Source organism: Equus przewalskii, unplaced genomic scaffold (genome assembly GCF_037783145.1).
Source record: "Equus przewalskii isolate Varuska unplaced genomic scaffold, EquPr2 contig_R1959, whole genome shotgun sequence".
Taxonomy (NCBI): Eukaryota; Metazoa; Chordata; class Mammalia; order Perissodactyla; family Equidae; genus Equus; species Equus przewalskii.
In genome coordinates this window covers 1-60,998 of record NW_027228559.1, presented here as the reverse complement: position 1 = coordinate 60,998, position 60,998 = coordinate 1, and the positions used below count along the sequence as shown (strand labels likewise).

The 60,998-nt window shown below is 40.0% G+C and overlaps 1 protein-coding gene and 1 long non-coding RNA gene across 3 annotated transcripts; one reads left to right on the top strand and one right to left on the bottom strand.

Moving 5' to 3' along the window:
* Positions 1 to 18,503: 18,503 nt before the first annotated feature.
* LOC103545882 (spermatogenesis-associated protein 31A6-like) lies at positions 18,504 to 24,542 on the bottom strand. The gene is made up of 4 exons (XM_070606965.1): positions 24,217 to 24,542; positions 23,424 to 23,484; positions 22,848 to 22,908; positions 18,504 to 22,591 (listed from the first exon to the last, which is right to left on the bottom strand). The coding sequence occupies exons 1-4, from the start codon at positions 24,400 to 24,402 to the stop codon at positions 18,574 to 18,576; spliced, it is 4,326 nt and encodes a 1,441-aa protein (XP_070463066.1). The 5' UTR covers positions 24,403 to 24,542; the 3' UTR covers positions 18,504 to 18,573.
* Positions 24,543 to 25,193: 651 nt separating this feature from the next.
* LOC139081400 (uncharacterized) lies at positions 25,194 to 51,586 on the top strand. 2 transcript variants are annotated; one of them, XR_011536494.1, is made up of 4 exons: positions 25,194 to 25,293; positions 36,215 to 36,324; positions 40,860 to 40,970; positions 51,386 to 51,586. It is a non-coding gene; the product is annotated as an uncharacterized lncRNA (long non-coding RNA). The 2 variants fall into 2 exon arrangements; XR_011536495.1 differs by lacking the exon at positions 40,860 to 40,970.
* The last annotated feature ends 9,412 nt before the right edge of the window (positions 51,587 to 60,998 follow it).

Below are 60,998 nucleotides of genomic sequence, written 5' to 3'. Positions count from 1 at the left end.
TGATACAATGGCATATGTAATGGAAACTATGTTATGATGAGTCTATAATATGACTTTTTATTGTCCTAACACTACTTAAAAACATAGTACAACAAAGTGTAATGGTTTTGGCACTTTTACTTTTCTAGCTTCTCATTGCAGTTTCTTGATTGGCTCCAACTACCCTTCTGACCCCTTTAAACTGTGGATAATCTACTTAGCTTCTCTCTCCCCTCTCTGTCCTTCTTGATTACACATCTACTGCAATCTATATACCTCACCTGCTGAGTTACTGGCTATTTTATCTCCCTATTTTACTTTTCATAGCAATTACTCTTATCTGAAATATCTCGTTTGTGCATTTAACTTATTTTCTGTCTCCCACACTAGAAAGTAAGCTTCATTAGAGCGGGGTCCTTGTCTGTCTTGTTCACTGCTGTATCTCCAGCACATAATAGGTGCTCAAAAACTATTGTTTGTGCGAGTGAATGGAGGAATGAATGAGTCAAGAAAGATTCGCTCTGAGGGATACAGACAGAAAACAGATCTTGATTTCAGGATACTCACTATCCAAGTGAGGAGACAAGGGGTCTACATTTGAAAGTGTGGACAGGGTGTGATGTGCAGAACAACTGATAGGTGACTACAGTGGATGATCAGGGGAGAGAGAGATTGCTGGGGGTGGGCCCAATCAGGACAGCTTCATAGAGTACATACATCTCGCCTTTCAAAGGAGACTTCTCCGACGAAGCTTCCTGAAATGAGTGATTATCTCTGCTTGAGAGACCAGGTAGGACTATACAGAAGAAATGTCCTCCAAGACCCTGTGCACCCAGCCTCTCTAAGTGCACTCCAGTTCCTCATAAGTCACTCTTTCCCAGGGACTTTTGCATTTGCTGCCTCATTGATCTGGAGTGGTCTTCCTCTAGAAAAGAGTTGACTCCTTATGTTCCAAATCTCACCCTGAATCACATTCTCTGAGAATATATATCATCTGAAAATTTCCGTCTGTGCTTTTAAAATCTTTGTAACTAGAATGGAAGCTCCATGGTGCACAGATCTTCTGTGTCTTGTGCTTCGAATTATTCCCAACACCTAGCACAGTACTGGTAACTGTGTTAAGTTTTTAATAAATTAATGAATAAATGACTTTGAAGAATGGACTTTGGGGAAAATGGTGCAGGCAAGCGGAGATTAATGGAAGCAAGATGAGGACATACGAGGAGATGAGGGAGCAGAAGTCAAAGCTTAGAGATAAGAAACAGCTTGTTTAGCCTAGAATACGAGAAGCAAGAATGGGAAGGGTGGAGGATAAAGTTGATTACCTGGGAAGGATTGTTCTTACATGAATCTCACTATCCTATGGTCTCTTTGGGGGCCTGGTCCTCACCCATGTCCAGATGTGTGTGGCCTGTTTATGGAGCCAGCTCCACATTGGGACTGGGAGTTTCTCCCTATGTGCAAGCCATAAAGTTAAACCTGGCAAACTTCATTTGAATCCTATTTCAGCTTTATTTCTGCCTAGTGACAAAGATGCAGAAGGGATGTTAACAAGGCTCCAATACCCCATACTCTGTGGTAATCAGTGGGTCCAGTTTATGTAATTAGGCATAAGTAGTTGTTAATTGGTTCCTTTTCTCTAGTATTTGTTTTACACTTATCCTAATGTCATTTCTTTCCTAATGACATTTTGGATTGTTAAAAATATTTGGTACTCTTAAATTGTATTGCAACTATGAAGATGGTGCAATGGCATCCCCTTTTGTCTGCAGTTGGCAGATCTCACTAATAGTGATTGCTCTGTCTGCAGGGCTGAACAGTCATGAACTGAACAGGAATGTTCGGAGGAGAGTTGTGATGCTGTGTAAAGGGCAGTGCAGTGCTTGAGGTTCCACTTCCACTCATTATTCAACATGGTCAGGTTCAATCGGGATGAGTGGATTTTTTGGGTGATTTCCATGGGCCCTTCTGACAGATCAGCCATGCCATTGTTTGACAGTAACTTTAGCACATGTCAGGGCATTATTGCTGTTCATTATGACATCCTGCAGCTATGTGCATGGGACTGCTTTGCAGTCTTCCTGCATCTTTTCTTGCAATGTAGTGTCTAATTCTTCATGACCAAGGACTATTTCTTTTGTTATTATTGTTTTGTGTTTTTTTAATGACTCCAAACACCTCCCTGAAGAGATATTCTTGAATGAGCACCAAGGAAGGTAAGTTTCATTATCCTCATTTTACAGATGGAGATATCGGAGCTCTGCAGAGATGAATTTGCTCATCCAGGGTTTCCAAGCTGGCTGTTAATAGCAGTATATTGTCTTCATAGGGCCATACACTATCCACTGGAAGGCACTGCATTTGTCAGTGGATCTAACTCTCTTCCAGTATGAATTCCTTTTTCATATCCTTTAGTTCTTTCTTAAATATATTACTTCTAATATGATGTCAACATTAGCATGTATTAAGGAGGAAACAAAGAAAAGCAAAAAAAATTGATAACAGAAAATTGTTTTGTTCTTCAGGTGGGTTGAAACACTAAGTTCTTACTGTAAGTTGTTTATATACATAAACTCTATGAATCGCCCAAACCAAGCCCTTCTCTATAGATCCAAAAATGACAAGTATAGTTCCAATGGAAAAATGCAGTGAGAATCCCAATAATGTGCATTAACAAAAGTTTCCTGAAATTTACTTTAAGGAATTTTGATCTAATTTTAGATAGACTTTACTTTTCAGACTATTTGAGCTATATGAGTGAGGCTCTTCATTTAAATAATAGTGATCTACTTTTTCTGATTATAGAGTGAATAATCCATGCATATTATAGACAATGTAGAAATTCTCGATAAACAGAAAGAACTTTGTATACATCTACGTGTTTTGTACACTCAATAAAGGTGGTTGTTTTATTGATCATTAAACATACTTTGAGATATTTTTAATGGCATCATGGCATTTCATTGTATTGGTGTATGGACTTGTAGGCTGTTTACACTTTTCTCACTATTATAAGCATAAATATATAAACAGTTCATGCTTTTTGTGACTTCAAGATTCTTCCTCAGTGATAAATCACCAAGTGGAAATTCTTAATGAAATATGTGCACATTTTAAAGATTTTGATATATTGTCAAATTGACTTCCTGGAAATTGCCACATTGCCTCTAAAAGGGTAAAGTGGACACTATCTCAAGCTATCTCTAACACTAGGTATTATGTTTTGTTTACTTTTACTTTTTAGTGTTTTTGTGAGGAAGACTGGCCCTGAGCTAACATCTGTTGCCAATCCTCTTCTTTTTGCTTGAGGAACATTGTTGCTGAGCTAACATCCATGCCAATCTTCCTCTACTTTATGTGGGATGCTGCCACAGTGTGCCTTAACCAGCAGTGCTATGTCCAGCCCTGGGGTCCGAACCTGAGAACCCCAGGCCACTGAAGTGGAGCGTGCAAACTTAACCACTACACCACCAGCCTGGCCCCAACTTTTGTATATATTTTTACATATTAATTCATTTTATGGAAAATAGTGTCCTTGTTTCATTTTACTTTACATTTTTTGGATTATTAATTTGGGTGAAATTTTTATGTTTTATGTGCTATCTGTATGTCTTCTTTCGATGATAAGTTTTGGTACAAAAATTACATTCATTTCTATCATTTTATGGCAACTTATCCCTAGCAATAAAAAGGGCCGTTGCTGCATACTTGCATCATAGCAGGTGTGCTTTTGATTTCATCCCAGCCTTGGAGAGTTGACAAAATAACAATCAGAAAGGCTTTGCAAAACCTGGTGTGATGTTTCAGCACTGTCTGTGGTGTAATCACAGAGCAAGGTCACAGGCCTCACGATACCAAATTTAGCAAATGAACAGGTATCTTTTTGCGTGTTGGTGAATAAGTATCAATAGTGGATCAATAATAGGGGAATCTGTCAGAGGACCATCAGACGCAATTACAAGGTATTTATTGTACAGCTTTAAGGAAATTTTCCGGCAAGCTAGAGTACATTCTATATGCCTATTTAAGAACATAATATAAGTGTATATGTAACTCATTTCCGTAGACAACTGAACAGTGGGAGCTATAAAACATCAAATGGAAGATAAAGTTAGTCTCTTAAGGGGGCCGGCCCCATGGCCAAGTGGTTAAACTCGTGCACTCTGCTTTGGGGGCCCAGGGTTCACCGGTTTGTATCCTGGGCACAGACCACAGCACCGCTCATCAAGCCATGCTGTGACAGCCTCCCACATAGAAGAACTAGAATGACCTCAACTAGGATATACAACTATGTACTGGGGCTTTGGGGGGGAAAAAAGAGGAAGATTGGCAACAAGATGTTAGCTCAGGACCAATCTTCCTCACCAAAAAAAGGGAGCCCAACTTAAAAAAGTAAAAGTTAGTCTCTTGCTCTTGCCATTAATATGAGTACTTTGCATTCTGCCACAATATATTTGCTTGCAAAGTTCGTGAAATAACCAATGAGAATTTAAATATATTCTAGAATCCCTTGGACTGTATTGCTTAACATACAGGCCAATGTTAATTTCATCCATATTAATTAAAGCAATCAATTTTTTATTACATGTTACAAAATTGTTACAAAATGTGAGAAAGTAATGTTAAAAATTACAAATCAGGAATCAAAATCACATGTATTCTAAATGGAATTGCAGATTAATTCTTAAATTACCTAAGGTTAAACCTGTAAAATGTGGTTTTGTCTAGTGAATGCAAATTTTACCAATTATTTCCAATAGCAAATAAAAATATTAAAATGCACTTAATATCAATTTTCAACTCTTAGAAATGGGAAAAAATTATGATCCAGGAAAAATTGAGACAGTATTAGCTTATGCTTTCTTTTAAATAAATACAAAATATTTTTCCCATTCATGTGATTATTAATTAGGCTACTTTTAAAGCTATATTTGACTTGATGAAAATGGATTTGGAGCACCTTATATGTTATGTAATAAAGCAGTGAAATATCAACGCTCATCTCAAGAGATAATTTCTGATGACTGTTTTTTAATCTGCTGTGGTCACAAAGGCCCTGTTAACACAGCTGGGCTGTGACAGAATTAGAGGAGCCTCTTGGACTCTTGCTCAGCTCCTGCTTCGCCCTGCAGGGGTCACAGCCTCTGCGCAGTACAGTCTCCCACTGAACAGTCCGCCATGGGATGTTATTCCGGAAGTTCTGGCCCTGGCAGAGATGTATCAGAGAGGGAAGCTCAACTCAGATTTCCCTTTGCCTGCCTTCTCCCCCATCCACCGCAGCCCGCCTACTCACCCTCCCCAAGGTGGGGCAGGTCCAGCCTGCTCACTGCTCAGCCACACGGTCCACGAAAGTGCTCATGACGAATTAAAACTGGTCACGTCTTTCAGATAAAAGCCTTGCCAATCAGCAGTGATTTTAAAGAATTTGAAATGGCCAAAATATAAAATATGGTCTTGCTAGGAAAGCTCAACTTGGTTGAGTATTTTCCCCTCCTGTTATCAAATTTTAGAGACAATTGAAGCGTAAAATATGTCCCTCTGCTAGTTATAATGCGAATACGTGAAAGTGCAAAGGAATTAAAGTCAGTAAATAAATTCTCTTGCTTTCTTGTATTAAACTTAAAAAGAAATTCGGTACAAAATTTACCCTGCCCTCTTATTTGAAGGGTAATGGCAGTCCCTGACTCCTGGATGGCAGTAGGTGCACTTTTGACAGGGGCAGCCTGGGCTGTGTCTCCCTAGAATGATTTGGGACATTTTAGCCTTGGAAGTTGGGTTAATTCAAAGCTATGTCTCTCAAGAGCCTCCTTTTTAAGGAGCCCAAAGTTAATAGGACAAATGAAATCATAACTGCTCTGGCTCCACACCCGTTAAAATGCAGAAACAACTCAATTGCCTGCACCTGGAAGAACTAAACCAGGGAGCATTTTGTTTCCCGAACCCGTTATGAAGTGTTGCTAAAGATGATTTCATGGGCGTCGACGGATCTTAGAGAAGGAGGGAGATGGAGAGAATCTTCCTGGTTTTAGTGTTGGCAGGATTCCTGTCTGTATTGTATGTCAGCCTCAACCTCAGACAAATCTCTCAGCAAGAGGTTCATTTTGACACTGTAAATTCACTCCATTAGGATACAACTCTCTTTCAGAGAGTGGCATTTAAGCTGTCACTGACTGTCTTCTTGCACAGTTTGAAATCAGACTATGGTGGCAGCTCTACCTTCTTTCCCATTCAAACCACTCAACCTCCCTTTCCCCCTTTTTGCTCCATCTTTCTGGCACATTAGTATTGAACTAGATACCAGCTCTAAGTAAAGGCAAGTTTAGTACTCGCAATCCCTGAGGGCAGGCATGTGCAACCTTGTGCCTTGGCGCTCTTCAAATGGCAGTTTTTGTTTTTCTTTTTTAAAGATTGGCACCTGAGCTAACAACTGTTGCCAGTCTTCTTTTTTATTTTTTTCTGCTTCTTCTCACCAAATCCCCCCAGTACATAGTTGTATATTTTAGTTGCGGGTCCTTCTAGTTATGGCATGTGGGACGCCCGCTGCCTCAGCATGGCCTGATGAGCGGTGCCATGTCCACGCCCAGGATCCAAACCAGAGAAACTCTGGGCTGCTGAAGCGGAGTGCAAACTTCACCACTCAGCCATTGGGTGGCCCCTGAATGGTGTTTTATGGTGAAGTTGCTTAAACCATTTCACTCCTAATCCTGAGTCAACTATGTGTTGTGTTCTAAATCCTGAGTCATGTGATGGAATATGACTGGATCCTTTGCTCAAACTTACAGGACTGCACAACCAGAGAGCACATTTGGCTGTATGGAAAAGACAAGGAGTTAAATTAAATAGCAGACTCACAGACTTGTATTTCTTTTGCTGAAGAGCTAGATTGGGTTGGAGACCCAAGGTCTGTCTGTGCTGGCTCAGACACTCCCCAACCATGTGAGGATTAGATAGAGTCGCCAGTTCCATCTGATAAATTGTCCTTCCATATAATAGTGGTAAATCCAGTTGATGAAATCTTTCTCTCAAACTTGCTGGGTTAAGCTTTTACACTGACAGGATTTTTAAAACTCTAAATATCCGTTGTTTAAAATAACACTATCTACAGATTGCCATTAGTTTATTTATGGGAAAATAAGAAGTTTATCAAATAAAAACCATCTTCAGTTTTGCTTTATTTTTTTGAATCTCTAGATGTAATTTTCTCTTAGTTTTATTCTTTTTCTTATTTTCATATTTCAAATTTAAGTAGTGTTACTGGGCCCATTTTTCAGAGATGAAAGCTTCTTTGATATTTACAATAATTATGTTTAATTTAGGTTTATTAACTATTAAAATACTGAGAAAATGGTTTTTCCTCTGTTGATAATAAAAATGAGAGCCTTTAACACTGACTATTTTTATTACTCCAATTCATTAGTTTTCTTGGATAATCAGATCAATATCCAACATTTAAGATGACTATGTTTCATAGTCATGATCTATCTGTCTTTCTAACATCGTCTTGAGGCTCTCCAGGCTGCACACCAAACTAGTTAACAGCATTAAAATCATTCTTTCTGATGCAAAGTTTTGGACATCAAGCATACAAACATGTGCAACCTTAAATTTTATTTTGATAGGGGCAAAAAAAGCTCATGTTATCAGGTAGATAGATTGCAGTTTTCCTGGCACAACACAGTGTGAAATAGATGCTATCCTATAATGTATACTAGAGCCATAAAAGCCCAAGTGGCACTTCAGTAAAATTAAGTAAATCTTGGCATAGAGAATAATTTAAAAGAGTAATACCTGTGAAAAACATTATTTAAATGTGTTTCTTACGATTTAAAAAATTCTTTTAATAATAGATTAACATGTATCTTCACTATTTGTGAAACAAGGACATGCCTTCAGTTTGTCCTTCAGCATTCACAGACAAATCCTATGGAATCATTATGTGCCCCTGATGGCAGAGGAGAGTGTCAGATGCTGACAGGGCAGATGCAGATTATAGAGGAAATTCACCTAATCCAAGGGCATGCAGACCTGGCCAACACAGCTCTTGGGGCTGCAGATTAGTAAATTCGTTCAGTCCTGATGGGATCCTTGAGCAGTCACGGTGTGTAGGAGATTGAGACTGGTCTACATGCAGCATCAATATGCGCAGGACATAGCACTTATTAAAGAAAGTAATAGAAATGCGAGGATGTGAAAAATTAGATTTATAATTTGAAGTAAATCTTTGAGGCAGTAAGCCTAGAGGCATTTTTGTGACCTTTCTTCTTATGTATGTTCATACAGAAAAAAATATTTCAAGCAGAAAAAAATTACATATAGAATTATTTGCCATGACATTATTCCATATATTGGTAACATTTTATCATATCCAATTAAAGAAAAAAATGAATTGTTATTCCTTATGTTATCTGAGTAAAAGCTAGAAGGAAAGGCAAGGGGGAAAATGGCAGGAGTGAGGCCAGGGGAGATGTGGGAGGAGGAGGGACCTTGAGAACTCGGGGTTTATGATAAGTAGCTCGAATGCCACTGGATGACTCCGAGCTGGGGGTGGCACAATCAGGCTCCACTTTAAGGGACTACTTTGGCAGCTCTGTGAATGGCCTGGGGAACAAGAGTGAACACAAGGTTGACTGGGAGGTTACACAGAGTGACTGGTGAGTGGAAGTTCTGAATGATGTCTTTCCCCTACTTTTGTTCCTGACATTCCAAACTGCGTAGTTTCAGAGGTGGGTGACTGAGCGGTTTCCTTGATTTCTCAACAGAATATGACTCACTTAAGGCCTGTCCCTGGAACACACTTCCCGAGGGCTGAGAGGGGTAGACTACAGTGCTCACTCAGCTTCACTCAGGGGTTATAGTTGAGTATTCGGCTTGTTTGTGTGGCTTTTTGACTAGTGTCTACTTTCTCCATCTTGAACTATACCTTTCATGAGAATGGAGAAATTATTTCTGTTTTAACTCACCGTTGTTATCTTTGGTTCTAGCACAGTGCCTGCTGAGTTGCATTTCCTCAGTGTGTTTTCATATGGGAGTGAGTGTGTGTGAGGGAGGGAGAGGAGGGGAAGAGACAGACCCTGGGGGTTGGGGGAATAGGCACACGTTGCAGAGAAACTGGACTATGTTTCCTGTGAGTAGAATGCATCTCAGCATTGTGAGCTGTGTTCTTTTCTACTTTGTCAAGTTACAGTTATCACTTCATAAATTTTCTTTATCTTGTCCAAAATGTTCTACGTGTTTTTTCCTTATAACAATGAAGAGTAAGACTTGTTTCTTGGGAAAAATTTAAATGTCTCACAACAATTCGAGTATTATATTTAGTACGTTTCTTTTCTATTATTTATTGAAAATGTACCAGCATTACTGCCTTATACAAAGGAGGCACCAAATAAAAACTTGTCCTTTGAAGCACTGGGACTATAACTCATAAGGGAGAGAAGCCACATTTTCGTCGTTCTGTTTCTTGAGCATCAGCCCAATGGCATTGTGGTGATGGGATAACAGTGACATGGGGACACATCACTGCTGACGCAGGGACTCACTTTCTCTCTAAGCCATATGACTTAATCCCCAGAAGGTGAGAATTTCTCTACAGGAGTTTATATATGTTTTACATGGGAATGTAGTCCTGAGAAGATACCAAATTCTTACTCCTATATTAAAAATACATATAGATGACTTTTTTTGAGTTTCCATGAATAAAGATCACATGTATCTTGTTACTAAGGAGCAAGAAACATGATTTTGAGCCACCAAAAATCACCAGATCTCCTTTAATAATGTTGACTAAAAATAGTGACTATATTTAGTGTTCATTGTTGTCTATATTTAGTGTGTATAACTTTGGTATTTGTCATCTTGCTTAATAAACCTCCGAATCGCTCTTAAAAGAGTGTCTCCCAAAGTTTTTAGAATTTCTCCACAAAGCAAAACATAACAAAACAAAGTATTGGAACTCAAATAGGTTTAGGGAATGTTATGACACATGTCTATGTTGCATATCATGAATAAAGCCTGTGTCGATTTCCAGCTTAAAAAAAATGAATAGAACACTAACTTTTTGCTTTGCTTAACCCACAGTTTTCCAAAGTTCTTTGACCACAGAATCTTCAGACAAAATGATATTCTTTATTGCCCATTTTGATATTGCTCTACAAAATCATGGCACAGCCTCACTGAAGTACTGTGACCTATTAACAGGAAGAAGGTCAGAAAATGTAAGTTTCACAGCAGTGTAAAGAGAATGAACAAAAATATTAAAATGTTTACTTTTTGGATTATAGACAGTTTTCAGATTATGTTAGTTTTAAATAAGCAAGTTTACCTGCTTTTATGTAATAATTCTACTTTTAAGCCATTTCTGATAAGACATTTATTTTCATGAGAAAATGTTTAAGTTTGTTACACTGGAGGTTAAGGCATTAGAGTTTCCTCTCAAGGCTCCCTCAGATTGGAGGAGATTTTAAATTCCATGATTCCATGAAATGAGTCAAATCTCTGAGCCTTCCCAAACCTCAGGGGCTTTGAACCATTAGCTACCAGCTGTCATTCGGCTTAGTTCTTAGGTCGCTGTGACCTCTAGTTAAGTCTCTTCAACAGACTCAGTTCACTACAAAACTAAGGTAGACCACTTTATGACTGAATTGTGTCCTTTCAAATTTCATATGTTGAAGTCCTAACCCCTAGTACCTTATAATGTATTTGGAAAAAGGGCCTCGAAAGAGGTAATTAAGGTAAAATGAAGTCATACGGGTAGGCCCTAATCCAATATGACTGGTATCCTTATAGGAGGAGGAGATCAGGACACAGACATGCACAGACTGAGGGGCAACCATGTGAGGACACAGTGAGGAGGTGGCCATCTGCAAGCCAAGGAGAGAGGCCTCAAAGGAGCTAAACCTGCTGACACCTTCATCTTGAACTTCTCCCCTCCAGAATTATGAGTAATGTGCTTCTGTTGTTTAAGCTGCCAAGTCTGTGGTGATTTGTCATGGCAGCTCAGAAAATTACTATAACCACCCTTAGGGGAAAAAAGTCTATGTGCTTTGTTATTCAAGTAGGATGATTTCAACACTGATTACTTCTACCTTGAGATTATAAAAGGCAGTGAAGAACATTATGACTGAGGGTATGAATGGTGTCCTACGAAACAGAGGTGGTTAATAAATGCCTCTCAGCTATAGGTGATGCTCTGTGTCCATCTGGACAGCAGGGGGAAAGGAGTGGACAGGAGAGCCTGCCTTCAGACAAGCAGCTTCCTGGGTTGTCATGAGCCTGACAAAGAGGGCCACAGCTTGGACACCAGGAAGGCAGCAGCCAGACAAGGCCTTGGGAGCCCATGACAAATCGTGAAGGAAGAATATTACTAGCTAGGCCCAGAGGCATCATTTCCTCCTATCACTGCTCTTTTGTGAAAACTTCTTCCAAATACATATATTTGTCCCAAAAAGTAGTGTTGCATGTCTTCCCTACTAGAAACTTAGTGGAAAATGTTTGTTTTTAATCAAATTTTGGTTCATCTCTGTTGGGTGAACTTTCATGATTGGAAAGTCACTTAGGAAAGAGTTCATTCTCCCAACACCTCCCCTACATCTGTGACCCCCCAAATTTTGTCTGACCCACAGTTTTGAGGAACACACCACCCAGTTGAACAGGTGCTTGAATCTGACCTGATGCTCTCTGAATCTTCTCTATGATCTCCCTGTGAAATGTGTCACCTTGCAGTGTTAAAGCATCTCCATGAGAAGCCCTGCAAGGGGTTGGCTATTCTCACTTCTGGGGTACTTTCTCCTGCTGGTTTCTCTGAAGTGCCGAGCTGCCTTCTCCACGCAAAAACTGTTCCCACGAGATTCATTTCAATGATTTGGCTTTAATTCTCAATTTGTTTCTGTTCCTAAGCTTCTAAGGCTTTTTACCAACCTGTAAAAAAACTTTAAAAAAAGGTAACCCTCAGATATAGCATGCTAATCTTTGACCTAGTAAGTCCCTAAGGCTGATGTTTTCCAAGGAACAAACTTTCTTCTTTGCTGTTCAATAATAAAGGTTTGATATAAAAATAAGTACACACCAACATCACCCTGATCCCCAGACCAGACAAGCACAGCACAAAGAAGGAAAACTACAGGCGAATGTCACTGATGAACATAGATGCAAAAGTCCTCAACAAAATATTGGAAAGCCAAATACAGCAATATATTAAAAAGATCACACACCATGATCAAATGGGATTTATACCATGGACACAGGGATGGTTCAACATCCGTAAGTCAATCAATATGATACACTACATTAACACATTGAGGAACAAAAACCACATGATCATCTCAATAGATGCAGAAAAGCATTCAACAAGATCTAACATCCATTTATGATTTTAAAAAATCTCAAAAAAAATGGGTATAGGAGGAAAGTACCTCAACATAATGAAGGCCATATATGACAAACCCACAGCCAATATCATACTCAATGGGGAAAAACTGAAAGCCACCCTCTGAGAATAGGAAGAAGACAAGGGTGCCCACTCTCACCACTCTTGTTCAACACAGTACTGCAGGTTTGGGCCAGAGCAGTTAGGGAGGAAAAAGAAATAAAAGGAATCCAAATAGGCAATGAAGAAGTGAAACTCTTGCTGTTTGCAGATGACATGATCTTATATATAGAAACCCCTAAAAAGTCCATTGGAAAGCTACTAGAAGTAATCAACAATTATAGCAAAGTTGCAGGGTACAAAATCGACTTACATAAATCAGTAGCATTTCTATACTCTAATAATGAACTAACAAAAAGAGAACTCAAGAACACAATCCCATTCACAACTGCAACAAAAAGAATAAAATATCTCAAAATAAATTTAACCAAGGAAGTGAAAGACCTATACATGAAAACTACAAGACTTTCCTGAAAGAAATTAATGATGACATAAAGAGATGGAAAGACATTCTATGCACATGGATTGGAAGAATAAGCATAGATAAAATGTCCATACTACCTAAAGCAATCTACCGATTCAATGCAATCCCAATCAGAATCCCAATGACATTCTTCACAGAAATAGAACAAAGAATCCTAAAATGTATATGGGGCAACCAAAGACCCCGAATTGCTAAAGCAATCCTGAGAAAAAAGAACAAAGCTGGAGGCATCACAATCTCTGACTTCAAAATATACTACAAAGTTATAGTAATCAAAACAGCATGGTACTGGTACAAAAACAGGCACACAGATCAATGGAACAGAATTGAAAGCCCAGAAATAAAACCACACACCTATGGACAGCTAATATTTGACAAAGGAGCTGAGAACATACAATGGAGAAAAGAAAGTCTCTTCAACAAATGGTGTTGGGAAAACTGGACAGCCACATGTAAAAGAATGAAAGTAGACCATTCTTTTATGCCATTAACAAAAATAAGCTCAAAATGGATCAAAGACTTAAAGGTAACACCTGAGACCATAAGACTTCTAGAATAATATAGGCAGTACACTCTTTGATATCAGTCTTAAAAGGATCTTTTCAGACACCATATCTTCTCAGACAAGGGAAACAATAGAAAGAACAAACAATTGAGACTTTATCAGACTAAAGAGCTTCTACAAGGCAAGGGAAAACAGGATTAAAACAAAAGCACAGCCCACCAACTGGGAGAAAATATTTTCAAATCATATATCTGACAAAGGGTTAATCTCCATAATATATAAAGAACTCACACAACTCAACAACAAAACATCAAACAACTTGTCAAAAAATGGACAGGGGATATGAACAGACATTTCTCCAAAGAAGACATATGGATGGCCAATCGGCACATGAAAAGATGCTCATCATCACTGATCATCAGGGAAATGCAAATCAAAACTACACTAAGATATCACCTTACACTCGTTAGAATGGCTAAAATAACCAAAACAAAAAATAAAACATGTTGGAGAGGTGGTGGAGAAAAAGGAACCTTCATCCACTGCTGGTGGGAATGCAAAATGGTGCAGCCACTATAGAAAACAGTATGGAAATTTCTCAAAAAATTAAAAATAGAAATACCATATGACCCAGCCAATCCCACTACTGGGTGTCTATCCACAGAACTTGAAATCAGCAATTCAAAGAGGCCCATGCACCCCCACGTTCATTGCAGCATTATTCACAATAGCCAAGATGTGGAAGCAACCCAAGTACCCATTGAATGATGATTGAATAAAGAAGATATGGTGTATATATATATATACAATGGAATACCACTCAGCCATAAAAAAGGATAAAATCATCCCATTCACAACAACATGGATGGACCTTGAAGGTATGATGTCAAGCAAGATAAGCCAGATAGAGGAAGACAAACTCTGTATGACTTCACTCATATGTGGAAGATAAGCCAACACATGGGCAAAGAGAATAGATTAGTGGTTACCAGGGGGAAGAGGGCTGAGGGGTAGACACAAAGGGGGAAGTGGTGCACCTACAATATGACTGACAATAATGTACAGCTGAAGTTTCACCAGATTTTATATTATCATAACCTCAATTAAAAAAAGTAATAAATTGGGGCAGGCCCAGTGGTGCAGTGGTTAAGTTCGCAAGTTCTGCTTCAGCGGCCCAGGGTTCCCCAGTTCAGATTCCGGGTGCAGACATGGCACCGCTTGGCAAGCCATGCTATGGCAGACATCCCAAATATAAAGTAAAGGACGATGGGCATGGATGTTAGCTCAGGGCCAGTCTTCCTCAGCAAAAAGAGGAGGATTGGCCGCAGATGTTAGCTCAGGGCTAATCTTCCTCAAAAAAAAATTTAATAAATTAGCTAAAAAAAAAAATAAGTACACAATGTGAAAAAAAACAACAAAAATATTGGTATCTTCAGAGCTAAATTCTTAACATATTTTCTGATATATACAAAAAATTGGCAAATATTTAAATAAGTACAAATATTTTCAAAAATACTAAGCCTAAATCCCTAGATTTACCAATTTTATGAAATAAGAAAATAACGTTTTATAAAATAAAATTTTATGAAGTAAGTGCAATTTTATAAAATTGGTAAATCTTGGCAACAAATGACTTGCCCAAGTTACCGACCTATAGGTGGAAACCAGGGGCCACATTCTACAAAGTCAATTTCTTGACACTGTAGATAGGTATGTAAAGTTACTGGTATAAAATTGTGGTGGAGATAAAAAGGGCGGTGATCTTCCTCCTGAAGTTCAAGAGCGACACCTGTGCTGAGACGGCCGTGCTGAAGTGGGCATGGGAAAGAAATGGGGGAGACTGTGAAATCACGGAGAGCAGATGGAGCTGCTGTCAGCTGAACATTAGGACTGTGTCATATCTTGGAAACATATGTAATATCATTTGAGGGCATTACTATATTTTAAGGAATAAAATAATATTAAGAAGTACAATTTTGCCAGATGATATAATAGGAAATATTGCCAGGAATTTGACTTATTTGTGAAAAATCCTCACATGATTGTTACCATGTTAAACAAAATAAAACAAACCCCACAAACCTGATGCAAGCTGTTACATGCAAAATAACATGCTGGTTACACAACCCTCTGGGAGGTGAGTGTGAATCCAGGTGTCTCTCTCCTCGTTTACTTCGTTACATCATTCCTCGAGCCCACTTGTTGCAGGTCTTTAGCATGTTTCCCAAGTACACACAAGTCAACCATCTCAAGTTCAGGTCTTGTCCCCAGTAAAATGGAAAACATGACAGTGATACCATTTAGCTGGACGATGACTAAAACTGGACAAATATTTTCTCTCATTGGAGATTTGACAGTATTTTAGTTGTATTTAAAATTTGTGATTCTCAAGCTAATGAAAACCTGTGGAACAATTAATTTTGTAAATCTACACATGGAATCTGTAATTCTTTTGTTCAGAGGCAATTACATTACAAAAGAACAAAAATTACAAGCATTTCCCCAAGCAGAGCAGCCCATTTAGGGTAACGCTGACAGCGTCTGAGTCTCTGGAGGGTCTCCAGGCACACAGCTGATGAGCACTCTTGTGCTGCTGTTTGCTAAGTGGCTTCATATTCACTAGGAAGGACTTGTCAGTGGGTGGCTACTCAGGATCCCGAAGGATGGGCGTGAGGTCTCTGTGAGGTTTCTGTGGGGTATCTGTGTAAGGTCTCAGTATGTAGTCTCTGTGGGCAGTGAGAGGTCTCTGGGAACCGTCTCTAGATGAAGTTTCTCTGTGAGGTCTCTGTGAGACCACATGAGGTCTCTCTGTGTTGTCTCTGGGTGAGGTCTCCGCATGGGAGGTATCTTGGGGGAGAGATTTGCTATCAGTTTCTGTGGGAAATCTCTGTGAAATCTGTGCTAGGTTTCTGTCTGAGGGTCTGTGAGACCACATGAGGTCCCTGTGTGAGGTCTCAGTATGAGGTCTCTGTGGAAGATGTCTGTGTGAGAGGTCTCTGTTGAGCGGTGTCTCTGTGTGTTGTCTCTGTACACATGTTCTCTGTGTGGGTCTCTCCATTTCAGCTTGCTGCACTTTGTGGAAGATTGAGCAGCAGGAGAAGGGCAATGGGACTTGCTTCTTTCTGTGTTTTTGCTGTTCCATCAGCGTCACCCATCTGTGGCATGTGTCTTGGCAGGAGCCATGGGGCCCATGTCCAGCTCCCCCGTACTCCCAGAACTCACCCCTTGTGCCACTGAAAGGACCCAACAGCAGCCAGGGTCAGGGTCCCAGCCCTGTGCTACACTCTCCTGCACTCTCCAGGGGCCAGGGACTTCTCTGTGACCTGGATATTAGCCCTGCCTCCTGGTCCTGGCTTTGATCTCACTGCTGGGCCCACTCTGGTGGCTGCCTCAGGAATGGGGCCTGAAGCAGGACCTGGCACCAGGGAGAAACCAGTGGCATGAGCAGGCCTATGCCTACTCCTCCTTCCACCCCAGGTCCCAGTACCACATGTTGGGGGTCCTGATGGCCATGAGGGACAAGGCCCATTCCTATTGTCATCTGGATCAGGGGCAGGACTCTCCACCACAGGAATGACGTTCCCTGGAGCTGTGCCCACTGTGCTCCCTCAGTGTGGCACAAGCACAGAATCCCTCTGGAGAAATCGCTCATCTCCCTGCTTTCACATGTGAACAGCGGCCGGGGAGGTGGGAAGCTAGGCTAGGAGCAGAAAAAGCAGGTGGCCGCTCCTGGACTGTGCTCCCTCATTTTGGACAGGTCACTTCTGTCCCACCCTGTGATGAATCCTGTCTGATTGCCTCTTCTCCTGCCGGGCTGTGGAGTAAGCAAGGACTGGGAGCCAGGCAAGACTTCCTACATGGCGGCAGGCCAGTCTCTCAACCTTTTAAGTTCCTACCTCTCCCCTGGGAGCAGTCCTTGGGCCACGTGTTTTGCAAAGGTCACTAGACTGGGAGCCACATCCCGAGTTCCCTGGTCCTGGCTTTCCCGCCTGTTGTTGTCATCCTTTCTAGAGTTCAGCAGGTGATGGTGAGCAAGCCTGTTAAATATATTGTTAAGAAATTAAACTTTTCTGATTTGCTTTACTTCTTCAAGTTTGGCCTTCTGTTTTGGACCTAAAGGTGGCTTCTCAAGGTCTGTGATCTCAGAGCTGGAGCACAGTGGAGACCCTGGGGTGGGGCCACTGGGCTCTTAACTTTTCCTCCCCTCTAGGCCTGTAGATAGCTGTGCATCGTCAGGGGGCTCCTCATTCACTGAACCCTTATGGGCACCCCATGACACTTTGCCTCCTTTCTTGGATCCATCTTTTTCAATTCTTCTTCACCCACATCCTGCCCTAGGTTTACGGTGTCTGATCGTCAGATAGTTACTGTTCCATTCATTCAGAACTCCTTCTCTGGGGTTAACATAGAGGGAAGGTAGGTGACCCCTGAACATGGCCATTCATTCATTTGGGGAAAGAGTAAACACAGCCTTCATCAGCCTCCCTGATGCACACACACACCCACACACACAGAGCTAGAAGTGCCATCCTCGGTGCTGCTCTAAAGTGTGGGAAAGCTGGTGGAGGGAAGGGTGGCACTGTACATTTCATTAAGGCTAAGCTAAGAGGGGTTCACAAGGCCCATCTCAATCCCTGCCTTTATCAAGGAGAGCAGTGACTCTTAGGGGCAGGTGTCATCTATTCCCCTTCAAGAGATCAAGGAGCAAGATTTTTCCTGCTTCTTAACTCAGAGCCCAGAACACCTCCCACCCCCAAACTTCCATCCACTCAGCTGACACTTCCTGGAGCTTGCGTGGAAAAGTCTAGCCCTATTGCCTCTGTAAACCTATACCCTACAGCTGCATATGGTTCAAAATACAGTGGAGGCAGGAGAAAGGAGTGTTGAACCAGATCCTGGAGTGGGGTCTTTGCAGGATTTTCTCATCTTGTTTTTAAGAGGAGTTTTTGTTGTTTGTGTAATGACAGTATTATGAAAACATAAGGTGCAATTAAGAGACTAGGGATAACGAATGAGTTTGCAATGCCACTGTCAACCTCCCTCCATGCCCCTCCCTTCCAGAAGCTAAAGTGCATACTGGGCACAGCACAGACAGAAGACACTGTACTACCTTGTTACAAGAAAAAAATGTATATATTCGGGAATATTAAATATCTTGGGTGTGCTAAGAGAAAAACATTTTCTCTACATTGATTCAAGTTTTTCTTGGAGACATGTTCTCCTACCAGCAAAGGCTAGAGAAGCATTTGACGGTTGCCCAGGAAAGACACCTACCCGAAGAAGACAGTGTCTTGGGCAGTGCTGGTGGCAGCCTGGGGCACCTGGCATCCTTGGCCCATGCTTGCAGGGACTGACTGGAGAAAAAGTCTTCTTGGGGGGCAAGGATGGGAGGCACCTCAGGTTCAGCTGCTCTTCGTTGAATCTAACACTTTTTAAGGACTGTCTGTGTCTGACTTGCTTTTCCCTGACAGAACAACTCTGGCCCTTGGAGGTTGCTTGGCGATTGCAGGCTATATAACTCATCATTCTCCCTTGCTCTGCATAGAGGGGAAGCCTGTGGCAACAAGAACACCCACATACAGGGGCTTGGGGTTCCCGTTTATGCTCAGTTAACTTCGTGGCAAGAAGTCCATGGTGAGTCACCATTTTCTCCTCTAGAATCTGTCCAACAGCTGTCATGAGTGCCTGAGCCTCAGCAGTCTCACTATCCATAATCGATCTGCTTTTGACTGAGCCTTGGTTCTGGGCAATGGCTGATATGGGTTTGCATTTTTGCAGAACAGCCTGACCTTTAGCTTTTGTAGGGGGGAAAATCCACTGAAAAAAGAGCCTCATCCTTTTTCTGAAGGGGCTTTCTAGAGGACCCTGCTTCTTCTCCTGCTTCAACTGGAGGCGTTTGCTCCCAATAGGGTTTACCATTCCCCTGACTTGCATAGGGTGGCTCACATTTGTGGCTTGGGAGTTCCACAATTCAAACTTTTCTTCGTGCTCTCGTATGTTGGGCCTCCTACAGCCCTCTCTCTTGTAAGTAGGGGCAATCATCTTGCTCTGGCTCTTCCAGGAGTCTTGAAGTTTTGAGATCTTGGGGTCCTGCTGCCCTCGGCTGCTCCTTTGGGCTGCCATGAGGCCACATAGCTTCTGGGAAGGTGGCCTGTCTCCAGTGGGCACTTTCTGGTGATTGCACTGGGGCACCTGAGAAGCCAAGCTGTCTGCAGCAGGGAGCATGTGTGTGGGACAGTCTTGAGACTGATTCTCTGACTGCACCTTCAATTTGGACTTAAGCTCACTGACAACAATTGTATTAAGGCATGGCTTTCCTGAATCTTGGAAAACAGACATTCTAGGGAGTAAGACACTTTTACTGGTGCCTGGAGCCTCTAAATTCCTCATATGCACATTTATGGTTTGAGATTTTGTCAGCACATTGGTTCCCAAGATGACTCTAGACTGTGGTTGAAGGTCAGGGGACTCTTTGGCCTCTGCTGCCTCACTGGTGTCTTTGGCCCTCAAAGATTGGGATCCTAAGTTCATCTCTAGCATTGTTACCCTACTGCAGGGGTCTTGTGAGGCCCAACCCCCACTCTCTTCCCTTGGCTCATTCCTGGCCATTGCTAAACTTGGACTTGGCTCTAGGCTGCCCCTCTCAGCCTCCACGACAGTCCCTCTCTGCCAAGTTCTCCCCACAAGGCTGAGTGTGAGGGACTGAGGAGGTGGGCTGCCCTGCTGTCCAGTCAGAGAGGTCTTCAAGGGACCACAGTTGTCACCAGATGGGGTCCCTCTTGGGGCCCTCTGGACTTCCTCACACACAAGTGAGGGGGCAAGGAGAGGCCTCAACAGGGTGGAAACTGACTCTTCTGTTACCATCTTCTCTCCGGGATGGACCTGGGGAGGTTTTCCCCGGAACTCAGCAAACTTGATCATCGAGTGGGCCCCAGAGACACAGGTGGCTGAGGAAGGAAAGGCAGACTGTGGAACGGGTGAGAGTTGAGCCTTTTTTAACTTCAATACATTTACGGACTTGAGGACCTTAAGGGGTAGGCCCCACCTGTGCCTCACCCAAAACCTTGTAATATGTGCTTCCAGCACCTCTCGAGTGTCTGCACGGAGGAAGGAAATCCTGGGGGAAGTGTTCATGCTGGGTCCCAAACCCTTCAAGATTCCTGGACTTCTGGTTTCCATTTGAGTGTCAGACTTGGGAGAAGCATTGACAGCAAGCCAGGATCGACGCACACTCACGGGGATCAAACCCTCACTGATTTGCCCCAACTTCCTGCTCAAATGGGCTTTCAGGAAGCTTTCTAGATTCTTATCTAAGTTCCTTAGTAAATCTCTTCCTGAGTTACTCCTTGAGAGCTTCAAACCTCTTTCTGACTCCTCAGAGTTCACCTCCCAAAACTTCACTAGGGAGCTTTCTGAACCTCTGGAGAGATCTTTTGGGACCTTCCCCAGGATATGCCCCAGGCCCTTGCCCAGGTCTTGGTTTAGCTGGAACCCCACCTTCTGTGCATCCTTGCTGCTTTCACCTGTAAATGAAGAGGGCTGTGAGGGTCCATGCCTGCCCTTTACCTGACATGAACCTGGTAATTTGTCCTGAAACTGCCTCAGTTCCAGAGACTCTTGGAGACTGCAGGGCAGCTCCCACTGATGTTGCATGAGCCACTTTTTGAGGTGTTGCTCCAGTTGTTCCTGGAGCTCAGGACTGATTGGAAAATTCTCTGGAAGGATGGAGACGACCCAGCAGTCCTGAGGAAGACTGGAAGTGAAGACACCAGAAACTTCTCGAGATCTTTTGACTACAGAGTCTAAAGCCCCCCCACTTTCTAGTTGCTTCTGCAACAAAGACCATTCTGGATGTTGAATCTCAGCTGGGATGATAGACTGTGTCTTATTCTGGGGTGCAGGGCAAGATATTCCACAGGCCCTAATCTGGGGTGGAGAAGAAAGTGGTAGGATTGGGGGAGAGGATTGGAGATGGGCATGGGTCTGGACATGAGCCAGAGGAGGAGGCTGGTATTGAGGTACACTTGGAATCAAGGGTTGAGATTGGACCTCCAGATGGGACAGAGGCTGGGACTGGGAAAGCACTGGAGATATTTTAGCCTGCATTTGAACTGGGCAGGCATTCGAGATTCCATTGAATAAGAAAGAGGGAGATCTTAGTACTGAAGAGCTCTCTGAGATCCAGGCAGTAGCCACCAGGGATTCACTGTGCAGAGAGGGGAGACCCCAGAAAAGCTGGTTATATTTCTTCCATAGATGGTTCCCCAAGACGTTGGGATATGAGAGCTGCTGAGGCCCAGGCAGCTGCTCTGGTTTGCCTTTTGTGCTCCAGAAGGGTTGGGGGGTTGTGGTGTCCTGCTCAGCACCCAGTGATTTCAACATATTTCCCAAATAATTCATGTGGTATTCTGGGCTCATTTGTTTGGTATATGATCCATTTGTTTCTTTTTCCTTCCAAATCTTGTTCTCAACTCTCTTTGTGACTTGTATCTCCAGGGGCTTCTGGTCATCACAGCTGAGCAAAGAGGGATTACTAGCTTCTACCTGTCTGTTTGTGGGATCTTCCCAGAATAAGGCTCCTGGTGGGTGGTGAGAAAGGTGCTCTTGCTGGAAATTGCACTGTGATGAGGACATGAAGCACAAGGCTTTGGCAGCCCCCTGCCACCAGGACAGGGCTGAAATGGGACACCTTGAGCAGCCAAGGTCTGAGATGGCTGGGACAGGAGAGGCTGACAAAGACGAGCTCTGTGGGACGGTGCCCAGTGGGAGTGCCCTTGAGTCACACTGAGCAAGAGTCAGAATGGAGTCTGGTGGTCGGGGGGCAGAGGAAGCTGTCGGAGGTGGAGGGCAGGCCTCTGAATCAGGGGGGCATGGCAGGGGAGGGGAAAGAGTGAGTGGCCAGGGTGAAAGGCTGTCCAGGGTAAGGAAAGGCTCTGGTGGCCAAGAGGCACTCAAGGATGAGCGGGAACAAACAGAAACTGATGAGGTCACTGGGTCCAGCCTAAGGGTGGAGGCCAGAGGTAGAGTGTGCTTGCTCAGAGGAGCCGGGGAAGCCAAGAGGGACACGGTGGGAGCAACCTCTTCTACACGCTCCTGGCATGGCCACTTGACTCCAGCAGGCGCTGTTTTACACACCTTGCCAGGGGGTTCTTCACATGAGAGCTGATGAAAGCCACCCTTGTCAGGGAGCTTCCCCAGGTGGCTGCAGAAGACAGGAGGCACAAGCTGCAGTCAGGAGCAGACAAGACCAGGAGGGCCAGGCAGGGGTGGGCACCTGCAGCCCAGGGTCCCTCCACTGCCCCTGTGCTGACTTCACAGTGCTCCTGCTGTTCCTCGCCCCAGGGCTTTAGACTCATCCTGTCCCCATGGCTCCCCCTCCCAGGCTGCCTGCAGCCCTGAGGTCACATCATAGGCTCTGGGAAGGAGGAGGACCAGGAGAGAAGGGAAAGATTCTTTACCTTTGCAGAAGTGAAACCAGGCCCCGAGCCTCCTCCAGTTCTTTCAGGCAGTCTCTACAAGCTAGAAATCAGGAGACTGGGTCACGGTGGTGAAGCGGGGGCCTAGGGGTCAGGAGGCTAAATGCAGTGTCCCTTTAGGGGAGACCTTTGAGGGATTAAACTCTGGAGCCCAAGATCAGTGTCCAAGGTCACATGATGTCAAAGCTCATGATGGGTAGCACTTTGTCATTTACAAAGTACTCCCACATCTATCACCACTATGTCGCTCACCATCACCTTGTAGGGGAGAAAAGACAGCGTCACCTTACAGAGGAATCTGAGCCAAGTTAACTCGTACACAGCTGGACCTGGAGGTCCCACCTCCCAATCTAGGCACTTCTGGCCCACTGCAGCCCACACGCCCTTGCAGGGCAGCACCCCTTTGGAGACCCCACAGCTTCACCTGAGCACTCTGTTTCCTGAGGGATAGACTCTGCCACTGGCATCCTCGGAGACTAGAGACAAAGAGCTTGGCCCTCAGAGGCAGGAGAGACAGGAGCTAGCTCTCAGGTGCAGGGCTGAATGGCAGATGCTTACCTCTCAAAGCTCCACTTTTCTTCCTAGTCCTGCTGCTCCTCCCCCTTGGCTCTGTATGACGCTGAGAAGGGAAAAAATGATAAAAGGAGGGGCTGGGGTGCAGTTCTCCGTCTCCTCTCTCTAGACAAGCTGCAGACACTCAGTGCTCATGAGCAATATGACTTTCTACATTTAACTAATGGAGCTCTGTCATTTCTCCTCTTTTACTTATTTTTAAAGTGGATAAAAGTATTTGTGGTTTCTCTTCTTTGAAGAACGCAAAGGAGGATTTTCTGTGTGAGACCCACCATGGATTTCTTCCATCCCTGTTCTTCCACTCAAGAAACATACATTCTCAGACCTACAGGCCCATCTGAGGTTCTTCAGCTGGTCTCTGCTTCCAGAGACCAGACCCCGCTCCAGCCACTGCTCAGAATCTCTCAGAGGCTCAGCACTGCCCTCAGATCAGCCCAACAGAGACACCTGCCCCAGGAAGGCAGCTTGTGAACCAGTGCTCAGGGCCTGCCCTCCTGCAGAGATGGAACTCTTAGTATCCAGTCCTTGGCCACTGATCACTGTATTTGGGGCTTTGCCGTGGAGTCCGCTACCACACCTGGACCCCTGGTCTGAGATCTTGGGATAGAAATCCTCATGCCTATTCTACCCCTTGCCTGGCCTGGCTTGTCCTAGAAGGATGACCTATCCTTCCCAGAGTTCATATCTCTGGAGTCTCTCTAGTTGATTTAGAAAAGTGGAGATAAGAATAAGAGAAAAAGACATAATCTCTGTTCGAATTGAGTCAAAAGTTCCTTACCTTCCTGATGTTTCTGTGCTTCCTGGGTGGTGGTGAGGACAGATTACTCGAGAAGCAGGGGAGTAACAAGAAGAAGAGTCCCAGTCCACACAGAAAGCTGAGGATGATCTCAATCACCCAGGAAGTGGGTCTGGTGCTCAGCCAGGTAGCACTAATGCTTCTCAGAGAAAAGACATTCTCCTCCATCTTCTGAATCACTCTACTCAATCTACTGGACTGGCCGGTGGGGGAGGGGTGGTGGTTCAGCCTCCTTCTCTTATTGCCTCCTCCCCAGCCCTCAGGCAACTGAGCACTGGGAGTTTGCTAGGGGACAGAGCCCCAGGCTTGCATCACAGAGCTGTGGCCTGTCACAAAGGGTTCCGAGGGTGGGGGAGTAAGGGGAGGAGGCTGAACCACCACGCCTCCCCCACCATCCTGCCCTGTAGATCCCTCCACGCTCCTAGCCTTCTAGAGAGCATCCTTCCAATGTTACTCTCATCCTGTCAGGGTCCTTAGACAATTTTCTACTCATTCCATCTGGAACCCAGATATTACCTGTGTTACCACGCCAGGTTCATTTTTGCCCACCACATGGAAAGCCAAACACTGAGATGATGAGATTGCAGCAGAAAGAGAGTTTAATCACAAGGCAGCCATGTGAGGAAGCAAGAGCACGAGTCTCAAATCTGTGTCCCCGAAAATGGAGACTCAGGGATATATATGGGATAGGGGGCAAGGTGGTCTGAAATGTGGAGATAGGTGATTGGAGGTGAGGAGTGGTGAGGTAATTGATGATCTGCACAAGTGTAGTCAGACTTTGTGCCTCTTCGTAGGACTCATATTCACAAAATGGCATTAGAACAATCTGAAGGTGGAGTTTATCCTCTTTACATCACAAGGTCACCTATCAGACATCTGCATAGGCCCAGCTGATGAGTTGGTGGTCTCAACTGGCCTGGAGTGGACAAAGGGGTTCTAATTCCGGAGAGCAACTCAAACACCCATTACCATGGTGACCCAGGCTTCAGGGAGATGTTATCCATAGGAGCCTAGTGGGAGTCAGACAGCATATTACCTAAACAGCACAGTTAACAATGGGTGAGTTAAACAGCTACAACCTATAACCAGTAATTGCAAAAAGGACAAAAATTTTAGTTCCTCGCTTCTTAATCATCAATGGCTAACTCTTTATGGGTTTCACCTGGTTCCCTTTGTCCCTTAGAGATCTTGACCTAAGGCTCATCAATTTCATTACTTTTAAAAATCTGAAGTTGAACCTGGAATTTTAGCTATTTCCCAGAGATTTTTACTCTCATCTTTTTACTTCTTTCTGTCCTCAACTCCAGCTTCCAACATAAGGTTTTCATCTTGTATAAACCCAAGCACAGTACTTAAATTTCTTTTACATTCATTGAGTTTTGTGAATTTTGAATAGTGTTTGTTTTGTCTCATTTTCTATCAGAAGGACCTACACACAAAAAAATAAAAATAATTTTTGTTCAAAATTCATAAATCTAAATTTGAAAGAATTATAAATATTAAATCTTCCAGTGACATTTTTATAAGTTTGAGGCATTTATAATTCTGGAGTTAGTAAAGCTTTAAACTGCACTAAGACTTCTGGGACATGTTGTACACACAGACACACACACATACATACACATAGACACAAGCTCATCCTTTCACAAGCCAATCCAGTATTTTCAAATCCAAGAATCCATAATTTTGTACTTAAAAAAATTTTTTCACATGTTGTCTTCACCCAATTTCTTCTTATTTTGCCAAAATAAAAACAACACCCACTCTCCACATAAATTTTAAAACGTACTTTCTTAGTCCATTAGGACGCTGTAACAAAATACCATAGCCTGGGTAGATTAAAAACAACAGAAATTTATTTCTCACAGTCCTGGAGGCTGGGAGTCCAAAGTCAAGGTGCCAGCATGAATCACCTTCTAGTGAAGGCCCTCTTCCAGAGTCTTCATGCTGTGTCCTCACACGGTGGAAGGGGGCTAGGGATCTCTCTGGAGGCTTATTATTAGGCACTAATCTCATTCATGAGGGCTCATAAGCACCTCCCAGTGGCCCCACCTCCTATCATCTTTAAGAGTTAGGATTTCAACATCTGAATTTTGGGGACCTTCAGACCTGTGCACATGTGCTATACTCAGCAGCCAGGAGTGAGTTAGAGGGAGCTAAGGTATTGACCCTTAAAGTCTGCAGGTTGGAGGGGGAGACTAGGAGTCAAAGCCTTGGGACCGAGTCAGGTCTTGAACAGCCTATTCAGATTCCCCAGCGTATTCTGTACATATTCCCTTTTTCTGAATGTGCCTCACCTCCTCCTCCCATGCCCTCCAGACTCCTGGAGCCTCAATTCCAGCCTGAACCATATAGAAAAGGAGCTTTGAGTCCTATACAAAATTCTCTTTTGAAACCATTCTACATCCCCTCACTGGCAGTAACTCAGGTTTCACTGAGGGATTCACATGGTAAATTTGTCTTAATGCTCCATCTGGGCTTAAAAATATTGTGTATCCTCTGATTGTTGGTCACAATGTTTTTAACACAACTTAGTAGGAATGAGGGCATTTGAGTTTGCCTATATTTGTCATGAAGGTGCATGTTCACAAGCACATCTTCTGCATCTACTATTGCTTCTAAGGACCACAGCCCTCTCCTCCTTTATGATATTCTCACCTCAAATTCAACTTTTATCAAAATTTGGGCTTAGATCTTTGTATTTGTATTTACCCTCTCTATTTTCTCCATCACTTTATTTTCAATATGTTTTGTTTGATGGGTTTTCTTTTTTGACATTAAAAATTTTATCTGACAATCTTTACTTTGATTTAATTATTGTTCTATTGATTTATTTCTGTCATCTACTCTATGGCCATACAACCCTGAATGCACCCGATCTCATCTATTTCTGTCATCGTATTTTATGCTTTGTTTCCTATACTTTATTATTTCTTTTTTCCCATCCTTTTGCCTCTTCCACTTTCTGGATCAAATGTTCTTCTGTTTGTTTGAAATTTGGAAATTTTTAGTACTGTAATGATTTTATATCATTAATTATATTAATTTCTTTCTTAGTTTCTTAACATGTGCCAATATTAAAATCATCTCAGCAAGCCAAGCAAATAGTCTCACCTGCTCTGATTTGGCTTTTTTCCATCATGACAGCCTTTATTTCAGGAAGTATTTTCTGGAGCTTTACTTCTTGGTTATTTAGAATATATTGCATTATCATGGATTTTTTAGGATATAATAACCATCACTAACATCAACCCTAGTTTCTACAAACTAATAGCATGTTCCCAGATTTATTTTTCTTCCTACTGGAGTATTTCCTCTAGGAATATTTTCTAACTGATTTACATAAAACTTTTGAGGCCTTATTTTCTAATAACAGCTTTTTCTGTGCCCTCATATTTGAAAGACCTTGGCTGCATATAATTCAAGGCTTAAAATTTATTTCCTTTCAATTCTTTAAACATATTGCCTCATTGTATTCTTGTCTCTACCAGTGCTGTTGAAAAGTCTGATGTCAGTCGAAATCAATTTTTCTTTAATGAATGATCTGACTTTTCATCATTTCGACAGGATATTACCAAAAAAAAGAACAGTGTAAATCACTTTGCAGCTATAAACTTAACTAAAATTTTAATGCAATATGAGAGGAATCAAAATTTTGAGACATTCAAGTGTACAGAAAAATTAACTATCATGCACTCATTCAGGGAAAAAAAATGAAAAAGAAACTTGATGAAAGGGGCAGTCATTAGATCCAAGTACCATTGGACGAACTTGAAATGAACATCCAGGAATTAATGCTGACAGTTGGCAGAGTGCTAGCGAACTGTCTCTCCAAAATTAATCATTTATCAAAGAGAATAATAAGACTTAAGTTATGTTGGTGATGGTGAAAAGATGTTACGTTTCTTTTTGATCATTCAAAATAAAGGTAAGTGAAACTTGTGGAAAAAAGAAATAATGTACCATAAATGTACAAAATTTGAGGAAAACTACCATATTTTTATGAATTTAAGATGACATCTATTATAGGTTGCATGCCTTTTCAGAAATATATTTTAAATTTTATGGCATATAATTTAAAAATAACATCATTTCAAACAATTAATGGAAGGAAAGAAGATAACTAACTTATCTTCTTGACTATTGGAACATAGCTTTTTTTTTTTTTTGGAGGCTGAGGTATATGCACATATGATTTCGGTGCCTTCCTACAAATCAAATCATGCCACCTGCACCTGTAGTTTAAAAAAACACATAACCATGATGCTGTCAATTCATTTGAGATTCCATGATCAAAATCAACCTATGGACAAAGCATGGAAGACTTTACTATAATTACAAAAGGCAGTGTAAATTACTTAAGACTTTTCATATAAACATCTTTCATAAAAGTTGAAAGGCATGATGGGGAAAGTTGCATGGGAGGGAAGGTGGTCACTAATATTCACATTCTACTGAGCCAATCAATGTTGCTCAAAATGGACAGACTATATATTATTTCAGCATAATATTAAGCACAGTAAGTATATATTTAGAGAAAGAAAAAAATTAAAAAACCTTAAAATTATATGTTAAAGTACTTCTAGGAGAAAAATGTGAGATAAATGAACTATATTCCCTATCACTCATAAGAAGTCAATAGATTTTATTTAAAATTGATAAAACAAATTAGATGATTACATAGTATTTTTAGTATTCAAGGGAATACTTCACAGTAAAAAGAGAAAATGATAAAAATTCCTTACTTCTGAAGAGCAGGACCAGGGGTCTGTGGAAGGAAAAAAGCATGTTTTTTGTTTTCATGTATGATTTTCCATGCACATGTATTGCTTCCATTTTAAAAATGTGTTACTTGTAGATCTCCTTGGAATAGTCCAAAAATGACATATATGTGTAAAATTAGGTTTCCTTTAGCCAAAAGTATGTGAAAAGAAATTGACTCATCTAACATCTTATGATCCTTGAAGTTAGACATTTATAAATTATAATTTAAATTATAAGTTTTGGAAGAACATAAACATACATAAAACAGCCATAACATGACAACTGGCTCTGTTTTCTGCTTATCTAAGAAGTAAAACTCATAATAAAAAATAATAATAGGGCTGGCTCGGTGGGGCAGTGGTTAAGTGTGCACATTCCGCTTCGGCGGTCCTGGGCTCGCTGGTTCAGATCCCAGGTGCAGACATGGCACCGCTTGGCATGCCATGCTGTGGTAGGCGTCCCACATAGAAAGTAGAGGAAGATGGGCACGGATGTTAGCTCAGGGCCAGTGTTCCTCAGCAAGAAGAGGAGGATTGACTGCAGTTAGCTCAGGGCTAATCTTCCTCAAAAAAAATAAAATAAAAATTAATAATGATGAGTTTAACATTTTCTAAGGCACATTTTTAAGAAAAATGCTAGTTCTTCACTTGTATAAAGCTCCTTATAATCAATAGTAGAATAAAGTCTATCAAGATCAACATTTATATTTTCAAAATTTTCAAATTTATATTGACAAATATTTCTATCAAAATGTTCGAGCACAGAATGTTGTACAGTAGCTGTCTGTTTTTCAATACTTTCTCATTTCTTTTTGTGATTTGCATCACAAATAATGGTCACAGCATCTTACCAAAGAACTACACTTGTAATTTTTGAATGTACATCAGAGGAGAAATTTTATTCATGCGTTGACCTTATTATTCATGTATAACTGGATGGTGGTGACACTGCCAATAAAACCATTAGATTCAAAGGGCACCATTGTCTCTTTTAATATAGAGAAATACCATAGATGAGCAAGAAAGATTTAAAAGCTGCAATTCTTCAATTTTTAATCACATGTTTGAGTGATATGTAAGAGGTTTTGACAAAAATAAACATTTGAAAACCATAGCCAATTCTGCTGTTTCATTATTTAACATATTTGCATTAAAGGCTTAGGCAATACAGATTAATTTTGAAATGTGTAGTAAAGAACTGAGTAATTATCATTGAAGTACATGTTTACATAACTGCTTAGTCACAAAACACTGAAAAATACAATGTTCTGGCAGGAGAGGGCACTCCAAAATTTGTCTCAGGAATGTCCAATCTCAAACGAAAATTAATTTTGATGGCTTACCTAAATTTTAAGAGATAGATTTCTGTCATTTAAGTCCAATATATGTTCTAAAATGACTTTCAAATCCTTTCCTCAGAGAATATTTACCTAAGTGTTAGGATATCAGAGAAACTAGGAAAACAAACACTTCTAGCTAGAGAGGGAAACTTTTAAGTGAGACACACATTCTGACTATATTAATTTGTTTTTGGCATGGCACCTGTATTTTGAGAACACTAAGAAAATGAACTCTAAGGTATAAACAGGTACCATTGCCTCAGTGTGGCCCCAATTATGGGGCAACTGTGCCTACCCATCTCATGGCATCCATGCAAGGTCACAGCCATCATGAAGTGTGTTCCAAGAGGCAAGGACAGGGTCTCTTGAGAAGATGAGCAAATAATGTTAAAATAAAACATTGGAGCAAATGAGTCCTTCTTTAAATAGAAACGGTGGAGTCCTTGAGAATGAATCCTTAAAGAGCTTGGATTTCTAAAATAAATTAAATACATGGTCTGGGCCATATAGAACAAAATGAAATAACACTAACAAATAGGGTAGTGAAATTCTGCAGTACCTGGCTTAAATGGTAGGAGTTGGTTAATGCTTAGGATGGTGCCAAAGAAGAAGCAAAGGAAAGATGAAAGGTGGAAGACCAAATATTCAGAGAAACCCTTTCCTAAAAATGCGTGATAAAATATGCAAAAGCATCTGTTTTCATGCATGGCTGAGTTAAAATAAGGAAACCCTTCAGAGACCTGGAAGAACAAGCAAGTATAAATCCAGGGGTTAAGTGTGTGCCTTGCCCTGGAGTGTCTCCCAGCAACTAGCAGCCCAGAGTTGAGTGTTAAAGGGCTATGAGCCTGTAATTCGGGAGACAGAGACAGATGCTCAAACAAGGAGGAATACAGACTACCACACCTCTCACTCTCACATAAATCCAGGGTCATTAAGGGTAGCACTGTAAGCACCTGGACTAGGAAAGTCCCACCCTCATAAGGAGACAGTGAAAACATATGCCTGCCTTTTTCTGGGCCCCAATAGAGTACGGAAAAAACAAAAACAAAAGAAAGTTTTCTGTGATAATTCTTAAATACAAGACAATAACCACATGGGTTTGAGGTTTGAATTCATACTATGCGGCCTGAAAAACATCAGGGTGGAAAATCAGCTTCCTGTAGTTCTGGGAACTAATTGATTTGAGAAGTGGGGACATGAGGACACCCACACATGTTTGGAAACTTGGTTTATGACATGTTTTCATTGCAGATAAGTGGAAAAATAGTGTACTTTTCAAAAAACAGTACTAGGATCATTGATCTCCATATTAAAAAAAAAAATTGACCTTTGTCCCATATAGCAAACACAAAAACTATTTTAATTGATTAATGTATAAAGGCATTATAAAGGCAGCTATGAAAGATTTTTAGAAGAAAAATGAGAATATCTTTGATCTTGGTGTATGCAAAAAGAACAAACCACAAGCAAAAAATTAACTTGACCATATAAAAATTTAAAACTTCTGCTCGTTAAAAGATACTGTAGTGTGAAAAAACAACCCCAAAACTTGGCAGAGATATTTGCAGCACATGTTACCTGGGTTTGGTATCCAGAATGTGTAAAGGCCTCCTATAAATCCATGAGTGAAAGACAGCAACCCTACTAAAGAGAGTGAAGGAAAAATTCACTTCTCCTCCTGTGCGTCTCCTTCATTCTCATGTGACTACACACTCACAAGACTTCCGGCCCAAGAACTGTGGGTTTTTTTCCCCACACCAAGCAGTTCTCTGGGATACCAGCCAGGTGTCCTACAGTTCAATCTAACTCTGACACTAGCCAGAGATAGTGTCAAATGCCACAAGTTAAAGGATCAGTTCCACGAGACGACCAGGCCCTCCATGCCAATCACAAATCCAGCTGTTACCTGTGCTTCTGAATGACCAGTAATAAATCAGAGGTTCCCACCACTCCCTCCTTGGGTTCGATTAATTTGCTAGAGCAGCTCACAGAACTCAAGACAGCAGTGTACTTACTAGATTGCCAGTTTAATATAAAAGGATATAACTCAAGAACAGTCAGATGGAAGAAGGAAGCTATTTGGGAAGGGGCAAGGAGCTCGCATGGTGAGGCTAGGAGCACATGACTCTCCCAGCAGCTCCATGTGTTCACCAACTCAGAAGCTCTTTGAACCCCATACCATTGGGATTTTTATGGAGGCTTCCCACATAGGCATGATTAATCATTAACTCCATTTCCAGCTCCTCTCCCCTCTCTGGAGAATGGGGATAGGGATGAAAATTCCAAGCTTATAATCATGGCTGGGTCTTTCTGGTGATCAACCCCCACCCAGGAGCCACCCACAAGTCATCTCATCAGAACAAAAGACACACCTGTCACCCAGGAAATTCCAAGGGATTTAATAATATCCTATGTCAGAAACTGGGGTCAAAGACCAAACATTAGAATAAAAGATATTTCTAGCACTCTTATCACTTAGGAGATTACAAGGGTTTTAGGGGCTCTGTGCCAGGAATTAAGGGCAGAGACCACTATATGTATTTTTTCTATTATTTCATAGTAAATAACATTCGGAGAATGAAGGTAAAAAGTATAAACATGGAAATTCGTTTTACTGCAATATTTCTTTAAGTCTGAAATTATTTGAAAATAATGTTAAATAAAATTTTAAATGCTCAAGTCATTTATATAGCTACCACCTCAATCTCATTCCTCTTTATTCCACTCTTTCTTAGCCACACTGTGCAAAGAAAAAGTTTTCTATTCTCACTTTTTCCCGTGTCTTCACCTCTAATGAATACTCACTTCAATCAATCGTCACCCACTGTAATAGCTTTTCCTATGGCCATAAGTGCATATTTGTTGCTCTACAAAGGACATTAATTACTAGCTGTTCAAAAATGCTCACATATTTTAACTCTAGACAAAACCTTTACCATGAAAGTCTTGCTCATATATCCAACAGCTTACTTGGTATGAGATACAACAAAGCAATTTTGTGAGTTTTACTCCTCTGTCCCAAATCTTTTTTTCTCTAGTGTTCCCAATCAGTAACTATCCAGTTAAAGATAGTGATCACTCCCTGTGCAAAGAATGAGAAGCATTGAAGAAGGGCAACAGAAGTTTCTAAGATACTAGAAATATTCTATTTCATAGTTTTAATAGTGGGTACATATACTCATTTTATTTTTCTTCTTAAGCTGTACATATATGACACATTTATATTTTCATATTTCTGATCCATCTCAGATTATAAATAGTTTTGTACAGATGGATTTGTAAATAAGTGAGATGAACAAGTTCTCAGAAAAATGTAACTTATCAAAATTGCCTCAAAGGATTAGAAAACCTCAATGCAACCCATACCATTAAATTAATTGAGTTGATAATCAATAATTCTACCAAAAAAGCATGAGCCCAAGAGAAAGGCAAAATGTTGTATGATTTATCTTTGGAGAAAGACAAATACTGCCTGATTCCATTCATATGCAGAAAATAAAAAAACACATAGATACAGAGAACAGATTGGTGGTTAGGAGAGGGGAAAAGGGATGTGGGTGGAGGGTGAAAGGAATAAAGGGGCACATAAGCACAGTAGACTCTTGGTGGGGGACACGATATCGTCTACACAGAAGGCAAAATAGAATGATGTACACCTGAAATTTATACAATGTTATAAATCAATCTTACCTCAATTAAAAGAAAGAAAGAAAAGGGCTAAAGATAATCCCATAAAGGATAGAGTGTGCTTGTAGGGGTGGGAGGTGGGGCTTACCCTATCTGACATCAAGACTACTGTAAAGCTGTAGTAACTAAGTGTGGATTGCTGTTGAAAAGATCTATGCCTATGTGAAAACCAGAGGTAATATTACCAGAACGGTGGGGGAATGGTCTATAAAATAGATGGTATAAGCAAATGGATCCAAATGGAAAAAATCAGAATGGATCCCTGTCCCAGAATTCACGCAAAGGTCAGCTCTTCATGACAAAAGACTTAAATGTGAAATGAAAAATCTTAAAATCTTTTAGAAAACAATATAGGAGAATAACTTACCATATCCTACATATACTAGGTAAACTGTGTACTGTGTGCTATGTGTTTGTTATATATAAGTACAGTATGTACATATACAATCTTATTTACAGTATATAAATGCTCGCTACTTTACATATATTCATGCTTCTAGAAAGTCAAAACAGACTCTTCTCAACTACCCACATGTTCTTTACCCTCAGATATCACTACCCATCATATCACCTCCCTCCAGGGTCCTGGTTATCCTGCCTGAGTTGCTGAGTTGTGGATAGAGGGTATTTTGGATGCTTTCAAAGTGCTCTGTAATCTCTCTCTCTCTCTCTCTCTCTCTCCCCCCTTGTGTTCAGCTGCAGTTGCTAGAGCTATTAAAGCACTATTATGAAAGTAGGCGCATTCTGCACATACAAACTCATATTCTACTTGTCTTCAAGCATCTTCTGGTCTGAGATGAGGTGACACACTAGGAAGAGAGCATGAGAGGAAACCTCAGGTCATTTGTCCTTCCAGTTCCCAGATTGCTGCCCCTGCAGACCTCTGGGTTCCAGCACACAGTCCTCTGTTCCTCCACCCAGATCCTCTATTCTAGGCACAGTCATTCAGCAGCTTGAGGCTGCCCCACTCCCAGAGGAACCTTCTTCCCCCATGGGTCTCTTATGTACCCTTCATTGCCATATATTTTGAAAAACATTTTCTCTGCCTGTGTCTCTTCATCTACAACTCACTACAAAGAGCACTAAAGCCCTGTCCTCTCCTCCCCTTTATCAATCTTGCTGCTACGAGTTCCACTAGTGTCTTCCTGGATGATAAATTCCAAGGGCCACTTGGCATTGCTCCCTCATATCTAGTGCAAAATGTTTATTTCATGAAATATTTGATGTACATAATTTTACAATTATTAAACTATGGACGTATTACGTATTAGTTTTTTAAATTTTTTATAAAAGACCAGTCTCAGTTATACCATGTACAATGGACTGAATGTTTGTGTCCCTTCCAAATTCATATGTTGACATCCTGACCACCAATATGATGACATTAGGAGGTGAGGCCTTTGGGAGGTGATTAGGTCATAAAGATGAGCCTTCATGAATGGGATTAGTGCCCATATAAAAAAGACCCCAAAGAGCTCTCTTGTTCTGTTTCCATCATGTAAGGAAGCAATAGAAGTCTCCAGCCTGCCACCCAGAAGAGGGCCTTCACTTGAATCTGACCGTGCTATCACCCCGATTTGGGACTTCCAGCCTCCAGAACTTTGTAGAATAAATTTCTGGTTTTTATAGGCCACCGAGTCTATGGTACTTGGTTACAGCAAACCAAAGCGACTAAGACACCATATAAGACTAGCACACATGGCTTTGTAGTCCAGAGAACCAGTATCTGAATGTGGAATCTGTTTCTAACATTCAGACATACTTTTTTTTTTGAGGAAGATTAGCCCTGAGCTATTATCTGCCGCCAATCCTCCTCTTTTTGTCAAGGACGACTGGCCCTGAGCAGATATCCATGCCCATCTTCCTCTACTTTATATGTGGGACGCCTACCACAGCATGGCTTGCCAAGTGGTGCCATGCCCGCACCCAGGATCCGAACCAGAGAACCCCGGGCCGCCAAAGCAGAACATGTGAACTTAACTGCTATGCCACTGGGCCAGCCCCAGAACTGTATACTTTTTAACGGAGGAATTTTACTCTATGTAAATTATGCTGCAATACAAATACTAAAAATTTTAAAGAATTGTGATGTTTACCCAGGTCCTAGGATTTTTCTTTTTTTGAGCTGTTGACTGTTCTCCATGGGCTGCCATCTGTGCGTTAACTGTATCTCGGTGTTTTTCCTGGCAGGCAAGGGCGATGCTCCACTGATGTCTGCCTTCCCCAGACACCTCTCAGCAGCTCCTCGGAGCTGCCCAGCAGCCACAGCTCCGGGTTTGCAAGGCTTAACTGAAGAGATGGTGAGTCTCCTTTCTCCTTCTAATTGATCGTTGGTGAATCTCATTGGATTTTTATTTAATAAAATAATTATAATTGATGATGCTTTGCAGAAGGAAATAAAATTGCAAATAAGCAAATTTGCTCACATTTGAAAGTCCAAGGATGTATCTAACATGAATAAATCAATCACTTTGGCACTTTGGTCCTGCCGGGCCTCTCTGGTACCTTCCTCATGGGCACTGGAAAAAGTCACACTTGACTCTAAGAGTGTTTGAATTCTCTGTACAATCATTTCAACTCCTAAGTATTTACTGAAGGCCCTAGAAGATGCCACATCCTCTTGTTTACCTTGAACTTTTTTGTCTACCACTAGTATTCATTTCTTGGATCCATTATTTCAGATTATTTAATTATCTCTATTTGGACAAGAAAATTGGAAAAATGAAGAAGTATCTAAAAAAGATTCTTATTATGTTTTAACTATCGCTTTTAGTTTGTTTCTCATTATGGCTGGCAATTATCTCCACTGAGGAGGCATAGGCATATAATGATCCATTATGAATATTGCATTTATAATTGTAAATATATCCTATGAGGAGTGTGTTTCTCTTACATGTGCATAAACAGAAGTGTAGAAAACTGGGTGTTAACCTTGTAAATAGGAGGAACATCAGAGCACTGTTTACTTAGTGACAAGGCATCCTGGCATTTTTCATGCAAAAACTAAGGTAAAATTTCTTTGCATAAATTCTTAGGAAATTAAATTTACAGTATTAAGAAAAAAATACTTGTAGGCATATATGAAAAAGACACCAAAATATACACTATTAATGTTAGGTTTTCCTTTTCTTAATTGCCTTCTTCCTTGTTATTTGTGCTTTCCTTTACTTTTTTAACTGACTGTTACTTTCCTTGGTGTTTTCAGTATTCGAGCACATTTAGTGCATTTCACATTGGACTAAGTAAATATATTATGGCCTTTGTTATAGGTAATATGGTATCAAATATACATCTCATTCAAAGCACTTATTCTAATATAGCTACTTAAAATACAATATTTTATCATGTTTATAGGTATCCATTTTTATTTTAAAACAATTTTTCTATTTTAGTGAGATAAAACTTATGTGAATGTGTGTCAGTGAAGCAATTGCTAAAGAGGAAGAAATAATGAAATGATTTTAGATGGGGATAATTTATGTGCTTGTATACAATAGTGGAGTATTTGTCTTTTAATAACTTTTAGTTAATATTATCAATCATAGCAAGGATCCTCCAACTAGTCAATTAATTGTTTCCAAGTGGCCAGTAGGATTTCCAAATTGACCACAGGCCAGTGACCACCACCATACCTCCCAAGGAGCGGAGCTGCCAGCCAGATGTGTACAAGCCATCTTCTCAGAGCCCTGGTCCTGGCCTGTGTTTCCTGTTTGCCCCCAGCAGTCCATACTGCTCTCTGATATCTCACAGCAGTTGCTGTAACTGGGGTATTTTTCCAGACTTTCACCCCCCTCTCCTTCACCACTGGCTCATGCTGCCAAGGTGCTACATTCATTGGGTCTGAGCTACCAGATTAAAGCAACTACAACAAAATGAACAATGCAACTTTTCCTTTTGCTCAAAATACATTTATGTCGGTTATTTTATTCATTGTTAAAATTTAGGTTTTGTTAGGTTACTTTAGATAATGTTCCTATAGAGCCTAAGAAGATGGTCATTATCACTGCAAGAGTGATGGAGATGGGGAATGGGGAATGGGGAATCCCCAGCCGTTGCTCGTCTTGATGGCAGATCATATTTCATATTAAAGTACATGACCATGAGGATTCTCTGTCATTGAGATCATTTTTATTCTTAGTTTACATTCCTGAAACTTATAGTGAAAAGCATGATATCAATCTTAATAAAATTTATTTTTGTTAATGAAATTAGAAAAACGTTACTACTTTTATTAATTTAATACTTTAGTTAGCTATCAACTGAGTTGATTACAAATTCACTTTTTTATTTGTTTTGACTTTTTCCCTCCCTATAGTAGCTTGCATTATTCAACAAAGGAATTCCAAATTAGGTGTGATTTATTGAAGGCTATAGATTATCTCCAGTGTTTTAATATCCATTATTAGATTTAGCAGGGTCTATGCAAGAGTAACTAAACAAGCATTCTGATCATAAATAATTAAACCAAGAAATAAATAACTCAGTGTTACAGACATTAAAGCCTTTCACCAGCAGAGTGTAAGGATCTCAATTAAAATTGACAGGAATAAAGCAAGTAATTTTTCCAGTTATACCACATAGTCCTTTGCACCCATGTGACAGGAAGATGCTTTGAACACAGCTGTGGTGGCTCCTACAGGCCTCGCATGTGAGAGAGAGCAAGAAGGTAGCTATGGAGTAAAGGATTCTCGTCTGGCTCGTGTTGAGGGAGCAGGGTTGACTTCTGGAGGTGTCCTCATTCACACCATTTGCATGCCAGTGACAAGCTACTTCTTCCATTTCAATAAATGATTCTCCACGGGCCAGACAAGTTAATGCACTCACAAAAGCAAGTTATTTATTCCTTTTTATGGGGAAGACTCACTTTTTCCATGGAAGATTTCATAAATTAGGAAGCATAATACAAAATTACTTTCAACTTGTAAAAATACATTATCATGAATACTGGACAGATTAGAATGTAATTAATTTAATATATTTTAACTTTCTACATTTTCATAGTTAGAGCTTCTGTATAGCCTCAATTTTAATTTGTTAGTTAATAATAAAATGCACATTCTTTAAATCAAAGTCAGCACTGTTATTAATGCAGGCTCCAGTGTAGCTTTCACAGGTTAAGGTGGGATCTCAGAGTAGGAAATAGTGATTGCACTTGTCTATGAGCTACCAGACCCTTGAAGTGACAGCAAAATGTGCCTTAATAAAATGCTTTTTCCCACGCACTTGAGAAATCCTGAAAATGTGCTAATGCAATTGTAATTGTGCATTTGCGCCAAAGAAAAATTGAAGAAGTAGAATTATAGTTCAAAATATAGTAATATATAATTGCTTCCAGAGGCAACAAATGCTTTTTTAAAAATCTCTCCCATCTGCTTGGTAGAGTCAAGACAGAATATTAAAAAGTGGAATATTGTGACTTCCTATTTTTGCCTGTTGTTTTTTACTTATCACTGCTGAGCCCTTGTATTGCCTGGAATCTCTTAAAATAGTTGTCCCCATGCTAGTACATGTCAATGATAAGATCACACTCTGGTACGAAAGAAGCAACAAGCAAAAAACATTATGTTAGGTCTATTATTGACAAAGATTACCCCAATTTTTAGATAAACTGCAGAAAGAATGATTTTAAAATTCTGGTGGGGAATTTTGGGGTGTCTTATTATCCTAAGTAATCCACTTGTCTTCTTATGACTTTAGTGCATAATAATCATTTCTAACACACTGCTGATGCACAGGGCTCATGGGGCAGGTCCCTGAGAAAGGAGAAAGAATGGATTATTTTTAGATGGATGTTTTCTGCTGCTTAACCTAGTATGTAAAAATATTCAAAAATTTATCTTTAGCTATTTAGTTATCAGATAATTTTCCATTACTGAAGAATGTCTTTAAACATTTAGGAAAACATATTCATAATTTGACAATTATGTCAAAGTTGACGTCAACTAATTACAAAGAAAGGGGGAAAAAAAGGTTCCATGTGCTGCAGGAGAGATTTCAAAGTCTGGCACTAAGTACTATCCGGGTTTCACTGACATCTCATGACCAGTTGGATAGAGCCCAAGAAAGAGAGGTTATTGGTGTGCTGGGAGTTCGTGCCCACGAGGAAGGTCCCATATCCTGTGACTATGTGTTGTGGGTCTATGGTTTCAGGAAGAGACCATCCCACAGGGAAACTGGGAACAATTCAGGAAGTTCAGGGAGGTCCAGGGAGATGCTGTGTGCCACAGATGGGGTGGCAGGGAGACTGGGGCCTCTGGTAACCCACAGACCATACAGATGCCTGCAGCCCAGCCTAGACAGACAAAAGCATAACAAGTTGCAATCAGTGTAAAGGTTTGCATTTATTTCAGAGACGGCACAGATTTTAGCAATCTGGCTTGTTCAGCAGTACATATAAAAATGATTATAGAATTTTAGTGGGTCCCAAATAGCATGCTCAACAAAATCAGCAAGTGAAATCAAAATCTCATCTCTCAAAGCGGCAACTCCCAAACTAGAGATTCCTTACAGCAGGCGTCCCAAACCAAAGTTCCAAGTGTGAGCTCAGAGAAACCCTGAATCCTTGTACTGTAGGCCAGAGGGCTGAATCTCTGTGCACAGGTGAGGACGAAGAGCCAATTTACATCATCACATTTGGAAACTATAATCATTCTTCTACTACTTCCGGAATCAAGGAGGTAGGAAAACATGAATCCTTAGTTTCATCTCTTTATGTATTTACTTTACACTATAACACCTGGCATTATGGATCAAATGTGTTATTTCTAGACATTTTAACTGCCTATTTCTAGGTGTTTCCTGCCTCATCTTCTTCCATGTGACTGTCTTTACCTAGTAAAACACAGCCAGCCCCATCCTCCTGCAGTGTGTCACCACACAGCATTCCTGCCAAAGAATTATCACGTGGTTCCGAGTCTCCTCTCCAGTCTCCTGATCAGCTGAACAGGTACCCCTGCAGGGCCAAAGGCTGCTTGTAGACAGGGTTTGATCACCCAAGACATAGGTAGGGAGGTTCCAAAGGAGTTTGATTGATAGTTTAGGACAACCAGTTAATCTTCAGAAACTTTAATTTATCTCACTTTTTCCTCCAAATATTCTGTTGTGAAAAGCCCTGGTTAGTTCACTTCTGTATGACTTGGTTGCAGCTGAAGCATGATAGGAAAGATGAAAGAAAAAAGCTTAAGGGAAAAATAATCCAACAGTAGAAAATATAAAACACCTGTAGTTTTGTATTACTTTGAGGGTAAATTCATTACGTTAAACATAAGATATAAATTGCAAGCAGTATCATGATAGATTTCAGGGATAGCAAGCTCAGTGTTTGAGCCGTCTTGGTAGGGGTAGTTCATGTGGATATTTGACAGCCCTGAGCCTCTAAACACGCCGTTCGTTAATTTGAGGAGAGAATTACCTCGTTGTAAATTTTAAGATGCTGAGGATCAGTTTGTGTTTCTATGCCTTTCACATTGCATGACTCAAAGCTAAGAAGAATTCTGTGGTATATTTCATGTAAAAATGTTACTGAAATGAACTGACAAAGCCTAAAGGTGAGAACAAGATTATGAGCAGGATTATAGAACAAATTTTGATAATGACGCCAAAGAAATTCAGAGAAGTCATTGAAACCAAACATTTAATTATGTTAACATATTTATTATCCCTTTTTTCTGTACCTGTTTTTGTGACACTAAATAAAAATAACTGAAAATTTACATATAAAGTGTTTAAAACATGGCAATAAAAATGATATTGTGCCTAGCACAAAATAAATTCTTAATATTTTGGAATGAATGACAATTACTATACGAGGAAAATATAGTCTTTATATGATAGATACACACAACTGTAGCACCTGATTTTCTCCCTGGCCAATAATTGACTTTCATTTTTTCTTCCAGCTTTATTGAGAGATAATTGAGATAAAACCATGATGTAGGTTTAAGATATAGGACGTGATTTGATATGCATATGTATTGCAAAATGATTACCACATAATGGTAGTTAATACATGTATCACCTCACATAGTTACCATTTTTGTGTGTGGGGAGAACTTTCAGAATGTACTCTCTTAGCAGCATTCCAGTGTATGATAGTGTTATTAACTATAGTCACCATGCTGTATGTTAAATCCCTAGAACTTGTGTCTTCTAGCTGAAACTTTGTTACCCTTTAACCACCTTCACCCATTCCCCCACCCCATGGCAACCACCATTCACTCTCTGTTTCTATGACTTCAGGTTTTTTTAATTCTCCATATAGGCGAGATCATAAAGTATTTGTCTTTCTCTGTGACTTATTCCACGTAGCATAATGCCTTCAAGTTTCATCTATGTTGTCACAAATGCTGCCTTTTTTATGGCTAAATAATATCCCATTATATATATAAACCACATTTTCTGTATCCATTTATCTGTTGACAGGCACTTAGGTTGTGTCCATATCTTGGCTATTGTAAATAATGCTGCAGTGGACATGGAGATGAGGATATCTCTTCTAGACAGTGATTTCATTTCCTTTGGATATATAGCTAGAAGTGGATTAGCTGGATGATATGGTAGTTCTATTTTTAATTTTTTGGGGAAACACTATACTGTATTTCATAGTAGCTGCACCAATTTACATTCCCACCAACAATGCACCGGGATTCCCTTTTCTCCACATCATCAGCAACACTTGTTATCTTTGTCTGTTTGATAATAGCGATTCTAACAGGTGTGAGGTGATATCCCACTGTGGTATTGATTAGCATTTCCTTGATAAGTGCCATTGAGCATCTTCTCATATACTGTTGGCCGTTTGTATATCTTCTTTGGAAAAATGTCCATTTAGGTCCTTTGCCCATTTTTTTAAATCAGATTATTTGTTTTTGCTATTGAGTTGTATTAGTGTCTTATATATTTAGGATATTAATCCTTTATCACAGAGTTGGTTTACAAATATCTACTCCCATTCCATAGGTTGCCTTTTCAGTTTGTTAATTGTTTCTTTTGCTGTGCAGAAACCCTTTAGTTTAATGTAGTCCCAATTGTTTATTTTTGTTTTTGGTGCTTGAGCTTTTGGTGTCAAATCCAAAATGTCATTGCCAAGACCAATGTCAAGGAGTGTACGCCCCATGTTTTCTTCTATGAATTTTACAGTTTCAGGTCTTACTCAAGTCTTTAATCCATTTCAAGTTAATTTTTGTAAGTGGTGTAAGATACAAGTCTAATTTCATTATTTTGCATATGAGTATCTGCTTTTCCCAGCAATGTTTATTAAAGAGACTTTCCTTTCCTTATTGAGTCTTCTAGGCTACTTTGTCAATGATTAGTTGACCATATATGCATGGGTTTATTTTGGGGCTCTCTATTCTGTTCTGTTGGGGTCTATGTCTCTTTTTCTTCCAGTATCATACTGTTTTGATTTCTATGGCTTCATGGTATAGCTTGAAATCAGCAAGTGTGATGCTTTCAGATTTGTTTTTCATGCTCAGGATTACTTTAGCTATTCAGGGTCTTTTGTGGTTCCATATGAATTTAAAGGTTGTTTTTTCTGTTTCTGAGGAAAATGCCATTGGAATTTTCATAGAGATTGCATTGAATCTATAGATGGCTTTGGGTAGTATGAAAATTTTGACAATATTCATTCTTCCTATCTATGAACACAGGATATCTTTCCACTTACTTGTGTCTTCTTCAAATTCATTCATGAACGTTTTATAGTTTTCAGTGTACAGATCTCCCACCTTCTTGCTTAAATTTATTCCTAGGTATTTTATTCTTTTTGATGCTCTTGTAAATGAGATTGCTTTCTTTAGCTCTATGTCAGGTAGTTTGTTGTTAGTGTATAGAAACACAATTGATTTTTGTATGTTGATTTTGTATATACAATTTTATTGAATTTGTTCTAACAATTTTTGTTGGAGTCTTTAGGGTTTTCTGTATCTAAGATCATGTCATCTGAAAACAGAGAAAGTTTTACTTCCTCCTTTCCAATTTGGATGCCATTTATTTCTTTTTCTTGCCTGATTGCTCTGTTTAGGACTTTCACTACTGTGTTGAATAGGAGTGATGAGAGTGTGCACTCTTGTCTTATTCCTAATATTAGAGGAAAATCTTTCAACCTTTCACCACTGATGTTAGCTGTGGGTTTGTCTGTATGGTGTTTATTATGTTGAGGTACATTCCTTCTATACTTAACTTGCTGAGAGTTTTTAATCATGAGAGGATGTCGAATTTTCTCAAATGCTCTTTCTTGCATCTATTGAGATGATTATATGATTTGTATCTTCCATTCTATTAGCTGGGTGTGTGACATTTATTGATTTGTGTATGTTAAATTATCTTTGCATCCTAGGGGTAAATCCCACTTGATCACAGTGTGTGATTCTTTTTTTGTGAACTTGAATTTCAGTTTGCTTGTATTTTGTTGAGAGTTTTTGCATCTATGTTCATCAGGGATGCTGGCCTATAGTTTTCTTTTCTTGTAGTGTCCTTGTCTGACTTTGGAATCAGAGTAATACTGGTCTCATATAATGAGTTTGGGAGTGTTGCTTTCTCTTCAGTTTTTTGGAAGAGGTGGAGAAGGATTCACATTAATTTTTCTTTAAATGTTTGATAGAATTCATCAGTGAAACCAACTGGTCCTCAGCTTTTCTTTATTGGGAAGTGTTGATTACTGATTCAATCTCCTTACTCTTTATTGATCTGTTCAGATTTTCTATTTCTTCATGATTCAGTCTTGGTAGGTTGTATGTTTCCAGGAATTTACCCATTTCTTATACGTTGTCCAATTTGTTGGCATATAATTGTTCATAGTAGTCTCTTATGATCTTTTGTATTTCTGTGATATCAGTTGTACTTATCTTTTATTCATAATTTTATTTATTTTAGCCCTCTTTTTTTCTTGATTAGTCTAGCTAAAACTTTGTCAATTTTGTTTATCTTTTCAAAAAATCAACTCTTACTTTCGTTAATCTTTTCTATTTTTCCTGTTATCTATTTCATTTATTTCTGCTCTAATCCTTATTATTTCCTTCCTTCTGCTAACTTTGGGATTACTTTATTCTTTCTTTTCTAGTTCCTTGAGGTATAAAGTCAGGTTGTTTATTTGAGATCTTTTTTCTTTCATGTATGTTTATGGCTATAAACTGTCCTTTTAGAAATGTCTTTGCTGCATCCCATAAGTTTTGATATGTTGTGTTTCATTTTTTATTTGTCTCAAGATACTTTTTTAATTTCCCTTTGGATTTCTCCTTTGATACATTGTTTGTTTTTAAGAATATTTTGTTTAATTTACACATATTTGTGAATTTTCCAGCTTTACTCCTGTTATTGATTTCTAGTTTCATACCATTGTGGTCACAAAAGACACTTGATGTAATTTCTATCTTCTTGTACTTGTTGAGACTTGTTTTGTGGGTATGATCCATCCTCAAGAATGTTTCTTGTGTATTTGAGAAGAAAGTACATTCTGCTGCTGTCGGATGAATGTTCTGTGTATGTGTGTTAGGTTCATTTGGTGTACAGTTCAAATCCACTGTTTCCTTATTGACTCTGTGTCTGGATGATGTGTCCATTATTGAGAGTGAAATATCAAAGCCCACAACTATTGTTGTACTGCTGTTTATTTTTCCTTTTAGTTCTGTTAGTATTTGCTTTATATATTTAGGCGATCTGATGTTAGGCACATAAATATTTACAATTGTTATATCTTCTTGACTAATTGACTCTTTTATCATTATATAATAACCTTCTTTGACCCACGTGCCCATTTTTACCTTAAAATCTATTTTTGTCTGATAAAACATAGCTACCCTTGCTTTCTTTCATTTACCATTTGCTAGGAATGTCTTTCTCCATCCCTTCACTCTCAGCCTATGTGTGTCTTTAATGCTAAAGGGAGTCCCTTGTAGGTCGCCTATTGTTGGATCTTATTTTTTTATCCATTTGGCCATTCTATGTCATTTGATTGGAAAAATTAATCCTTTTATGTTTAAAATAGTTATTGATATGTAAAGACTTATTATTAACATTTTATTAATGTTTTCCAAATGTTTTATAGTTCTTCTGTTGCTTTCATCCTCTCTTGCTGTCTTAATTTCAGATTCGATGACTTTTTGTGTCAGTATACTTTTTCCAGCTTTACTCCTATTGTTAATTTCAATATAATATTCCTTTATCATAATCTTTTGTTTACCTATTTCTGTATTTTCCTTTGTGTACTATGAGGGTTACATAAAATATCTTATGGTTAAAACATCCTATTTTAAGCTGATAACAACTTAACTTCAATAGCATACAGAAATTCTATACCTTTACTTCTCATTCCCTCACATTTTAGGTTATTGATGTTACCTTTTATATTGTATATCTTATAGCAAATTTAGCAAATTATTTTAGTTATAGTTATTATTATTTTTTGTGTATTTGAGGACGATTAGCTCTGAGCTAACATCTGTACCAATCTTCCTCTGCTTTTTATGTAGGATGCATTCACAACATGGCTGATGGGTAGAGTAGGTCCACACCCAGGATCTTAATCTGTAAAGTCCAGGCCACCGAAGCGGAACATGCCGAACTTTAACCACTCGGCCATGGGGCCGGCCCTTAGTTTTAGCGTTTTGGGGATTTTTTTTATTTTTTGAGGAAGATTAACCCTGAGATAACTGCTGCCAATCCTCCTCTTTTTGCTGAGGAAGACTGGCCCTGAGCTAGCATCTGTGCCCATCCTCCTCTACTTTATATGTGGGATGCCTACCACAGCATGGCGTGCCAAGCAGTGCCATGTCTGCACCCAGGATCCGAACCAGCGAACCCCAGGCCTCTGAAGTGGAATGTGCGCACTTAACTGCTGCGCCACTGGGCTGGCCCCATTTAGTTATTTTTAATACATTTGTTTTATAACTTTAAACTGGGGTTGAAAATGATTTACTTATCACCATTACAACATTAGAGAATTTGTTTTTGAGTATATATTTACCTTTACTGGTGATTTTACATATCCATATATTTTTACAATATTTATTAGCATCCTTTCATTTCAGTGTGAAGAATGCCCTTTAGTACTTCCTGTAAGGTAGGTCAAGTGGTGGTGAATTCCCCCAGCTTTTGTTTGTTTGGGAAAGTCCTTGTCTTTCCTTCGTTTCTGATTGACAGCTTTACTGGTAGTGTTCTGGGCTGACAGTTTTTTCCTTCAAAATTTTGAATATATCATCCTACTCTCTCCCGGCTTGCAAAGTTTCTGCTAACAAATCCACTTATAGTCTTATGCAGGCTGCCTTTTACATTGTGAGTTGCTTTTTTCTTGCTGCTTTCTAAATTCTCTCTTTGCTTTTGACTTTTGATAATTTAATGATAATGTGTCTCTTTGTAACCCTTTTTGGGATCAACCTATTTGAGGAATTTTGTGCCTCGTGATCTGGATGTCCATTTCCCTCCATGTTTGGGAAGTTTTCCAGTATTGTTTTAGATAGACTTTCTGTCCCTTTCTCTTTCTCGTTTCCTTATAAGATTCCCATAATGCATAGATTGTTTATTTTGAAGATGTCCCATATGTCCTGGTGGTTTTCTTCATTTTTTTTCATTCTTTTTTTCTCTTGGCACCTCTGACTGGATAATTTAAATGACTATTCTTTGAGTTCACTGATTCTTTCTTCTGCTTCGTCAAGTCTGTGTTGAAGCTCTCTGTTGAGTTCTTCAGCTCAGTCTTTATATGCTTCAGCTCTGGGACTTCTGATTTGATATTCTTGATGGCTTCTATTTCTTTTTTGAATTTCTCATTTTGTTTATGTATTGTTTTCCTAATTTGTTTAGTTGTCTATCTTTTGTTCTTGTATATCACTGAACTTCTTTAAGAGGCTTATTCTGAATTCAGCTCAGCTCATAGATCTTCATTTCTTTAGGGTCTGTTATTGGAGCTTTATTAGTTTCCTTTGATGGTGTCATGTTTTCTTGATTCTTCATGCTTTTGTATCCTCGCATTGATTTCTGTGCATTTAAGTAAGTGGTCCCCTGTTCTAGACATTACAGGTTTGCTTCAGCAGGAAAAGACCTTCACTAGTCAGCTCAGCTTTGGGTTCTGGATGGGTCAGCTAGTAATGCCTATGGGCAGTGAGCTTCCTGTTAGAGTCTCTGTTTGGGAACAGCCACTGCCTGAGCTCTGAGTCTCGGGGTGGGGAGTTGCTGCTAGCTGGGCTCTGTGTTTGGCTGGGCCTGCTGGCTGGGCTCCCTGTTTAAGTGGGGCCACTGGATGGGCTCCCTGGTTGGGAAGGGCTGCTGGCTGCACTCTTCGGTCAGGCAAGGCCACCAGTTGTGCTCTGCAATCACCTCTTATTGGGCAGGATTGCAGGCTGTGTTTGCTGGTTGGGCAGTGCTGCTGTTTGGGCTCTGCAATTGGCCAGTGCTGCAGGTTGGGATCCACAATGACTTTGTTTGAATGAGGCCTAAGGCTGTGCCACCTGACTGGATGGTGATGCTGGTTGAACTGAGTGTTCAGACAGAGCCACGGGCAAGGTTTTGCCATCCAACAAGGTCTCAGACTATGCTCTGTAATCAGGTAGGTCTGCAGGCCATACTTTGAAGTTGATTGGGGTCACAGGCTGGGATCTGTCATTAGGCAGGCCACTGACTTTGCTCCATTGTTGGGTAAGGTTTCTGGTTGGGCTCACTGGTTGGGCAGAGTCTCCAGCTATATGCTTTAGTTGAGTGGGGCTAGAGACTGTGCTTTGTGGTCAGGTGGAGTTACTGTCTAGGCTCACTGGTCAGATGGTGCCACAGGCTACAATCCATGATTGGGTGAGGCCACTGGCTAGGCTACCTGACTGAGGAAGGCCACAGGCTGTGCTCAGAAATTGGGCAGGGCCAGAGGCTGGGTTCTGCTGCAGGGCAGGGCCGCAGGCTGGGGTCCTAGCCTGGGCAATACTGTAGGCTGGGCTCTGAGGTTGCCCAGGGTACGTCTTCAGGCCCCTTGGCCAAATGAGGCCTGAGGCTATGTTCAGGAGTTGAGCAGGGCTGCTGGCTTGGCTTTCTGCTTGAGCAGGGCTGAAGGATCAGCGCCCAGCTTCTCTGGCTAGGCTTCCTGGTCAAGCAGGACTGGAGGCTATGCTCAGCAGTTGGGCGGGGCTGCTGCATTTTTCCCTGCCCAGGCAGGCCTTAAGATGTGCTCTGTGACCACCAGATACCTGTGGACAGGCTTCCTGTTGGATCAGGACTGGAGGCTGTGACCCATAGTTGGGTGGGGCTGCAAATTTGCTTCCCTGCCCAGGCAGACTATCCAATGTGCTCTACAGCTGTTGTACATCTGTGGCCAGGTCTCCCAGTGTGTCAGGACAAGATTATGTTTGCCATTAGGTGAGGCTGTGAATTTACTTACCTGCCAGATCAGAGCCATAGAATGAGATGTGTTGCTGGTTCAGCCCATTGACTGGGAACCCACAGCAGGCAGAACTGCTGACTGAGCTCTCTGGCCAAAGGGACCACTAGCACAGCTCTGCAGGTGGGCAGACCCAATGACTGGGGTCTCTGCTTAAGCACTGCTGCCTGCCAAAATGAGGGTCATCAAGATCTGAGCAATGGTTGCTGTTAGCCCTGCCCCCCTTCTCCATCTCTGTCTGATCCCCAGTGGTCCTGCCTCACAGAATGGAGAGATTTCTGTAGTGATCTCTGTAGGGTGAAACCCAAGCAGGCCTCCCAAGTATTGTCCTGCAATGCTGGTACAGCTGGGTGTTTGCCTTGGGCTTTTTCCCACTGGAGAAACTGTAGGTCAGGGGAGGCTTCTCAGTGGCACTTTATCCCTCACAGAGTAACATGATGAGTGTGAGATAAACACTCTTTGGTCTAAAAAGAGAAAACACAATACTCCACAGCTGTAAATGTGTCCAGTGACCCAAGGTGTAATGCTTTAATACATTGTGGCACTTGGTTATTTTTAGGATTTCCTTCCCCGGTTATAAGTTCTCCACCTCAGGTTAAACAAATACTGAGTATTAAAGAGAATTAGGGGGAGAGAGAGGAGACAAAGTGTTTGAAAATGCAAAGCCTTGAAAATGAAGAGATGATTCATCGGAATCAGGGAGGAATTATCTGTGTACTAATAATGCCACAATTATAATGCCTCAGACATATTTAGCACATTCTCTAGAATTGTGTCCAATGTCCACAAGTGAAGAAGACTGCTTATCCTTAGTAGTCAATGTGTCACTATATCCCTGGCCACACTGGTTTCCCCAGCCTTAGAGGCCACCCATGGCCACATCTCTTAGAGAACAGAATAAATAACAAGCTATAACAGTGTTTGAAAAACATGAAAAATATTTTATGTGCTTTTTGGCTTATCCACATGCTCCATGATAAATTATTTGATAGATCTTATTGTTTACAGGTGTGTAAAGAAAGACTTCTGTAGAAGTCATAGTGCAATTATGTGTTTTGTTCAGTTCCTTAAAAGTAGCTACTAAAAAATCTTTGCTCTCATGATAGGTATAATTCAAGATATTGCAGCAACAAATTTATGACTTAGTAAAAGTTTTCATCAAAGTTCAGAGACCTATGTATGCAATCCTAGTGTACAGTGGGAGGCAGCTGGCCCCCAAAAGATGTCAGCACAACATCCTGATGATGATATGGCACATTAAGACAGTGACAGGATAAGAAACCCAGCACAGCTCCAGCGGGCAAGTGAGGACAGCCCCAATCATCTAATGACACCTTGAGGTACAAAAGGCACATGAGCAAGGCCAGGTCCTGCATGAGGTCAAGCAGTGAGAAGAGAAAAGGAGCATCAAAAGTTGTGGGGAGGACTGTCCGATCTGGAGATGGCAGGCCTCAGCTCCATCTGTAGCAGGTCAGCAGCCCAGAGAACTAACTGGGAGCTGACTGACTATCAGGGCCCTACACAGCTAAATACACTCTCCTTCCAGCCCTGTCAAAGCAACTGCAAAACCCAGCTGAGCTCAGAGTTAACTCTGGGAAGAAGGGGAGGGAACAGAACACACAAAGGAATTTTGAACTGAATGTAACTGAAATATAGACATGCATGGACAGGCTAATCCCTGAACTGGACTGGTATGACCAGGTTTCAGTTTCTGCATCAGCCAGAAGTTCCCATTATAAAATTCTTTGAGTTATGGCAAAATAAAGTTATATTTTCTCTCCTGTGTTTGTGATTGAAAAATTTATATCAACAGTATGATTCCAACTGATTTGTTTCAGGACTTATATCAGGGTTATGTCCAATATCTTTAATAGCTTGAATTTATCACTTCTAGGGCGAAATGTCATGTTGTTGAGGCTGATTTAAAGTTTTCTTGAAAAAGTCTGAATGTGATGCAAAATTCTTGCACTGAAAGAGTTTCACATTCTCCCCGCATTTGTACTTACTAGAGCCAAGTACATCAAAGATGTGGATCAAAGCCCCAGAGTCACTTTCTCCCGAGTTCAAGAGGACAGACTCCCAGATTTTGTTTTTGACATGCTGGTCAACTCAACGTTTGACTGTCTGCTGAAAGTAAGAAAGCTTTCTCTGATTTCTATGTCTATCCTTGGTTCGAATATCCAGAAGTATCTGACAAAGCCGCCACTGCCATTTCCCACTTGACCTGTAACTGTAAGTTAAGGTTTTTCTATTTAAGAGATACAAAGGGTAAGGAAATGAATTAACTGCCATCCATCATTGAGCTGGGTATAGATAGTTTGGTAAAGCTTTGTGAATACTAATTTCTCTCTCACCTCCATGAGTTAATCATTAATATCACTCGTAAATTTATGAAACATTGTTTCATTTCTAAGATTAAAGTTGCGGTGAATATTGTCTCTTCCTAAATACCTAAGATGGTTGATCCACATATATGCCAAACACTCATAAGGTTGAAAGTTTGAGCATTCATTCTCCTTGCCTTTGTGTGTAGACCCTTCATAATCAGCTCCACCCCACCATTCCTGCTCGAGAACCACTGTTCCTTTCCTATCTTCCAGGTTCTCATTAGCCTGACTTGCTTCCTTCTGCTCTCATGCATTAGCATTTATTAGAATCCTCCAGTGAGACCAGCTCCCAATGCAGCATTTTTTTTATTGAGTTCATAATAGTTTACATCAATGCGAGATTTCAGTTGTACATTAGTTCTTGACTGTCACCACATAAGTGCTCCCCTTCACTTCCTGTGCCCCCAGCCCCCTTCCCCTGGTAACCACTGAACTGTTTTCTTTGTCCATGTGTTTGTTTATATTCCACATATGAGTGAAATCATCTGGTGTTTGTCTTTCTCACTCTGGCTTATTTCACTTAGCATAATTCCCTCTAGGTCCTTCCGTGTTGTCACAAGTGGGAAGAATTTGTCTTCTTTTCTGTCTGAGTACTATTCCTTTGTGTGTGTGTGTGTGTGTGTGTGTGTATATATATATGTATATATACACCACATCTTCTTTATCCAACCATTGGTCAATGGGCACGTGGGTTGCTTCCATGTCTTGACTATTGTGAATAATGCTGCTATGAACACAGGGGTGCATATGTTTTTGTGGATTGTTGATTTCAAATTGTTTGGGTAGACACCAGTAGTGGGATAGCTGGGTCATATGGTATGTCTATTTTCACTTTTTTAAGGAATGTCTATACTGTTTTCCATAGTGGCTGCACCAGTTTGCATTCCCACCAGCAGTGTATGAGAGTTCCTTTCTCTCCACACCCTCTCCAACATTTGTTATTTTTAGTCTTAGTGATTAGAGCCATTTTAACAGGCGTAAGGTGGTATCTTAGTGCAGTTGTGATTTGCATTTCCCTGATGATTAGTGATGTTGAACATGTTTTCATGTGTTTATTGGCCATTTATATATCTTCTTTGGAAAAATGTCTGTTCATCTCCTCTGCCCACTTTTTGATCAAATTGTTTGCTTACTTATTGTTCAGCTGTGTGAGCTCCTTATATATTAAGCAGATTAACCCCTTGTCAGATATATGATTTGCAAATATTTTCTCCCAATTGGTGAGTTGTCTTTGTTTTGATTCTAGTTTCTTTTGTGTTGCAGAAACTCTTTAGTTTGATGAATTCCCACTTGTTTATTTTTTCTTTTGTTTACCTTGTCAGAGAGGACATGGTATTTGAAAAGATCCTTTTTAGTTCGATGTCAAAGAGTGTACTACCAATATTATCTTCCAGGAGTTTTATAGTTTCAGGATGTATCTTCAAGTCTTTGATCCATTTTGAGTTTCTTTTTGTGCATGGCATGAGATAATGGTCTACTTTCATTCTTTTGCATGTGGCTGTGCAGTTTTCCCAACATGATTTATTGAAGAGAATGTCTTTTCTCCATTGTATGTTCTTGGTACCTTTGTCGAAGATTAACTATGTGTAGATGTGTGGTTTTATTTCTGGGCTTTCAGTTCTATTCCATTGATCTATGTGCCTGTTTTTTGTACCAATACCATGCCATTTTGGTAACTATGGCTGTGTAGTATATTTTGAAATCAGGGATTGTGATACCTCCAGCTTTGTTCTTTTATCTCAGGATTGCCTTAGCAATTTGGGGTCTTTGATTTCCCCATATGAATTTTAGTATTCTTTGGTCTATTTCCATGAAGAATGTCATTGGGATAAGTCCTTCACCTCCTTGGTTAAATTTATTCCTAGGTACTTTATTTTTTTAGTTGCAATTGCAAATGGAATTATATTCTTGAGTTGTCTTTCTGTAAGTTCGCTATTGGAGTATAGAAAAGCAACTGATTTTTGTAAGTTGATTCTGTACCCTGCAACTTTGCTCTAGTTGTTGATTATTTCTAATAGTTTTCTGATTGATTTTGGGGGGTTTTCTATATATAAGATCATGTCATCTGCAAAGAGAGAGAGTTTCACTTCTTCACTCCCTATCTGGATTCCTTTTATTCCTTTCTCCTGCCTAATTGCTCTGGCCAAAACCTCCAGTACTAGGTTCAATAAGAGTGGTGATAGTGGGCATCCTTCTCTTATTCCTGTTCTCAGGGGGATGGCGCTCAGTCTTTGCACATTGAGTATGATGTTGGCTGTGGGTTTGTCATATATGGCCTTTATTATGTTAAGGTAATTTCCTTCTATCCACATTTTGTTCAGAGTTTTTATCATAAATGCTGTCGGATCTTGTCAAGTGCTTTCTCTGCATCTATTGAGATGGTCATGTGGTTTTTGTTCCTCAATTTGTTGATGTGGTGTATCAAGTGGATTGATTTGCAGATGTTGAACCATCCCTGTGTCCCTGGTATGAATCCCACTCGATCATGATGTATGATCCTTTTGATGTATTGCTGAATTCGGGTTGCCCAAATTTTGTTGAGAATTTTTGCATCTATGTTCGTCAGCGATATTGGCCTGTAGGTCTCCCTTTTTGTGCTGTCCTTATCAGGCTTTGGTGCCAGAGTGATGTTGGCCTCATAGAATGTGTCAGGAAGTGTTCCATCCTCCCTAATTTTTTGGAATAGCTTGAAAGGATAGGTATTAAATCCTCTCTGAAAGTCTGGTAGAATTCCCCAGGAAAGCAGTCTGGTCCTGGGGTTTTATTCTTTGGGATGATTTTGATTGCTGTTTCAATCTCTTTCCTTGTGATTGGTCTATTCAGATTGAGTGTTTCTTCTTGACTCGACTTTGGGAGGTTGTAAGAGTCTAACAATTTATCCATTTCCTCTAGGTTATCCGTTTTGTTGGCATATAGTTTTTTGTAATATTCTCTTATAATCCGTTGTATTTCTGCGGAGTCTGTTGTTATTTCTCCTGTTTCATTTCTGATTTTGTTTATTTGAGTTTCTCTCTTTTGTTCTTTCTAAGTCTGGCTAGGGGTTTGTCAATTTTATTTATCTTCTAAAGAACCAGCTCTTTGTTTCATTTGATACTTTCTACTGCCTTTTTTGTTTCCATAGCATTTGTTTCTGCTCTGATTTTTGTTATTTCTCCCTTATGCTGTCTTTGGGATTTGTTCTTCTTTTTCTAATTCAGTTAGGTGTAATTTGAGATTGCTTATTTGGGATTTTCCTTGTTTGTTAAAGTGTGCCTGTATTGTGATGAATTTCCCTCTTAATACAGATTTTGCTGCATCCCATATGAGTTGGTATGGCATGTTATCATTTTCATTTGTCTCCAGATATTTTTTGATTTCTCCTTTAATGTCTTCAATCATCCATTGCTTGTTCAATAGCATATTGTTTAGTCTCCACATCTTTGTCCCTTTCTCAGCTTTTTTCCTGTAATTAATTTCTAGCTTTACAGCATTATGATTGGAGAAGATGCTTGTTATTATTCCAATTTTTTCTAAATTTATAGAGGCTTGTCTTGTTTCCCAACATATGGTCTATCCTTGAGAATGCTCTGTGCACACTTGAGAAGAATGTGCGTTCTGCTATTTTTGGATGGAGTGTTCTATATATGTCTATTAAATCCAACTGGTTTAGATTTTCATTCAATTCCACTGTTTCCTTGTTGATTTTCTGTCTGGATGATCTGTCCAATGATATGAGTGGGCTGTTGAGGTCCCGTAATATTATTGTATTATTTTTAATATCTTCTTTTAGGTTTTTTAATAGTTGCTTTATGAACTTTGGTCCTCCTGTGTTGGGTGCACAGATATTTATAAGTGTTATTTCTTCCTGATGGAGTGTCCCTTTGATATTATATGTTGCCCTTCTTTGTCTCTCTTTACCTTACTTATCTTGAAGTCTACTTTGTCTGATAGAAGTATTGCAACACCTTCTTTCTTTTGTTTGAAATTAGCTTGTAGTATCGTCTTCCATCCCTTCACTCTGAGCCTGTGTTTGTCATTGGAGCTGAGATGTGTTTCCTGGAGGCAGCATATTGTTGGGTCTTGTTCTTTAATCCATCTTGCCACTCTGTGTCTTTTTATTGGAGAATTCAATCCCTTTACGTTTAGAGTGATTATTGATGTTTGATGGCTTAATGCTGTCATTACATCACTCTTTTTCCGGTTTTCCTGCATTTCCTTTGTGTGTTTTGGTCTACCCATTGAATTATGTAGATTTTTATGAAGTGTTTCTTTGTTTTTCCCTTACTTATTTTTCGCGTCTCTGTTCTGCTTTTTAGTTTACTGGCTACTCTTAAGTTTGTATTCAGAATCTCGTGTATAACATAGTCAATTCTCTGAAAGCCTCTTATTTCCTCAGTCTAAACTGATTCAGTCCCTTTCCTACTTCCCTCCTAAGTTATTTTTCTCATATCTTATTCCAACTTGTGTTGTGAGTTTGTGGTTAAAGTGACAAGATTGTCTTTGTTTTTGGTGTTTTCTTTCCCTTTAGCCTAATACTGTAGTTGAATATTTGCTATCCTATTCTGATTCAATTTATTTATCTCCTTACTCTGTGTTTTGTGGCTTGTTTCTCCCTTTTTTTTCTTTTTTCAGGTATGAGGGCCTTCTTGAGGATTTCTTGTATTGGGAGTCTCATGGCTATGAAGTCCCTTAGCTTTTGTTTGTCTGGGAAAGATTTAACTTCTCCCTCATATCTGAAGGATATTTTTGCTGGATAGAGTATTCGTGGCTGAAGATTCTTGTCTTTTAAAGTTTTGAATATGTCATTCCATCCTCTCCCAGCTTCAGGTTTCTGCAGAGAAATCTGCTGAAAGCCTGATGGGGGTTCCTTTGTAGGTTATTTTCTTTTGCCTTGCTGCCCTGAGTATTCTTTCTTTGTCATTACTTTTTGCCAGATTTACTACTACATGCCTTGCAGTAGGTCTTTTTACATTGACAAATCTAAGAGGTCTGGAAGCTTCCTCCACACATATTTCCCTCTCTTTCCTTAGATTTGGGAAGTTCTTTGCTATTATTTCTTTGAACACACTTTCTGCTCCATTCTCCTTCTCTTCACCTTCTTGAATACCTATAATTCTTATATTGCATTTCCTCATTGAGTCAGATGTTTCTCAGAGACTGTCTTCGTTTCCTTTTGCTCTTAGTTCTCTCTCCTCCTCTATGTGGAGCATTTCAACATGTCTATCTTCAGTTATGTTGATTCACTCCTCTATGGTGTCCACACAAGCAAACAGGAAGTCTGTATTTTGTTTTATGTCTTTCATTGTGTCTTTTGCCTCTAATATTTCTGATTGATTCTTCTTTATAGTTTCAATCTCTTTTGTGAAGTAGCTCCTGAACTTGTTGAATTGTTTCTCTACATTCTCTTTTGCCTCATTAAGTTTTTTGGTGATAGCTATTTTTAATTCATTGTCATTTAGCTTACATATTTCTGTGTCCTCAGGACTGAGTTCTGGGTGCTTGTCGTTTTCTCTCTGGTCTGGAGATTTGATGTAGTGCCTGATGTTAGAAGGTCAGGTCTTTCTCATTCTGATATTGTTCGGTTGCAGTTACAGCCTGTTGCTCCTGGGTGGGGGTTGAGAGCCAGGTATTCAGAGTCCTCCGCCTTCAGCCGAGATGGCACTGCCTGGGTTGGGGGAGGTGCAATCCCAGGTTTCCCAATCAGCTCTTGTTCTCTGGTCTCTTGGGTCTTGGTTTGATGAGGTCACCCTGCGCGAAAGCTTTCACCCTATTAGAGGGCTTCACTCTAGGCTGCAAGGGCCCATGGGCGTCCTGGGTGATCCCACGGACGTGTGACCCCTCCCTCACTCCTTCCCTCACAGATCCTCCTGCAGCAGCCACCTCAGTCTTTAGGGAAGGGAGCATAGTTCTCTCTCACTCGGTTCCAGCTCCTCCGAGGGGGCTCCAGCCTCTCTGCCCTCCGTCATGTGTCTGTGTGTCTCCCTGAGGATTTTTGTGCTGTTAGGCTATTTTCTGTTGGTATATGGTTGCTCCTTTTTGTTGTATGTTGGAGGGGAGAGAGTGCCTGGAAAGTTCACTCTGCCATGATGCTCCCAATGCAGCTTTTTAAAATGCTACATTATGACCTGTATGAAATGCTTCCTACTTCCTAATTACTTCAGCCAGCAAGGATCTCACCATGTTTTGAGAGAGGAGTCAGCCAACTTTTTCTGTAAAGGGACAGATTGTGAATGCTTTCAGCTTTGTCAATCACATAAAGTCTCTGTTATATATTCTTCTTCTCCTTTCTTTCTTCCTTTTTTTTAACACTTTAAAAATATAAAAACAATTCTTAGTTCTCTGGCTGCACAAAAACAGATCATGATCCAGATTTTGGCTGCAGGCCATAGATTGCTGACCCCTGAAAACTAAATGTGTTCAGCACTTTTCACCAGAAAACTCTGATGTTTATCACATGCCAGTCTGCTTCCTAGATGTTTATATAGTTTTTTTGCTTTTTTCTAAATTCTAAATTCCTTGAGAGAAGTGCACCACCTTATCTTTAGTGATTAAGAATAAGCATGGAATCAGAGGGCTCTGGGTTTTTATTCTGGCTCTTTACCAGTTACTAGCTGTGTAACTTTGGACAAATTCATTTATCTTCCCTAGTCTTTATTTCCTCAAATACAAAATAAGATTGAAAATAGTACCTATTATAAGGTAGTTAGTTTGTGTGATGCAGCTCTTAGGCTCTGTGAGAATAAAATGAGTTAATACATATAAAACAGTATATGGTACACCAATGTTCATAGCAGCATTATTCACAATAGTCAAAAGATGGAAACAACCCAAATGTTCACTGATGGATGAATGGATAAACATCCATCACTTTATTTATATTTATATTTTTAATTCTGACATATATTACAACATGGATGAACCTTGAAGACCTTATGCTAAGTGAAATAATTATTTTGAATTATTATAATTCAATAATTAAATTATGTCTCATTATTGAAATATATTATTCCACTTATGTGAGGTACTTAGTGTTATCAAATTCACAAAAATAAAAAGTGGAATGGTAGTTGCTCAGGACAGAGGGCTAGGGAGGAAAGAATGGAAAGTTACTGAGTTTCAGTTTGGGAAGACAAAAAAGTTCTACATATAGATTACGGTGATGTGATGAGTGCACAACAATGTGAATTGCTTAATGCCACTGATTTGTACCATTAAAAACAGTTAAAATGGTAAATTTTATGTTATGTATTTTTTTACCTCATAAAAAAATTAACGTATGATCTGACCCCAAATAGCTAATATTTATTGAGTGCTTCTAAAGCAAAAATAATAATTAGCAGTAGTAATAGTGGGAGTAAAACTGGTAGCTGAGCATGTTATGTTTTACAGCATCCAGCCCAGAGCTGTGCACAAAAGTAAATGCTAAATAATGTGTACTGATGGAGTTAAACACAAACCTCTGTAACAGGTACACTCAGAATAACACGTAAAACACCAGACAACGTTCTGTTGCCAAAGAAGTGTCAAACCCTGAAAGAGCTTGTTCAGTTAGGTTACAGTAGCCCAGGGGGTACATGTGATGTATAATTACTTTACATGGCCTGAATCCCTATGGTTTCATTTAAATTGGCTACTGCACTGCCAGTAGTGTGACGTTGGAAACTTAGACCAAATTTGACAGAAAAATCCTCAGAATAAGAGTAATGCATTCCTAACTCTCTGTCATTGACAATTATAATTTAGTTTTTAAAAATGGAAATATGACAGTCATATTATGAAGTGGTTATACCAGTTTTAAATTCCATATTAGTAATGAAATATGTTCTTTGTGCATTTTAACTAATTTTTGTAAGGTGTCCCAATCAACTGATGAATAGTTTTAGGACTGCTGCTATAATTTTCAACCTGGAGAGCTCTTCACTATTTTAATTGATACTTTACTGAAAATTAAAAGGCCAGTGTTATCTATCATTCTATAGTATGCTTTGTAAAACATCACCATTTGGGATTACTCCTTCCAGTGGAATATGTATATATATTTTCTGTTTACAGCTAGGACCATTCTTATAAATCCCTTTGATTTTTTTTTTTTTTAAAGATTTTATTTTTTTCCTTTTTCTCCCCAAAGCCCCCTGGTACATAGTTGTGTATTCTTCGTTGTGGGTTCTTCCAGTTGTGTCATGTGGGACGCTGCCCCAGCGTGGTCTGATGAGCAGTGCCATGACTGCGCCCAGGATTCGAACCAACGAAACACTGGGCCGCCTGCAGCGGAGCGCGCGAACTTAACCACTCGGCCACGGGGCCAGCCCCAAAATCCCTTTGATTTTTATGAATCTCAGTGGATGTAGCAATCTTCCTTTGTTTCAGAGTGTAGAATGTGAAAATGGGGATGACGATGCTGATGATGATAATGGTTGTGCTAATAATTCCTTGTATACCAGAGTTTTATTTTAGCTTTTAAAAAATTTGCCTGTCATCTGGCACAGAAACTACTTAAGTCAGATCTTTTACATCATAAAGCTAAAAGAGAAAAAAGCTATGTTCTATTTAAAAAGTATAGTATTATGAGATTTTAAAGATCATGGCTTTTCTTAACCTTATTGTTTTATTATGATCCCCAAAGTTACTGAGTTTCCAAGTTTGTTATTAAGAATTAGAAATATCCTGGGCATCATAGCTTCCATGAGGTTTTCATGTGTACTGTCTCAACACTGTCTCTTATCTGTTACAGAAGAGCTGTTGAAGATATTCTATAATTAGTTTAGATTGCTTGCAAAAATAGTTTTTATTTGTAATTTTCCCCAAACAAGAGTAAGGTATTTTATGTTTCAAGGTATTAATATATTTAATTGAGTTCATGCTATGGTTCAGGTACTTAAGAAATTAAGATAAATTAATGTAAAATATATTTTAGAAAAGAGATTGCAACAAGATAAGGGAAAAGGTCTGTGAAGTGCCCTGAGAAGGATGGGCTACTGAAGTGGAGGATGAGGGGGAGATCACTTGGTGACCTGGAGCCAAAGAAGAAGGCCCAAGTAACAGATTATTGATGTAACTTCTGACCTTCCACCCACATATCTTCTCCATCTTCTTATCAGAGTGCTCAGTGAAATAGATGGGTATTGTAAAGAGATATTTTGTTGTTTTGTAAACAACAAAATCCAAAAGTTGTGGTTCTTGAAAGCAGTATTAGTCAAAAATATGTTTTTTTTCACTTTTTATTAAGACTTTTTTTAGAGGAGTTTTAGGTTCACAG

Bases quoted from the DNA above. Each gene is read 5' to 3' on its own strand.
- LOC103545882 (XM_070606965.1), bottom strand. From the start codon at position 24,402: ATGGAGGAGAATGTCTTTTCTCTGAGAAGCATTAGTGCTACCTGGCTG. The intron at 22,909-23,423 runs GTAAGCATCTGC...CCTGATTTCTAG, and splicing joins GAAAAGTGGAGCTTTGAGAG to CTTGTAGAGACTGCCTGAAA. The intron at 22,592-22,847 runs GTAAAGAATCTT...TGTCTTCTGCAG, and splicing joins CTGGTTTCACTTCTGCAAAG to CCACCTGGGGAAGCTCCCTG.